Source organism: Salvelinus alpinus, chromosome 32, assembly GCF_045679555.1.
Source record: "Salvelinus alpinus chromosome 32, SLU_Salpinus.1, whole genome shotgun sequence".
NCBI classification, from domain to species: domain Eukaryota; kingdom Metazoa; phylum Chordata; class Actinopteri; order Salmoniformes; family Salmonidae; genus Salvelinus; species Salvelinus alpinus.
The window spans coordinates 26963420-27035508 of NC_092117.1; the positions used below are offsets into that span (position 1 = coordinate 26963420).

The 72089-nt window shown below is 43.8% G+C and overlaps 2 protein-coding genes across 3 annotated transcripts; both read right to left on the reverse strand.

Annotated features, from left to right (window-relative positions):
• Nucleotides 1–20601: 20601 nt before the first annotated feature.
• LOC139562425 (small ribosomal subunit protein eS24) lies at nt 20602–24925 on the reverse strand. Of its 2 annotated transcripts, XM_071380141.1 has the most exons (5): nt 24787–24925; nt 23635–23700; nt 23255–23464; nt 22955–23068; nt 20602–20682 (listed from the first exon to the last, which is right to left on the reverse strand). In XM_071380141.1, the coding sequence occupies exons 1-5, from the start codon at nt 24787–24789 to the stop codon at nt 20680–20682; spliced, it is 396 nt and encodes a 131-aa protein (XP_071236242.1). In that variant the 5' UTR covers nt 24790–24925; the 3' UTR covers nt 20602–20679. The 2 variants fall into 2 exon arrangements, with proteins under 2 accessions (XP_071236242.1, XP_071236241.1); XM_071380140.1 differs by lacking the exon at nt 20602–20682 and having other exon boundaries at nt 22832–23068; nt 24787–24903.
• A 2847-nt stretch (nt 24926–27772) lies between these two features.
• Nucleotides 27773–47689, reverse strand: qrfpra (pyroglutamylated RFamide peptide receptor a). Its single transcript, XM_071380313.1, is given in 6 exon segments — nt 27773–28839; nt 31551–31648; nt 32032–32267; nt 32502–32563; nt 35910–36068; nt 47205–47689. Coding segments are annotated over 6 exon segments (1287 nt in total). The 5' UTR covers nt 47545–47689; the 3' UTR covers nt 27773–28447.
• Between the last annotated feature and the right edge of the window lie 24400 nt (nt 47690–72089).

The window sequence follows — 72089 nt, forward strand, 5'->3', positions numbered from 1 at the left end:
CTCACGGTGATGGCTGATCCACTGCTCTTGGCAATAGCCTATCTCAAGATGAGGTACTTTGAAAAACAGTGTAGCTGTTCGCAAGAAATTGGAAGTTTTTGTTATTTGGTACTCTTTACAATCCCTATTAGCCACTGCAAAAGCACCAGCTACTCTTCCTGGGGTCCACATGAAACATGACATTATACATACTACAGAACATTATTAGTCAAGGACTGAAATACATTTAAAATGTCACACATAGCCTACAAATTAATTAGTACATGCATCCAACATGTAGGTCCAATACATAGTACAGTGAACATTACAATACAAGATATATCACATGGCTGTGTCTCTTCACAGTCCCTTTTGTGCAGTAAGGTGCTCTTTAATCTGTTTTTTGAAGCTAGTTTTATTGCTATCTTGAGTTACCTGGGCTGGCAGAGAGTTCCATGAAGTCACGGCTCTATTTAATACTGTGCGTTTCCCAGCCTCTGTTCTGGACCTGGGGACTGTGAAGAGACTTCTGGTTGCATGTCTTGTGTTGTACAGATGAGTGTCTGAACTGTGTGCCAACTGCTTGAACAGACAGTTCAGAACCTTCAACACATCAATACCTCGCACAAAGACCAGTAGTGATGCAGTCAATCTCTCCTCAACTTTGAGCCAGGAGAGATTGACATGCATGTTACTGACATTCACTCTCTGTGTACATCTAAGTGCGATACGTGCTGCTTTGTTCTGTACCAACTGAAATTTACCTGTGTCCTTCTTTGCCGCTCATGACCACACAGCTGGGTAGTAGAGCAGGTGCGACAAAACGAGGGTCCTTTAGGATCTGTCTGGTCGACTGAGATGTCAAGAAGGCAGAGCAACGCCCTATCATGGACAGACCTCTTCCCATTTTAGCAACCATTGAGTAAACAGTACATGTTTTGAACATGACACCTTGCTATCTAGGGTTACACCCAGCAGTTCAGTCTCCTCAACTTTCTCAAAAGGCACATTATCCATTAATGAATCTAAACTAGGTTTATTGTTGAGTGAGTGATTTGTCCCAAAAATTATGCTTTTAGTTTTTGAGATATTTAGCACCTGCCATTTGCTAGTTACCCATTCTAAAACTGACTCAAGCTCTATGTTAAGTGCTAAGCTCTATGCTAAGCACTTGTAACAGGCTGATTGGTTGGCTGTTTGAACATTTAAAGGGTGCTCTGCTATTCTTGGGTAGCGGAATGACCTTTGCCCCACTCCACGTCTGAGAGCACACACCGTCTTCTAGGCTTAAATTGAAAATGTGGCAAACAGGAGTCACAATGTATTCCGCTGCCAACCTCAGCAACTTACCATCCAGGTTGTCGGTACCAGGTGGTTTGTCCTTATTTATAGATAGCAACAACTGTTTCACCTCTTCCACACCCACTTTGTGGAACTCAAAACTACAGTGCTTGTCTTTCATTATTTGGTCTATTATGCATGAAGATGAAGACTCAGCATTTGTTGTTTGCATGTCCTACCTAAGATTACTAATCTTGTCAACAAAAAATGTAATAAAGTGGTTAGCAATATCAAGGGTTTTGTTATGAAAAGCCATCTGCCTCAATGAAAGATAGAGCCAAGTTTGCTTTCTTGACTAGAATTTGATTTAAAGTACTCCAGAGCTTTTTACTATCATTCTTTATGTCATTTATCTTTGTTCCATAGTATAGTTTCTTCTTCTTTTTGTTTAGTTTAGTTACGTGATTTCTCAATTTACTCTGTGTTTGCCTGTCTGCTGTGTAGTCAAAGTTATTTTCTATTCCCTTTGCCTCATCCCTCTCAGCCATACAGTTTTTCAATTCATCATCTATCCATGATTTGGCCGTTCTAACAGTCAGTTTCTTGATGGGCGCATACCTATCAGTAACCGGAAGAAATAAAGTGCAGCATTCTGATGTTCCTTAAAATTCAATTGGTTCTATAGACAGATTAGTCTTCTCTTTTCAGCGGCAGGCATTTGCTTTCCAAACTGTACATTTTTCACGCGATTATATTTTGACATTTGCAAAAGGTAAACAGACAGCTGCAACCAACCATAGAAAAATAATCCATAGATGGCCGTTCCCATTCAAGTCAGGACTGGCATCCATTGCTAGTGTACCCATGAGTTTAACAGTCAAATTGCCAGGGTAAGAGTTTCCAAAACCAGCAACGCAACAAGCTGTATATTTGATGTGCATGCTGCCCACATTGCGGCCTTCCTGACTGTAGGCAACCAGTAACTGCCAAAATAAAGGAAACACTTGACTAAACAAGGGATACATGGTTTATGTTATGGTGTGTGGGGTGCATTTTCCTGGTATGGTTTAGGTCCACTTGTAGAATCTATGCCAAGGAGCTTTGAAGCTGTTCTGGCAGCTCGTGGTGGCCCAACACCCTTGCAAGACGTTTTATGTTGCTGTTTCCTATATTTTGGCAGTTACCTGTATGGCATGTGATAACATTCTATCCACAGTTAGTTTTTTTAAACTATTGATCCTCTGTGGCTAAATTATGCTCTCTGGTATATTTTGAACATTGAGAGCGGGCTCCTGTGGATAAAAAAATACAATAAAAAAACATATAAGTACTAGTTACATTTTGAATGCTTAGCAGGACAGGAAAATGGTCTAATTCACATACATATCTAGAGAACATTCCTGGTCATCCCTACTGCCTCTGATCTGGCGGACTCACTAAACACACGCTTTGTTTGTAAATGATGTCCGAGTTGGAGCGTGCCCCTGGCTATCCGTAAATAAATAATAAACTAGAAAATGTGGCCAGCTGCTTTGCTTCATATAAGGAATTTGAAATGATTTATACTTTTACTTTTACTTTTGATACTTAAGTACATTTTAGCAATTACATTTACTTTTGATACTTTTTAGAATTTTACTCAAGTAGTATTTTACTGGCTGACTTTCACCTCTACTTGAGTCATTTTATATTAAGGTATCTTTACTTTTATTCAATATGATAATTGGGTACTTTTTCCACCACTGCCTATGGGCTTGGGCCCAGCCCCTGACTCACACAATTGACCAGTCACATTCATTCATTATGAATTACAAATAATAATAATATTAATCAGTTACCCAATCAAGGCAGGGCCACTCAGTTACCCACGTGGGCCTCCTACCTCCTCCACTCCCCCATCTGACGATTAGCAGAGCGGCGGCAGGCAGCAGTAGGCTGTCTACACTCATTGAGAATGGGCTCCTGAATCCTTCTGTGGTTGGCATTTGCAGTAAAAATAAATACAAAAATATCTACTACTTACCTAATACAGTGCATTCGGAAAGTATTCAGATCCCTTGACTTTTTACACATTTTGTTACATTACAGCCTTATTCGAAACTGGATTTTTTTTTTAAATGTACTCATCAATCTACTAACAATACCCCCATAATGGCAAAAGCAAAAACAGGTTTTTAAAACTGAAATATCACATTTATATAAGTATTCAGACAATTATACTTGGCAGCGATTACAGCTTTGAGTCTTCTTGGATATGATTCTACAAGCTTGGCACACCTGTATTTGGGGAGTTTCTCCCATTCTTCTCTGCAGATCCTCTCAAGCTCTGTCGGGTTGGATGGGGAACGTCGCTGCACATCTATTTTCAGGTCTCTCCACAGATGTTAGCTCGGGTTCAAGTCTGGGCTCTGGCTGGGCCACTCAAGGACATTCAGAGACTTGTCCCAAAGTCACTCCTGTGTTGTCTTGGCTGTGTGCTTAGGGTCGTTGTCCTGTTGGAAGGTGAACCTTCACCCCAGTCTAACATCCTGAGTGCTCTGGAGCAGGTTTTCATCAAGGTACTGTACTTTGCGCCATTCATCTTTTCCTCGATCTTGACTAGTCTCCCAGTCCCTGCTGCTGAAAAACATCCCCACAGCATGATGCTGCCACCACCATGCTTCACCATAGGGATGATGCCAGGTTCCCTACAGACGTGACGCTTGGCATTCAGGCCAAAGAGTTCAATCTTGGATTCATCAGACCAGAGAATCTTGTTTCTCATGGTCTGAGAGTCCTTTAGGTGCCTTTAACTCAACCCCTCTGTGTCAGAGAGGTGCGGAGGGCTGCCTTAATCGACATCCATGTCTTTGGCGCCCAGTATTTAAGTTTTAAATTCTAAAAAAACTTTTTTTGCTTTGTGATTATGAGGTATTGTGTGTAGATTGATGAGGAAAAAACAACCATTTAATACATTTTAGAATAAGGCTGTAACATAACAAAATGTGGAAAAAGTAAAGGGGTCTGACTATTTTCCAAATGCACTGTATATACTGTATAATATACAGTACCAGTAAAAGGTTTGGACACACCTACTCATTCAAGGGTTTTTGTTAATTTTTACTATTTTCTACATTATAGAATTATAGGGAAGACATCAAAACTATGAAATAACACATATGGAATCATGTCGTAACCGAAAAAGTGTTAAACAAATCCAAACATATTTAATATTTGAGATTCTTCAAAGTAGCCACCCTTTGCCTTGATGACAGCTTTGCACACTCTTGTCATTCTCTTAACCAGCTTCATTAGGTAGTCACCTGGAATGCATTTCAATTAACAGGTGTGCCTTGTTAAAAGTTACTTTTGTGGAATTTCTTTCCTTCTTAATGTGACTGAGCCAATCCGTTGTGTTGTGACAAGGTAGGGGTGGTATACAGAAGATAGCCCTAATAGGTAATTGACCAAGTTCATATTATGGAAAGAACAGCTCAAATAAGCAAAGTCAAACGACAGTCCATCATTACTTTAAGACATGAAGGTCAGTCAATCCGGAAAATTTCAAGAACTTTGAACGTTTCTTCAAGTGCAGTTGCAAAAACCATCAAGCGCTATGATGAAATTGGCTCTCATGAGGACCGACAAAGGAAAGGAAGACCCAGAGTTACCTCTGCTGCAGAAGATAAGTTCATTACAGTTACCAGCCTCAGAAATTGCAGCCCAAATAAATGCTTCACAGAGTTCAAGTAACAGACACATCTCAACATCAACTGTTCAGAGGAGACTGCGTGAATCAGTCCTTCATGGTCGAATTGCTACAAAGAAACCACTACTAAAGGACACCAATAAGAAGAAGAGACTTGCTTGGGCAAGTGGAAACACGAGCAATGAACATTAGACCAGTGGAAATCTGTCCTTTGGTCTGATGAGTCCAAATTTGAGATTTTTGGTTCCAACAGCCGTGTCTTTGTGAGAAGAGTAGGTGAACGGATAATCACTACATGTGTGGTTCCCACCGTGAAGCACGAAGGAGGAGGTGTGATGGTGTGGGGTTGTTTTGCTGGTGACACTGTATGTGATTTATTTAGAATTCAAGGCACACTTAACCAGCATGGCTACCACAGCATTCTGCAGCGATACGCCATCCCATCTGGTTTGCACATAGTGGGACTATCATTTGTTTTTCAACAGGACAATGACCCATCACACCTCCAGGCTGTGTAAGGGCTATTTGACCAAGAAGGAGAGTGATGGAGTGCTGCATTAGATGACCTGCCTCCACAATCCCCAGACCTTAACTCAATTGACATGGTTTGGGAGGAGTTGGACCGCAGAGTGAAGGAAAAAGGAAAAGCAGTCAACAAGTGCTCAGCATATGTGGGAGCTCCTTCGAGATTGTTGGAAAAGCATTCCAGGTGAAGCTGGTTGAGAGAATGACAAGAGTGTGCAAAGCTGTCATCAATGCAAAGGGTGGCTACTTTGAAATATATTTTGATTTGTTTAACACTTTTTTGGTTACTACATGATTCCATATGTGTTATTTCATAGTTTTGATGTCTACACTATTATTCTACAATATAGAAAATAGTACAAATAAATAAAAACCCTTGAATGAGTAGGTGTGTCCACATTTTTTACCGGTATTGTAGACTGTATATATGTTTATTGGCTTGGGCCCAGGGGCTTCATCATAACTTATTTCATGTGTATCCTAATAAACCACATGGTTTCCCGAGTCGTAGTGGGAGGACCACTCATTGAGTGACTCCAAGTTTACTTCGATATGATGGTTATTATATCAATATTTGCACATAAAGGTGTTACCACTGCCATTTATTGCATAATTCATTTTACCAACACAAAATGATCCGACCATGTTGATAGAGCAAATTATCTGTCGGCATTTATCAAATTGTACCGAAACGTCCTTTTTCCATCACAGCTATCCTCATTTTATTTTTACATGGTATGACTTTACTAGCGTAAAAACTGGGGATGGAAACGTGGTTACTGTCTAGAGGGTAATCTACAGTAACGCATCGCTCAGAGGAGACAAGTGGCATATTTTCCAATTGACACAACACACTGAATGAAAACTGAGAAGGACAGACAGGGCGACGGGGAGGTTTTGACAAGTGAAATGACTGCAGTCAGACACCAGAGCGTTACCAATCAGCAGTTTACACACGTCTCACTTCTCCGCTGTTGGTCTCTGTCGTGCAGCAGCGCTGCCACAGACCCAGGGTGCATCTCAATAGTCTAGCACCACTTCCTCTCCTCATCTCCTCTCATTCTGGCTTCCTCTCCTTGTATACGCTCTACTCCATCTGGCTTCCTTTCACAGTCTTCTCTCCTGCATTGGTCCATAAACAAAGGAATGGTGAAAGCAATGTGCTGGAAGCCGATTCGAAAGGAAAGGAGACAAGAAAAGGAGACAGTTAAGGATAGGAAGCCACTTTTGACTACTGAGTTGTGCTTCTCCCACTAGGATCCCAAGTGTGTCAAACTGTGGGTGGTGATTGTTCTGTTGCTCAATATATTATTGACAGAGGCTTCAGAGAGTTGCTGCAGTGACACTGTGGATGTGGGTATTTCTTCCACATCCACAACCCTGGCCCAGGTTCTGTCCTTTCTGTCTGCTATTCCTGAGGATTGCCATGCATATTGAAACAGACCTGCTGCCGGGAGGGAGGGAGTGTGTGTGTGTGTGTCTTTTACAAAGTATCAGCCCCTGACAGATAGGGAAAGAGAGCTCTCGTGTGGCAACTTCTGTTACTACAACCTTTGTGTGTTCTTATCAACGCTAAACTCTAGATCAGATATTCCCAAATTTGGGTACGCGTGAATCACATTTTTTTTCTCATTTTATTGCAGTCCATTTATATTTTCCAACGGGGCTATACATTTGGGTGAGTTTTTTTTTAATCGCCTGAGTAGCCTCATTTCACTGCCAAAAATAAAATTAAACAATCTAGTGTTCAGCGAAATAACAATTCAATGTCAAATACAGGTAGCTATTCAAATAATTAAAATCCAATCACATTAACTGTTACTCTCTTGGGGGAAACCGTCACACTTGCGCAGATATTTAGAAACGAAACATGACCCATTTTAAAAATAAGCCACGAGAGTTTTTTGAACGAGAATAGACGACTTTCGAGTAGTAAGACATGTATAAAAGCAACAGATACTATTAATAAGAAGGGGCTAGAAGCGTCTTATATGGTGCGTTACCGAGTGGCTAGGACAGGCAAGGCCCATACTATTGTGGAGGACATCATTTTTCCTGCTGCCGCAGATATGGCTGGGACAATGCTGGGGGAAAAGGCCCCCAAAAACTATACAGACAATGCCTTCATCAAACAACACTGTTTCATGATGCATCAGTGACATGGCAGGAGATGTTTTGTAACAATTACTGCTTTGCATACAAGCCAGTGAATTATGTGCGTTACAGCTGGGTGAGTCAGACGTGTCGGGCCTGGCACAGCTCCTGGTATATGTCCGTTACGTTTATGGGGGGTCAATTAAGGAAGACATCCTCTTCTGCAAACCACTGGAAACCAGGACAACATGAGAGGATATTTTTTAAAGTACTGGACAGATTTGTGACATCAAATGGACTTTGGTGGTCAAGATGTGTTGGTCTCTGTACTGATGGCGCAAAAGCCATGACAGGGAGACATAGTGGAGTGGTAATGTGCGTGCAAGCAGTTGCTCCTGACGCCACTTGGGTACACTGCAGCATCCACCGAGAGGCTCTTGCTGCCAAGGAAATGGCGAACAGCTTGAAAGATGTTTTGGACACTACAGTGGAAATGGTTAACTTTGTTAAAGCAAGGCCCCTGAACTCTCCTGTATTTTCTGCACTATGCAATGATATGGGCAGCGACCATGTAACACTTTTACAACATGCAATGGTTATCAAGGGGTAAACTATTGACACGTGTTTTTAAATTGAGAGACAAGCTTAAAGTTTTCTTTACTGACCATAATTTTCACTTGTCTGACCGCTTGCACGATGACGAGTTTGTCACACGACTGGCCTTTTGATCTGAATCTAGGATTACAGGGACTCTCCGCAACTATATGCAATGTGCGGGACAAAATTGAGGCTGTGATTATCCCTTTCATGCCCTGCCTCCAGTCCACTTACCGATATCTGAACAAGAGAGCCTCATCGAAATTGCAACAAGCAGTTCTGTGAAAATTTAATTTAATCAGAAGCCACTGCCAGATTTCTGGATTGGGCTGAGCTCAGAGTTTCTAGCCTTGGCAAATTGCGCTGTTAACACTGATGCCCTTTGCAACCACGCACCTATGTAAGAGTGGATTCTCTGCCCTCACTAGCATGACAACTAAATACAGGCACAGACTGTGTGTGGAAAATGATTTAAGACTGAGACTCTCTCCAATACAACCCAACATTGCAGAGTTATGTGCATTCTTTCAAGCACACCCTTCTCATTAACCTGTGGTGAGTTATTCACATTTTTTTATGAACAAACAAGATTTTATATGTGAGATGACTAAATAAAGAGCAAAACTATTGATTACTATTATATTATTATTTGTGCCCTAGTCCTATAAAACATTGGCTTACGTCCCAAATGACACCCTTTGGGACACAAGCCATTGTAATGCAATGCAAACCTCAGAGGTCCTGAGGGGGTATCTGTCACTAACTGCACTGATTATGTGCATATTTGATTAGTGTTTACTGCCATGCTAATGAGGGGATGAAATGTCTCCAAAGAGAAGTCTAGAGGGTCATTCAGACAGCCTCATAGGCCTGATATGTAGCTACACAATGTCGCACCACTAAAAACAAAAAACATTTGTCATAAGAAACTAGCACCCTGGTATACAGAAAATACCCGAGCTCTGAAGCAAGCTTCCAGAAAATTGGAACGGAAATGGCGCCACACCAAACTGGAAGTCTTCCGACTAGCTTGGAAAGACAGTACCGTGCAGTATCGAAGAGCCCTCACTGCTGCTCGATCATCCTATTTTTCCAACTTAATTGAGGAAAATAAGAACAATCCAAAATTTATTTTTGATACTGTCGCAAAGCTAACTAAAAAGCAGCATTCCTCAAGAGAGGATGGCTTTCACTTTAGCAGTGATAAATTCATGAACTTCTTTGAGGAAAAGATCATGATCATTAGAAAGCAAATTACGGACTCCTCTTTAAATCTGCGTATTCCTCCAAAGCTCAGTTGTCCTGAGTCTGCACAACTCTGCCAGGACCTAGGATCAAGGGAGACACTCAAGTGTTTTAGTACTATATCTCTTGACACAATGATGAAAATAATCATGGCCTCTAATCATGGCCTCTGACCCCGTTATCATCCAGAAGGCGAGGTCAGTACGGGTGCATCAAAGCAGGGACCTAGAGACTGAAAAACAGCTTCTATCTCAAGGCCATCAGACTGTTAAACAGCCATCACTAACATTGAGTGGCTGCTGCCAACATACTGACTCAACTCCAGCCACTTTAATAATGGAAAAATTGATGTAATAAATGTATCACTATCCACTTTAAACAATGCCACTTCATATGTTTACATTCCCTACATTACTCATCTCATATGTATATACTGTACTCTATACCATCTACTGCATCTTGCCAACTTGATGTAATAAATGGATCACTAGCCACTTTAAACAATGCCACTTTCATATGTTTTCATACCCTACATTACTCATCTCATATGTATATACTGTACTCTATACCATCTACTGCATCTTGCCTATGCCGTTCTATACCATCACTCATTCATATATTTTTTTATGTACATATTCTTATTCATTCCTTTACACTTGTGTGTATAAGGTAGTTGTTGTGAAATTGTTAGGTTAGATTACTCGTTGGATATTACTGCATTGTTGGAACTAGAAGCACAAGCATTTCGCTACACTCGCATTAGCATCTGCTAACCATGTGTATGTGTATGTGACAAATAAAATTTGATTTGATAAACCTTCAAGCTGCATACTGGACCCTATTCCAACTAAACTACTGAAAGAGCTGCTTCCTCTGCTTGGCCCTCCTATGTTGAACATAATAACGGCTCTCTATCCACCGGATGTGTACCAAACTCACTAAAAGTGGCAGTAATAAACCCTCTCTTGAAAAAGCCTAACCTTGACCCAGAAAATATAAAAAACTATCGGCCTATATCAAATCTCCCATTCCTCTCAAAAATTTTAGAAAAAGTTGTTGCGCAGCAACTCACTGCCTTCCTGAAGACAAACAATGTATACGAAACGCTTCAGTCTGGTTTTAGACCCCATCATAGCACTGAGACTGCACTTGTGAAGGTGGTAAATGACCTTTTAATGGCGTCAGACCGAGGATCTGCATCTGTCCTCGTGCTCCTAGACCTCAGTGCTGCTTTTGATGCCATCGATCACCACATTCTTCTGGAGAGATTGGAAACCCTATTGGTCTACATGGACAAGTTCTGGCCTGGTTTAGATCTTATCTGTCGGAAAGATATCAGTTTGTCTCTGTGGATGGTTTGTCCTCTGACAAATCAACTGCATTTTCGGTGTTCCTCAAGGTTCCGTTTTAGGACCACTATTGTTTTCACTATATATTTTGCCTCTTGGTGATGTCATTCGGAAACATAATGTTAACTTTCACTGCTATGCGGATGACACACAGCTGTACATTTCGATGAAACATGGTGAAGCCCCAAAATTGCCCTCGCTGGAAGCCTGTGTTTCAGACATAAGGAAGTGGATGGCTGCAAATGTTCTACTTTTAAACACGAACAAAACAGAGATGCTTGTTCTAGGTCCCAAGAAACAAAGAGATCTTCTGTTGAATCTGACAATTTTTTATTTTATTTATTTTATTTCACCTTTATTTAACCAGGTAGGCTAGTTGAGAACAAGTTCTCATTTGCAACTGCGACCTGGCCAAGATAAAGCATAGCAGTGTGAACAGACAACAACACAGAGTTACACATGGAGTAAACAATAAACAAGTCAATAACATGGTAGAAAAAAAGAGAATCTATATACAATGTGTGCAAAAGGCATGAGGAGGTAGGCAATAAATCGAATAATTACAATTTAGCAGATTAACACTAGAGTGATAAATCATCAGATGATCGTGTGCAAGTAGAGATACTGGTGTGCAAAAGAGCAGAAAAGTAAATAAATAAAAGCAGTATGGGGGGTGAGGTAGGTAAATTGGGTGGGCTATATACCGATGGACTATGTACAGCTGCAGCGATCGGTTAGCTGCTCGGATAGCAGATGTTTAAAGTTGTTGAGGGAGATAAAAGTCTCCAACTTCAGAGATTTTTGCAATTCGTTCCAGTCGCAGGCAGCAGAGAACTGGAAGGAAAGGCGTCCAAATGAGGTTTTGGCTTTAGGGATGATCTGTGAGAAACACCTGCTGGAGCGCGTGCTACGGGTGGGTGTAGCCATCGTGACCAGTGAACTGAGTTAAGGCGGCACTTTACCTAGCATAGCCTTGTAGATGACCTGGTGTCAGTGGGTCTGACGATGTATGCCCTAGTCGGGCCAGCCGACTAGGGCATACAGGTCGCAGTGGTGGGTCGTATAAGGTGCTTTAGTAACAAAACGGATGGCACTGTGATAAACTGCATCCAGTTTGCTGAGTAGAGTATTGGAAGCTATTTTGTAGATGACATCGCCGAAGTCGAGGATCGGTAGGATGGTCAGTTTTACTAGGGTAAGTTTGGCGGCGTGAGTGAAGGAGGCTTTGTTGCGAAATAGAAAGCCGACTCTAGATTTGATTTTGGATTGGAGATGTTTGATATGAGTCTGGAAGGAGAGTTTGCAGTCTAGCCAGACACCTAGGTACTTATAGATGTCCACATATTCTAGGTCGGAACCGTCCAGGGTGGTGATGCTAGTCAGGCGTGCGGGTGCAGGCAGCGAACGGTTGAAAAGCATGCATTTGGTTTTACTAGCGTTTAAGAGCAGTTGGAGGCCACGGAAGGAGTGTTGTATGGCATTGAAGCTCGTTTGGAGGTTAGATAGCACAATGTCCAAGGAAGGGCCAGAAGTATACAGAATGGTGTCGTCTGCGTAGAGGTGGATCAGGGAATCGCCCGCAGCAAGAGCAACATCATTGATATATAAAGAGAAAAGAGTCGGCCCGAGAATTGAACCCTGATGTACCCCCATAGAGACTGCCAGAGGACCGGACAGCATGCCCTCCGATTTGACACACTGAGCTCTGTCTGCAAAGTAGTTGGTGAACCAGGCAAGGCAGTCATTAGAAAAACCGAGGCTACTGAGTCTGCCGATAAGAATATGGTGATTGACAGAGTCGAAAGCCTTGGCCAGGTCGATGAAGACGGCTGCACAGTACTGTCTTTTATTGATGGCGGTTATGATATTGTTTAGTACCTTGAGCGTGGCTGAGGTGCACCCGTGACCGGCTCGGAAACCGGATTGCACAGCGGAGAAGGTACGGTGGGATTCGAGATGGTCAGTGATCTGTTTGTTGACTTGGCTTTCGAAGACCTTAGATAGGCAGGGCAGGATGGATATAGGTCTGTAACAGTTTGGGTCCAGGGTGTCTCCCCCTTTGAAGAGGGGGATGACCGCGGCAGCTTTCCAATCCTTGGGGATCTCAGATGATACGAAGGAGAGGTTGAACAGGCTGGTAATAGGGGGTGCGACAATGGCGGCGGACAGTTTCAGAAATAGGGGGTCCAGATTGTCAAGCCCAGCTGATTTGTATGGGTCCAGGTTTTGCAGCTCTTTCAGAACATCTGCTATCTGGATTTGGGTAAAGGAGAAGCTGGGGAGGCTTGGGCGAGTAGCAGCGGGGGGGGCGGGGCTGTTGGCCAAGGTTGGAGTCGCCAGGAGGAAGGCATGGCCAGCCGTTGAGAAATGCTTGTTGAAGTTTTCGATTATCACGGATTTATCGGTGGTGACCGTGTTACCTAGCCTCAGTGCAGTGGGCAGCTGGGAGGAGGTGCTCTTGTTCTCCATGGACTTTACAGTATCCCAGAACTTTTTGGAGTTAGAGCTACAGGATGCAAATTTCTGCTTGAAAAAGCTGGCCTTTGCTTTCCTGACTGACTGCGTGTATTGGTTCCTGACTTCCCTGAACAGTTGCATATCGCGGGGGCTCTTCGATGCTATTGCAGTTCGCCACAGGATGTTTTTGTGCTGGTCGAGGGCAGTCAGGTCTGGAGTGAACCAAGGGCTATATCTGTTCTTAGTTCTGCATTTTTTGAACGGAGCATGCTTGTCTAATATGGTGAGGAAGTAACTTTTAAAGAATGACCAGGCATCCTCAACTGACGGGATGAGGTCAATATCCTTCCAGGGTACCCGGGCCAGGTCGATTAGAAAGGCCTGCTCGCAGAAGTGTTTTAGGGAGCGTTTGACAGTGATGAGGGGTGGTCGTTTGACCGCGGACCCGTAGCGGATACAGGCAATGAGGCAGTGATCGCTGAGATCTTGATTGAAGACAGCAGAGGTGTATTTGGAGGGCAGGTTGGTCAGGATAATGTCTATTAGGGTGCCCATGTTTACGGATTTAGGGTTGTACCTGGTGGGTTCCTTGATGATTTGTGTGAGATTGAGGGCATCAAGCTTGGATTGTAGGACTGCCGGGGTGTTAAGCATATCCCAGTTTAGGTCACCTAACAGAACAAACTCTGAAGCTAGATGGGGAGCGATCAATTCACAGATGGTGTCCAGGGCACAGCTGGGAGCTGAGGGGGGTCGGTAGCAGGCGGCAACAGTGAGAGACTTATTTCTGGAGAGATTAATTTTTAAAATTAGAAGTTCGAACTGTTTGGGCATAGACCTGGAAAGTATGACAGAACTTTGCAGGCTATCTCTGCAGTAGATTGCAACTCCTCCCCCTTTGGCAGTTCTATCTTGACGGAAAGTGTTATAATTGGGTATGGAAATCTCAGAAATTTGGTGGCCTTCCTAAACCAGGATTCAGACACGGCAAGGACATCAGGGTTGGCAGAGTGTGCTAAAGCGGTGAGTAAGACAAACTTAGGGAGGAGGCTTCTGATGTTGACATGCATGAGGCCAAGGCTTTTTCGATCACAGAAGTCAACAAATGAGGGTGCCTGGGGACATGCAGGGCCTGGGTTTACCTCCACATCACCCGAGGAACAGAGGAGTAGTAGGATGAGGGTGCGGCTAAAGGCTATCAAAACTGGTCGCCTAGAGCGTTGGGGACAAGGAATAAAAGGAGCAGATTTATGGGCGTGGTAGAATAGATTCTGGGCATAATGTGCAGACAGGGGTATGGTGGAGCACGGGTACAGCGGAGGCAAGCCCAGGCACTGGGTGATGATAAGAGAGGTTGTATCTCTGGACATGCTGGTCTCAATGGGTGAGGTCACCGCATGTGTGGGAGGTGGGACAAAGGAGGTATCAGAGGTACGGAGAGTGGAACTACGGGGTGCATTGCAAACCAAAACAATGATAACTAGCCTGAACAACAGTATACAAGGCATATTGATATTTGAGAGAGACATACAGTAAGGCATAAAGTGATTGCAGGTCTTGATTGGGAGAGCTAGCTAAAACAACAGGTGAGATAACAGCAGCTAGTCAGCTAACACAGCAACAGCAGGTAAAAATGGCGACGACTAGGCAGAGAGGGTCGGATTAACTACACACAGAGCCTGAGTTAAAACACAGAGCCGACAAATAAAACACAAATAAACAGAATGGAGTACCGTGAATTAATGGACAGTCCGGCAGGCATCAGCTATGTAGCCAAGTGATCATAGTGTCCAGGGGGCAGCCGTAGATGGAGTAGGGAAGCCGCCACTACGCTAGCACGCGGCGTTTAAAGTTAGTAGCCCGGGGGGTGGTCTGCTCAGACGGAGGGGGTCTGCTCAGACGGAGGCCGGTTGAGGGCACAGCGGATGGGGTATTCGTCTGCAGACCAGACGTGGTCGTGTCGACAGAGAGTCCAAGCCGGATGGCGATGGCGAAAGAGGTATTGTAGAATTGTGTTTGCTAACTGGTGCTAGCTTCGTGGCAGTGGTGCTAGCTGCAAGCTAGCTGTGAGGATCAGAAGTAGTGGCTCAGGGATTACGGCAGGAATCCGGCGTTGTTGTGGAGAGACAGTCCGATGCTGGTAAATTGGAGAGTAATATCCAGGCTAATAACAGGGCTGGTGTCTGTGCAGAAGGTAAAAGCTGCTAGCAGCGGCTAAAAATGACTAAATAGCTTGTAGCTGATTAGCTACTGGGGGTTCTTGAATGTGTTCCAAAGTTTTAAAAAATAATAGCGATTCCGTATCACATTGGCTGAAGTAGGTTACCGGGACGGTATAATCGAAAAAAAATACGAAAAATACAAACGTACACAAGAGGATGAAACAATACACGTCTATACTGCTACGCCATCTTGGATTCATCTTGGATTCAACCATCAATTAATCTTGATGGTTGTACAGTTGTCTCAAATAAAACTGTGAAGGACCTCGGCGTTACTCTGGACCCTGATCTCTCTTTTGACGAACATATCAAAACTGTTTCAAGGACAGCTTTTTTCCATCTACGTAGCATTGCAAAAATCAGAAACTTTCTGTCCAAAAATGATGCAGAAAAATTTATCCATGCTTTTGTCACTTCTAGGTTAGACTACTGCAATGCTCTATTTTCCGGCTACCCGGATAAAGCACTAAATAAACTTTAGTTAGTGCAAAACACGGCTGCTAGAATCTTGACTAGAACCAAAATATTTGATCATATTACTCCAGTGCTAGGCTCTCTACACTGGCTTCCTGTTAAGGCAAGGGCTGATTTCAAGGTTTTACTGCTAACCTACAAAGCATTACATGGGCTTGCTCCTACCTATCTTTCCGATTTGGTCCTGCCGTACATACGCTACGGTCACAAGATGCAGGCCTCCTAACTGTCCATATAATTTCTAAGCAAACAGCTGGAGGCAGGGCTTTCTCCTATAGAGCTCCATTTTTATGGAATGGTCTGCCTACCCATGTGGGGACAGCAGTAATGAGAAGGTGCGGACGCTGACCTTTCCATGTCACCTGGTAGGAGCCAGGTATGTTGTCAACAAAGTGCATAGCCCAAGACAAATCAGTATGAATTACAGCAGTAGTAGTCTCTGCATCGTAGCACCATTGGTTCAGCTCTCTGCTCACACCAAGGGTCTTCAGTCTTGGTGAACACAATGGAACCATTTTGACAAAGCACTTTAAATATTTTCAACTTCATTAGAATGAAGCCTTTCATTTATGTCTTCTCTCATCGTGAGAAATTAAGGTGGAAATTTTCAAGTCATAAGAGCAAAATAAATGTCTACAAAGAGAAAGAACACACTGGACCAGTGTATGTGACCATTATCATATAGGACAATAGTTTATCCACAAAACACCTCAGTAATTCAACATTCAATGCATTCGGTAATTTTGGATATTTTCAGACTCATTCAAAGGGAACACCATTCAACAGTATTAAAAGGAGAATGTAGCAGGAATCTAATGTTGTTTGGCCAGTAGGGGGCACTCTCCAAACAATTCTGAATCTTTGACCCTGAAGTCCTCATTTTCTGATGCAGGCCTCCTAACTGTCCCCAGAATTTCTAAGCAAACAGCTGGAGGCAGGGCTTTCTCCTATAGAGCTCCATTTGTATGGAATGGTCTGCCTACCCATGTGAGAGACGCAGACTCGGTCTCAACCTTAAAGTCTTTTTGAAGACTCATCTCTTCAGTAGGTCCTATGATTGAGTGTAGTCTGGCCCAGGAGTGTGAAGGTGAACAGAAAGGCAGTGGAGCAACGAACCACCCTTGCTGTCTCTGCCTGGCCGGTTCCCCTCTCTCCACTGGGATTCTCTGTCTCTAACCCTATTACAGGGGCTGAGTCACTGGCTTACTAGTGCTCTTCCATGCCGTCCCTAGGAGCGGTGCGTCACTTGAGTGGGTTGAGTCACTAACGTGATCTTCCTGTCTGGGTTGGCGCCCCCCCTTGGGTTGTGCCGTGGCAGAGATCTTTGTGGGCTATACTCGGCCTTGTCTCAGGATGGTAAGTTGGTGGTTGAAGATATCTCTCTAGTGGTGTGGGGGTTGTGCTTTGGCAAAGTGGGTGGGGTTATATCCTGCATGTTTGGCCCTGTCCGGGGGTATCGTCGGATGGCGCCACAGTGTCTCCCAACCCCTCCTGTCTCAGCCTCCAGTATTTATGCTGCAGTAGTGTATGTGTCGTGGGGCTAGGGTCAGTCTGTTATATCTGGAGTATTTCTCCTGTCTTATCCGGTATCCAGTGTGAATTTAACTATGCTCTCTCTAATTCTTTCTTTCTCTCTCTCTCTCTGAGGACCTGAGCCCTAGGACCATTCCTCAGGACTACCTGGCCTGATGACTCCTTGCTCTCCCCAGTCCACCTGGCCGTGCTGCTGCTCCAGTTTCAACTGTTCTGCCTGCGGCTATCGAACCCTGACCTGTTCACCGGACGTGCTACCTGTCCCAGACCTGCTGTTATCAACTCTCTAGAGATAGCAGGAGCGGTAGAGATACTCTGAATGATCGGCTATGAAAAGCCAACTGACATTTACTCCTGAGGTGCTGACCTGTGTCACCCTCGACAACCACTGTGATTATTATTATTTGACCCTGCTGGTCATCTATGAACAATTGAACATCTTGGCCATGTTCTGTTGTAATCTCCACCCAGAACAGCCAGAAGAGGACTGGCCACCCCTCATAGCCTGGTTCCTCTCTAGGTTTCTTCCTAGGTTCTGGCCTTTCGAGGGAGTTTTTCCTAGCCACTGTGCTTCTACACCTGCATTGCTTGCTGTTTGGGGTTTTAGGCTGGCTTTCTGTACAGCACTTTGAGATATCAGCTGATGTAAGAAGTGCTTTATAAATATATTTGATTTGAATGTGTGTGGTGCCAGAAGAAGTCTGGGGTTCTCTCTCATGTTTAACTACATATCATACTCTTTGTCCTTTGTTGAAATTATGAGATTGTAGGTGGTTGGGTGCGGTTACCCAACTAACAAAATGATGTCCTGGTGAAGTACCCTGATCGTCAGCGATAGTCCCAGGGATGCCACACTAACTAACTAGCTAATGTAACAACTCAGTGGCCTTGTGGTTAGTGTCTGCACTGAGATTGGAAGGTTGCGAGTTCAATCGCTGGCTGAGTCATACCAAAGAATTGAAAAACAAAACCTGATGCGTCTCTGCTTGGCACTCAGCTAGATTTGGGGTAAGGATCCGCAATAGACTAGTGTCCTGTCCAGGGGGTGTACTTCTACATCAAGCTGCTACCTTGTGATCTGTTCTGGCTCACACAAGGCTACTGATGTATTGTGTGTTCGCCAGACTGAGGTGAAGGTCAGGCTGCATTGTTTTATGACTACCCATGTTATATCAAAAGCATGCCTCGTTAAACTAGCCGGATCTCACAAGCTCACATTGTTTCACTTCACCTGTCATGCCAAGTTGACAACAAAGAGAGTGCAGAGCCTGAGACATACAATTGAATAAACATGTACAGGTTGAACTATTCTGTGAATCAATGTGTTACAGCATTAGTAGTCTCTGCATTGTAGCACCATCAGTTCAGCGTGACCAAAGCCAGAGATTACTTACAGTCTGGAAGGTGGACAAAACAATGGAGTATGTCAACCGTGATGGAGAGGTCTTGGATCTGGCACGCCTTCCCCAGGAAGGAATAGCAGTGCTGTGTTGTAGAGTTTGAGCTTGACGTGGCAGGCCAACATCCAAGCAGAGATGTCTGCCAGCCACACAGAAATCATACGTGTATGGAGTGTGAAAAAGAGTTGAGTGCCATCAGCATAAGTGATGAGACCATGTAAGGATGTGACAGAAGCAAGTTTGTGTACAGAGAACCCAGGGGGACCTAGTGTTGAGACATCGGGGACAGTAGTAATGAGAAGGTGCGGATGCTGACCTTTCCATGTCACCTGGTAGGAGCCAGGTATGTTGTCAACAAAGTGCATAGCCCAAGACAAATCAGTATGAATTACAGCAGTAGTAGTCTCTGCATCGTAGCACCATTGGTTCAGCTCTGTGCTCACACCAAGGGTCTTCAGTCTTGGTGAACACAATGGAACCATTTTGACAAAGCACTTTAAATATTTTCAACTTCATTAGAATGAAGCCTTTCATTTATGTCTTCTCTCATCGTGAGAAATTAAGGTGGAAATTTTCAAGTCATAAGAGCAAAATAAATGTCTACAAAGAGAAAGAACACACTGGACCAGTGTATGTGACCATTATCATATAGGACAATAGTTTATCCACAAAACACCTCAGTAATTCAACATTCAATGCATTCGGTAATTTTGGATATTTTCAGACTCATTCAAAGGGAACACCATTCAACAGTATTAAAAGGAGAATGTAGCAGGAATCTAATGTTTGGCCAGTAGGGGGCACTCTCCAGACAATTCTGAATCTTTGACCCTGAAGTCTTCATTTTCTGATCCATTACTACATTTACCAGCATAAGAGACAAATCGACAGGGTCGACTCGCATCAATCTGTTCACGAGGGGTTGAAGCAATAAGCAGACCGCCTGCCTTACCTCCTATTGTTAGCTTTGTACCATAGATGGTGGATAAATGAAGGTCTTACTCAGGCCGCTTACAAATGAAAAGAAAGTTTGTTCTGGTCTGCTTAACGTCTATCCCATAAACACCAATGTAATATCAGCTGGGTCTGGTCTGCTTAGTTTATTGCCTGTATGATTCAAGAACGTAACCAGGGAAAAAAATTGCGAGTAGGATGTCTCGCTTCCGCCTCTGCTTGTACAACCACACAAATCTCACAAGCTTATTTATGCAAGATCAACGCAGTAGTATAAGTAACAATTTACCTCATTATCCCTCTATCCCCTAAACTACTGTAAAACATTGGAGGCAGCTTATGGTAGAGAAATTAATATTATTTGGCAACAGCGCTGGTAGACATTCCTACAATCAGCATACCAATTGCACACTCCCTCAAAACTTCAGACATCCGAGTCATTGTGTTGCGTGACAAAACTGCACATTAGTGGCCTGTTATTGTCCCCAGCACAAGGCGAGCCTGTGTAATGATCATGCTGTTTAATCAGTTTATTGAAATGCCACACCTGTCAGGTGGATAGATTATCTTGGCAAAGGAGAAATGCTCACTAACAGATGTAAACAAACTTGTGCACAACATGAGAAATAAGCTTTTTGTGCGTATGGACCATTTCTGGGATCTTTCAATTCACTCATGAAACACTTTACATGTTGCATTGATATTTTTGTTCAGTATATTTACCGCACACTGCAAATGTAACAGTATACACAAACATGTCAAATTTGTCCGAGGCATATACAAATAAGTTGTGAAAACAGGAGTGACTTTTACAAACGTTTTATTTGATGACAATATACAAGAACATCTTGAGCACGAGGACCATCCCTGATTCTCCGGGCTCACTGTAGGAAAACAGAGGAAGGGAAGTTAGTTCATCTGCAAAACAGAAGTTCACTATTTATCTATCCACCACTATACTCAAGGGGGGGTCAACTAATTTTTGGGCTGAGGGAGGGTAATAGTATTGAAATTGGGCGTGGGAACAGATGCATTTGCTAGGGACGTGGGCTCAACATACACATTTGTTATAGTAAATGCATCCAAATTTCAACTGCAAAATTACAGATAAAGCAGCAATGAAACTTTTTGGGCAACCATCTAAATTCACAGAAATTTGATATAGGTCCGTCATTGAAAGCAGGTCTAAGAAGCAGTAGATCTGTTCTATGTGCATTATTTCAATGCTTCCCGTTCTTAGGTTTGGTTTTTGCGTCTCACTTTTGGTTTTGTACACCAGCTTCAAACGGCTGAAAATACAATATTTTATGTTTATGGAAAATATATTTCACAGCGGTTTAAATGGTACGATGATTCAACAATACTTTCTTGTTGTCACAAACTGAAAGTAGGCAAACTTAGAATTTTAGCAACCAGGAAATGGCAGAGCAATTTCTACATAGTGCATCTTACATTTTTCAGCTCAGTGAAGATACCAATTTATTTGGCAGTCTAGTATAATAAAACATCAAAATATATATAAAAGATTACATTAAATGAAATACATGCCTAAATGAAATTATGAAGGTTAACGTTTCAGAAAAGTTGTATAAGTGGACATGTGGTTCAGTTGTCTCACAGACAGTAGTTGGTTAGAACTTATTAACCAATGCATCACTCTAGACTTGCTTTATTACACGACCGGAGGACTCCGCCTGTACTGCATGTTAGCATAACCGTACTCAGCGGTTGACAAATACAAAGATGTAATAGTTTAACAGCAGAATAAGAATAGTAACCTTTAGAAGCAAAGTAGTAGTGTAATTTAGTGTTTCTTTAAGTTGATATGACATTAGTGGATATAAGATTATTTGTCAGAGTATAAGTACCACCAGCCAGGGTAACTTTAGGAGTTTAGGGAAATAGGGTGGGTTGAAGAGGGAAGGTTGGTATTGGTAGATAAAAGGTTGTGGAAAGACTACAGGTGAGACATGCAGAGACCGGTCTCAACTAGCGCTACCAGGATATAGGAGTCAATGTTCATTTCAACACATGAATAACAGCACGCCATGCCCGCTTTGCTTTATACCTGGAACAGACCTCATTTCTGTAAAAGAAATCCACAGGAGGCAAAAGAAAGGCAAAAGGATGAAGATAATGTTAAGCTATTTTACTTAAAAACTTTACTCATAGAGTAGACCCCTGAAAGGCATAAGATTTGCACTGAAGATGAATTACAAAATTCAGTCAACTCCACCCAGGAAAAGAATACAATCCAAACTGAATGCTGAACACTAGATGAGGGCACTTCAATAAAAACACACAAATGCAGCTTCTATCAATCCATTCTTGGGGGGTGCATATTTGTGTTCTAACCCAGCACTAAGACTTGACTAGTTGAATGATGTGTTAGTGCTGGACTAAAACAAACATATGTTCTCCATTGGGGTCGTCCAGGAACGAATTGAGAAACGGCTCTAGTTTCTAGTCTTTCAGAGATCCACTTGGCGACCTACTCTTGAGTCTTAAGACCACACAATATGGTTTAACTTGGGATCTAAACCACTATTAGTGTTCAGTTCACACTCACCAAAATTAGGGTCATGAGTTAATACCTAGCTGCTCATTCTAACTGGTAGGGGACTGAACTGAAACCCAATGTGGACATTAAAGAAATCCATATGTAAAAAGGCAGTAGCTTTTTTGGTTATATAAAAGGGAGTATTGGGATGAAGTCAGCTAGGAACACTACAGTAGCATTATCTACACACAGCAGTTAGTCTACTGATGAAAACATTTACCTTCTACAGTCCCAAAGAACAGTTGTCGAGAGAAAAAGATGACTCATTAAAACAGTAAGAACACATAAGTAAAGACAAAACTAAGACTTAGGAAGTGGAAAAGATATGCATGTAATGAATAATTAACTAATAAGAATGAAGAGGCACTTGGGGTGTTTCAATAGTCTTAAACTGCCTCTTCCACCCGCACAGATTTGAAGTTCCCTTGGGTGAAAACATACATCTTGTAGCCATTCACCATTACACATTCACCCACGGCGTTTTCAAATCAAAGCAGAGGAAGGACAACAAAAGCAGCTTGTGTAAAATTGTGACTATTGAGACACACCCATACTTGAACAAGAGGAATGCACCATAGGGGGAACAGCCAAGTTACCTTTTTGCCAGCAGCACCCACACTGGCTTTCTTGGTGCCTCGTACTTTCTTCATTCTGTTCTTGCGTTCCTTGCGCTGTTTTCTGGAGGACTTCTTCTTCTCATAGAGACCGTGCTGTGAGAACAAAAACATATTTACCAAAACAGCACTGCTTGCAATGTGCATCACTAGCAGACAATAGATGATACTGATGGGACAAACTATACACAGACATGGTGTCATACAAATTAAAAGAACAAAGCCCCCCAAAAATAAAAAATAAACTCAACACTTGTTTCCATTTTTCCAGCATCCACTCACCCTGGCCAGTCTGTGCTTGGGCTCGTTCTTCTTAGCGTAGTCGAGAGAGTCGTAGACCATGGCGAAACCCGTCGTCTTGCCGCCACCAAACTGTGTCCTGAAGCCGAAGACGAACACCACATCGGGGGTGGTCTTGTACATTTTGGCCAGTTTCTCCCTGATCTCAGTCTTAGGGACTGTGGCTTTGCCCGGATGGAGGACATCAACAACCTAGAACAGGAGACAATGGAGAAACAGTTATAGACCATGCGCACTTATAAAAATGAAAGGAAACTGCAGACAATTGCTTCACTAAATAATGTGTGCTGAACACTCAGTATAAAGCAATTGAGGTCATGTTTTGGTGTTATATGTGGTAGGAAAGAAACATGTGGGCTTACCATTTGCTTCCTCTGAAGCAGCCGGTTTGTCATAAACTTCCGGGTTCTGACTGTCACTGTGTCGTTCTGAAAGTAGATGAAAAACAGAGGTCAGCATTTACAATGCTGGAATGACAATACCATTATAGGTAGCTTTTCAGACCCCCTTCTTGCAGGTGAACACATTGTTGGTTTTACAGTAATTTAACGTGTTTATATTCTAGCCACTACTGTCAACAAAATCTGGAAATTACGACTGGAACAGGATCCTGATACGCTGGGGACCCTACACACATAACATATACAAGTAGTAAACAGCAACAAGTATTGAAAAAGACGATGTGTCAGGTAGCTAGTTAATTAGCAGGGCTAAATAAAAGTTACTTGTTGCATGACAATAACACATCAGATCACACCAGGCACCTAGAGGTAGTTAGCCAACTTCATTACCTTGTATTTCGTGACTTACACAGGTAAGATTTAGTAGCTAGCTACGTGAAAAGTATGCCAAGTATTTACAAATCAAATCATGCTGACAGGTTGCTAACGTCACTGATGTTAGTTCGCAACCTAGCTAGCTAACGTTAGCCGGCCAACGTTTGCTAGACCTGTTTAGATGGAAGGTAGTTAGCTAACTAACAAACTAACAAAGACATGAGTACTTCTGGTTGGATTGATTACAAGGTACATGCCAAATATCATGCATTTGTGGTAAGTTAGCGTTAGTCATCCTGTGGCATTTAACGTTAGCTAGATAGTATCCAGAATAACAATGCTGCTTTACAACTGACATGCTGTGTCAGGGTGACTACCGTTAGCCTCAGTAGTCGAGGACACCTTGCTAGCCATATTGCCCGTGCTGGCCAAATAACGGCATTATATCATACTGTAAAAAAACACAATTTAGCCGTCAACTAGTAGTCGTGGAAAAGTAGAAGTCATGTGTTATAAAATTACTGAATGGCCGAATGAAGAGGCGGTCCAAAAGCCAGAGTTCGGTTAGGCCACCAGAGTTCTTAAAGGACTAAAAATAACCTTTACAACTTAAATGTTGTAATATTCCTAACAGGGATGGCTTGTCAATGTATTCGGACTTCACGACTTTAACAACGACGAAAGGATGCTTAAGATATATGAAGAATTTAATTCTACATTTTATGCCACAAGACTCACCATCTTGGCATCAGCCTCTCAGGGATGAGGAAAAGGAGGAAGGGCCCGAAGCTGGCCAACCAAATGCCTGAATGGAAGCTGTGCGACCAAAATTCTTGCCTGACTAAAAATACATGCAGATTATTTGAGCGCCCACAGAGGAAAATATAACGTGTCGTTTTGTCCTTTGTATGTACTATTTTCTTAAGTGTATATGACAATAGATCAAACGTCACAAAATAAAATAAATGCCCATGTAATTTTGGCAAAACACATGAATGTGTTATCCAAAAATACTCCATGATTAATCTGTATTTTATCCTCTGTATTTACTGACGTGAATGTATATGTATTTCTATTGAGTATGAGTAACCTATATGTGTGAGTATGAGTATCCTATATAAAATTGTATGCAATACATTCAGAAAGAACATGTTTATTGATTACACATTTATTAATTGGTGGCCATATTATTCATCTAGCAGTTACACAATCATGCTCTGATGCCCTTTTTCCAAAAGTAGTCCACCACATTATTATTTATTAACGCAACAATGTATGTTAATGTATACTTTTGTTTATTATTGAACGACATGGAAGTATTTTTATTCACGGCATTCATGAACATCGTCGGTAATGGAGAAGTAGAGAAATCATAGAGAGAAAACCCTACCTATACCGCTAGATGTCAGTCAAGTAGCGTCAATGACAGCCTGGGCCGTGACTTGGGTCATGGATTAAAATAGACACATTTCCAGTGTCCATTACTTGTTTGTAGAGTAGGGATAATCAACTCGATTCAGCCGCAGGCCGATTTTTTCTTGAGCGGATGGTCGGTGGGCTAGACATAATTACAAATAATTTGTAGACTGCAAATTGACCGCAAGAAGCCCGAAGATATATGATATTTGATTAAATCATAATTATTTCAAACCTTGATTACATTTGTATACGAGCACGTCTCTGTATTATGCGTGGGAATACTTGGGAACAGATTTCCAAAATTAAAATCACTTGGGGCTGATTTCCTGGTGTTTTTACAGTCTGTTATGTCCAACAATGAACATTTTGCTGGACCATCAGAACTAAATACTTTGGACCACGTTCTTACCAACCGAGCCAAACAGAACCACGGATTTCACATATTGAAATGCATGAGAAACTGGACTTAAAATGGACAGTAACATGGTTATTTCATTTATTTTTATGGATTAAAACCTTAAAGAATCACATTCCAGAGAGTGGAATTTCAGAGACATGTAGAGAACTCTTGCCAATAGGGGGCAAAAGGGCAGCCACAAAAATATTTTTTCATATGTATATACTATACCATCTACTGCACCTTGCCTATGCCGTTCTGTACCGTCACTCATTCATATATTTGTATGTACATATTCTTCATCCCTTTACACTTGTGTGTATAAGGTAGTTGTTGGGAAATTGTTAGGTTAGATTACTCGTTGGTTATTACTGCATGGTCGGAACTAGAAGCACAAGCATTTCGCTACACTCGCATTAACATCTGCTAACCATGTGTATGTGACAAATAAAAATAAGATTTGATTTGAAGATTTGAAATATTTTTTCAGAATTTACATTTATCAGATGTTAAATTAATTACTTAACTTCATTTTTTTAGACCACGTTATATCATAATTATTTATAAAAATATCTGGCGGCGGTATTTTCCCTATTAAGTGGTTCCTTCCAAGGTGCACCACTGAGCAAAGATATGCTAGTCAGGACGCTAGATACTCCTGCTCTAGTGTATGCAGACAGTATTGTCAGTGTAGGAGAGAAAGTGTCAAGTGATTTGATTTTAGCTTCCGGTGATAGGCAGGACTCACAGGAGGCATGTTTGTAAATTAATTTGATCAAGTTATGTAGCCGATTGATTCCTTCTTGATGATTAAATAAAGCAAACATGTTTTGTTGTTTCTCTGTAATTCTAGCCACCTAGCAATTTTATTAAATTGGCTTTAGCTAGCCAGCTAGATAGGTTCCCAATCTCCCAACCTCATAACTAGCTACCAAGCTATTTCAGGCTATCAATCAAGTTAGAGTAGCTTGTCTATCTTAGCTGGTATGCCTGCTGGCAAGGTTTTTATACTTTAAAAAAATACTAAAATAGCTTTAACTCTTGGGTGCTGATACTATACCAGTGTGGCAGATGTACAAAACTCCCAAGGCATAAAAGTTCTTAAAGAATCAATGTCCATCATTAATTAAAATGACAATTGGACAGGTAAAGATGTATGCTTAGATAACCTATGCAGAAAAATATACTTATTTTTAATTTTATGTTTTACATAGAATTAAGAATAATGATTATGGCTCTAGATTGCAGGAAAATATTGTTTCAGGTTCTTAGAAAAAAGCGAATTTCTCTGAATACCACCCACCTTCCATTCTCACGTACTTCGTGCACCTTCTAAAATAATGGGTGCATGACATTTTTATTTTATTAAGGTCCCCATTAGCAAACACCAATGGCGACAGCTAGTCTTACTGGGGTCCGACACATAACGAAAAATACATGACAAAATACTTTACAATTTACATATACTGAACAAAAATATAAACGCAACATGCAACAATTTCAAATATTTTACTGAGATACAGTTCATAGAAGGAAATCAGTCAATTAAAAAAAAGAAATCATTAGGCCCTAAACTATGGCTTTCACATGACTGGGCAGAGGCGCAGCCATGGGTGGACCTGGGAGGTCACTTGGGAGGCAGTATGTTTTCTTGAATTTCTTCTGTACCTGGGGACTGTGAGAAGACGCAATTTGGAATTTCCAACACATTGTCTCTTATAAAAACAAGAAGCCATGCAGTCAGGCCTATCTACATCTGCCAACCTGTTCAACAGCCACACCATTCATTACCAGATTCAGCCGAGGCCTAGAACTTAGGGAATGATTTTACCAAATACAATGCTCTTAGTTTTAGAGATCTTCAGGACCAGTTTATTACTGGTAACCCATTCTAAAGCAGACTGCAACTCTTTGTTTACGATTCCAGTGATTTCACTAGCTGCCCCTGCATGACACATTCCTACGCTTTCATCTGTTGTCAAAGAAAATGGAAAAATACTTCACAGCACAGTTTTATTTAATGCCACAACAATGTATGCACAAACTTCACAAATAATACATAACTCTGGAGGATACCAATACCCTACCTATAGTCAGTTCTCAAAGGCAGCGCTATAAAACCAGACAGGCCCTAAGTGGAGGAAAAATAAGGTAGATAAATACAATATGGATGATTGATGCCACATATTCTCTCTCCAGTCCAGAATCTCATGTCTAAGGTCACACAGGAGTAGAGTGGTCATATCCATTATTTTTCAGATACAAATCTAATCCAGAAAAGAAACCTACACACTGATTTTAGGTGTCCTTTAAAAGTAAGTTGTGCATAACTGGTCCTTTTATTTAGGATCATCAATCACTTGATTCAATTGTAACCTCACTGTTGATAATAGATGCCATTTTACAGACGCTTCCATCTAAAGTGACTTACAGTCATGCATACATACATTCTACGTATGGGTGGCCCCGGGAATCGAACCTACAACCCTGGCGGTGCAAGCTCTACCAACTGAGCCAAGCAGGACCACATTAGGGAACAGAAGTCCCAAATCTAATCTAGGCATATCTACATCTGACTTCCCCTCATGTCTGTGGCTCACAGGTCACAAACGAGATCTTCTCCTCTGCATAGGATAAAGCTGTATTTAGCTGTGAGGCCCCATTCTCAATCACACCAATCTGTGTCCTGGTGGCCTGTACGATGGACATGTCTTCCAAGATGGCCGCCTCTTGTCTGTCCCTCGGTCGGGTAAAACGGACATGCAGTTTGGATCTACTGGTAACATCTAGAGCTCCAACCCTCTGGTTTGGCCGTCGGCAGCACTGGGAGAAGGTGGACACACATTTCTTCTGGAAGTTCTCATTCATGAAGGCGTAGACGATAGGGTTGTTGAAGGAGTTGGAGAAACCGATGGCCTGGGCGATGGCCATGATCATGTTCACCGTGATGTCGTTGAACTGCTCGTCCAGGTAATCTGAGGATGGGAATGATAATGTGGAATTTAATTGGGTGGGATTGTTAGATAATGTGGTACTTAATCCTTAATAATCGATTGCCGGGTGTCAATCTAATTGACATAATACAAAAATACCCATCAATATCCATCTGTTTAAAGGGATACTTCAGAATTCTGGCACTGTTCTTTATCTACTTCCCCAGAGACAGATAAACTCATGAATACCATGTCAGCCTTCCGCATCTGCGGTGGAATGTGGCAGAGCTACAGCGCTGTTTGTCAGACCAGGAGACATCCCGAAAATTGGTCTTCTCACAAAAACATCTATAGCGTCTGAACAGTTTGACCACACTATGGAAAGATGAGACTTTCATGAACACGATGGTGTTCTCCATTTTGCTCTATGACTCCCACAAGTGTCCCGGGACTCGTCTGAAGGTAACGAGGTACCGGTAAAAAAAAAAATGGAAGTATAGAAGCAGTTTTGTGCCAACAAAAAAGGGGGTTAAATATGTGTACCAAAAAAAAATATTTCCTGAGCTTTTCTTATATCTCCTAGATATAGGACAGACACTTCAAAACCTTGTTCCTTATTATTTATATTTTGTCTGTTTTGCCATTTATGAATGCGTTATTCAGTGCATTTCTATGGGCTAAAGTAGTAAAGGCCAAATTCAATAATTCATCAAACATATACAGTACCAGTCAAAAGTTTGGACACACCTACTCATTCAAGGGTTTTTCTTTATTTTTACTATTTTCTACATAGTAGAATAATAGTGAACAAAAGCTGAAGAACATATACGCACATCCAGGTGCTTTCTGCAGGTGCTGGAGTTGTAGGCAAACTCATGGAAAACAGAAAGGAAAACACTGCAGACTGCTGCTCATGCTACCAGATGATATTTATTAACAATGTTTCGACCCTTAGGGCATAGTGAAGTCATCAAAACTATTAAATAACACATATGGAATCATGTAGTAACCAAAAAATTGTGTTAAACAAATCAAAATAGATTTTATATTTTATATTCTTCAAAGTAGCCACCCTTTGCCTTGATGACAGCTTTGTACACCCTTGGCATTTCAATTAACAGGTGTGCCTTGTTAAAAGTTAATTAGTGGAATTTCTTTCCTTCTTAATGCAATTGAGCCAATCCGTTGTGTTGTGACAAGGTAGGGGTGGAATACAGAAGAAAGCTCTATTTGGTAAAAGACCAAGTCCATATTATGGCAAGAACAGCTCAAATAAGCAAAGAGAAACAAAAGTCCATCATTACTTAAAGACATGACAGGCAACCCTGAAAATTTTAAGAACTTTGAAAGTTTCTTCAAGAGCAGTCGCAAAAACCATGAAGCGCTATGATGAAACTGGCTCTCATGAGGACCGCCACAGAAAAGGAAGACCCAGTTACCTCTGCTACAGAGAATAGGTTAATTAACTGCACCTCAGATTGCAGCCCAAATAAATGCTTCACAGAGTTCAAATAACAGACACATCTCAACATCAACTGTTCAGAGAAGACTGTGTGTGAATCCGGTCTTCATGGTCGAATTGCTGCAAAGAAACCACTGCTAAAGGACACCAATAATAAGAAGAGACTTGCTTGGGCCAAGAAACACGAGCAATGGACATTAGACCGGTGGAAATCTGTCCTTTGGTCTGATTTTTGGTTCCAACCGCCGTGTCTTTGTGAAACGCAGAGTAAGTGAACAGATGAACTCTGGATGTGTGGTTCCCACTGTGAAACACGGAGGAGGAGGTGTGGTGGTGCTTTTCTGGTGACACTGTCTGTGATGTATTTAGAATTCAAGGCACACTTAACTAGCATGGCTACCACAGCATTCTGCAGCGATACGCCATCCCATCTGGTTTGCGCTTAGTGGGACTATCATTTGTTTTTCAACAGGACAATGACCCCAAACACACCTCCAGGCTGTGTAAGGGCTATTTAAACAAGAAGGAGAGTGATGGAGTGCTGCATCAGATGACCTGGCCTCCACAATCACCTGACCTCAACCCAATTGAGATGGTTTGGGATGAGTTGGACCGCAGAGTGAAGGAAAAGCAGCCAACAAGTGCTCAGCATATGTGGGAACTCCTTCAAGACTGTTGGAAAAACATTCCTCATGAAGCTGGTTGAGAGAATGCCAAGAGTGTGCAAAGCTGTCATCAAGGCAAAGGGTGGCTACTTTGAATAATCTTTGATTTGTTTTGTTTTGTTTAACACTTGTTTAGGTTACTACATGAATTCATGTGTTATTTCATAGTTTTGATGTCTTCTATTATTCTACAATGTAGAAAATAGTAAAAATAAAGAAAAACCCTTGAATCAGTCGGTGTGTCCAAACTTTTGACTGGTACTGTATATATTTTTTTGTTATTCCTACAGGGGACCTAAAATTCTAAATCAAATAGCTAAATGATCCATGGAATGACCATCTTAAAACCATTCCATGATCCATGGGTATGAACATCTTAAAACCATTCCATGTTAGCTTAATAGAACCCGCCCCCCCTCCAACATTTGTCTTAATAACTTATTTCCAGTCTCCCCATAGTTTTTTTCTTCATAACAGCAATAAACTAACAATAGGATGCAAAGCAGCCTCTCCATTCTCCCTGGGACCTCCATCTCCGGGTCTCACTTCCAATCAACTTTCAGATCAACTGAAGGATGTAAAGAAGAGAAGTGTCTTATGGCTATTGGCTCCTCAGACAGACTTACTATAGTCAGAGAGCATGTGGACGGTGTGGAATGGGGCCCAGCACACAGTGAATAGCACCACAATGGTAATCATCATCTTGATGGCTCTCCTCTTCCTTCTAATCACCAACAAAGAATAAGAATCACATTCATCTGTCGGGTTAACATGAGGAAACCTTTTGGATCATATGATAATATTCTTATACTCAGTATTCAGTGAAATGATCATAATTATGTCACGGACAGGATCTTCCACGGGAGTAACCAACATCTTGAGCACCAGACCAACAGGATATTCTTTCTTGACACTGATTTTGAAGTTGCAGGCAGAGGGGCTACCTTATTAAAAGACCATGAGCAACCATGTACCGACTCATGTCCGCTGCAATCACTCTGTACCTACAGAATGTAACTACCATGTATGTGTATAGGTTGTTGGACACACAAGTTTTTTATGGAGTCATTTTGTGAGGTATCATACATACAGTATCTCTATACAGACCTGGAGATCTTTCCCACCTCTCCCTGGTTCATGGTGTTAAGTACAGAGGAGTCGCCCACCCTCTTGCGGATCCACAGTTCGATCCCTATCCGTGTGTAGAGGATCAACATGGCCGCCAGGGGCAGGAGGAACAGAACTACCAGGATGAAGGTGGCATACAGCTGTCTGTGTGAGGCTGAGCGCCAACGCTCCTGTCAGCACACGTGGTGTAGGTCGTATAGGAAGTCATACTTCACCTGGAGAGAGAGACATGCGTGAATACACAAACACACACACACACACACACACACACACACACACACACACACACACACACACACACACACACACACACACACACACACACACACACACACACACACACACACACACACACACACAAGGTAATCACAGATCTAAAACAACTGGACAGGGAAATAGCTTAAAAGCAATTGGCAGGAGTACTACGCAGAGTGTAGTATCTTACCCACCTCTAACTGTTGCACCAACAACATGGGAGATCCAACAATCATGGATGCAAGCCAAACAACTCCTAGTCAAAGAGAACAAAGAGACAACAATCTCACAGAGCAAAATGAAGACATGGTTCTACCAGTGCCGTAACTACATATGATGACACAGAAGTCCGGACCTCAGTAAAAAAAAAAATATATATATACAGTGGGGAGAACAAGTATTTGATACACTGCCGATTTTGCAGGTTTTCCTACTTACAAAGCATGTAGAGGTCTGTAATTTTGATCATAGGTACACTTCAACTGTGAGAGACGGAATCTAAAACAAAAATCCAGAAAATCACATTGTATGATTTTTAAGTATTTAATTTGCATTTTATTGCATGACATAAGTATTTGATACATCAGAAAAGCAGAACTTAATATTTGGTACAGAAACCTTTGTTTGCAATTACAGAGATCATACGTTTCCTGTAGTTCTTGACCAGGTTTGCACACACTGCAGCAGGGATTTTGGCCCACTCCTCCATACAGACCTTCTCCAGATCCTTCAGGTTTCGGGGCTGTCGCTGGGCAATACGGACTTTCAGCTCCCTCCAAAGATTTTCTATTGGGTTCAGATCTGGAGACTGGCTAGGCCACTCCAGGACCTTGAGATGCTTCTTACGGAGCCACTCCTTAGTTGCCCTGGCTGTGTGTTTCGGGTCGTTGTCATGCTGGAAGACCCAGCTACGACCCATCTTCAATGCTCTTACTGAGGGAAGGAGGTTGTTGGCCAAGATCTCGCGATACATGGCCCCATCCATCCTCCCCTCAATACGGTGCAGTCGTCCTGTCCCCTTTGCAGAAAAGCATCCCCAAAGAATGATGTTTCCACCTCCATGCTTCACGGTTGGGATGGTGTTCTTGGGGTTGTACTCATCCTTCTTCTTCTTCCAAACACGGCGAGTGGAGTTTAGACCAAAAAGCTCTATTTTTGTCTCATCAGACCACATGACCTTCTCCCATTCCTCCTCTGGATCATCCAGATGGTCATTGGCAAACTTCAGACGGGCCTGGACATGCGCTGGCTTGAGCAGGGGGACCTTGTGTACACTGCAGGATTTTAATCCATGACGGCGTAGTGTTACTAATGGTTTTCTTTGAGACTGTGGTCCCAGCTCTCTTCAGGTCATTGACCAGGTCCTGCCGGGTAGTTCTGGGCTGATCCCTCACCTTCCTCATGATCATTGATGCCCCACGAGGTGAGATCTTGCATGGAGCCCCAGACCGAGGGTGATTGACCGTCATCTTCAACTTCTTCCATTTTCTAATAATTGCGCCAACAGTTGTTGCCTTCTCCCCAAGCTGCTTGCCTATTGTCCTGTAGCCCATCCCAGCCTTGTGCAGGTCTACAATTTTATCCCTGATGTCCTTACACAGCTCTCTGGTCTTGGCCATTGTGGAGAGGTTGGAGTCTGTTTGATTGAGTGTGTGGACAGGTGTCTTTTATACAGGTAACGAGTTCAAACAGGTGCAGTTAATACAGGTAATGAGTGGAGAACAGGAGGGCTTCTTAAAGAAAAACTAACAGGTCTGTGAGAGACGGAATTCTTACTGGTTGGTAGGTGATCAAATACTTATGTCATGCAATAAAATGCAAATTAATTAGTTAAAAATCATACAATGTGATTTTCAGGATTTTTGTTTTAGATTCCGTCTCTCACAGTTGAAGTGTACCTATGATAAAAATTACAGACCTTTACATGCTTTGTAAGTAGGAAAACCTGCAAAATCGGCAGTGTATCAAATACTTGTTCTCCCCACTGTATATATACAGTACACACTACCGTTCAAAAGTTTGGGGTCACTTAGAAATGTCCTTGTTTTTGAAAGAAAAGCAATTTTTTTGTCCATTAAAATAACAAAATTTATCAGAAATACAGTGTAGACATTGTTAATGTTGTAAATGACTATTGTAGCTGGAAACAGCTGATTTTTAATGGAATATCTACATAGGCGTACAGAGGCCCATTATCAGCAACCATCACTCCTGTGTTCCAATGGCACGTTGTGTTAGCTAATCCAGGTGTATCCTTTTAAAAGGCTAATTGATCACTAGAAAACCCTTTTGCAATTATTAGCACAGCTGAAAACTGTTGTTCTGATTAAAGAAGCAATACAACTGGTCTTCTTTAGACGAGTTGAGTATCTGGAGCATCAGCATTTGTGGGTTCGATTACAGGCTCAAAATGGCCAGAAACAAAGAACTTTCTTCTGAAACTCGTCAGTCTATTCTTGTTCTGAGAAATGAAGGCTATTCCATGCGAGAAATTGCCAAGAAACTGATGATCTCGAAACTGAAGATCTCTGTGTACTAATCCCTTCACAGAACAGAGCAAACTGGCTCTAACCAGAATAGAAAGAGGAATGGGAGGCCCCAGTGCACAACTGAGCAAGAGGACAAGTACATTAGAGAGTCTAGTTTGAGAAACAGACGCCTCACAAGTCCTCAACTGGCAGCTTCATTAAATAGTACCCGCAAAACACCAGTCTCAATGTCAACAGTGAAGAGGCGACTGCGGGACGTTGGCCTTCTAGGCAGAGTTCCTCTGTCCAGTGTCTGTGTTCTTTTGCCCATCTTAATTTTTTATTTTTATTGGCCAGTCTGAGATATGACTTTTTCTTTGCAACTCTGCCTAGAAGGCCAGCATCCAGGAGTCGCCTCTTCACTGTTGACGTTGAGACTGGTGTTTTGCAGGTTCTATTTAATGAATTTAATAATACTATTTAATTTAAATGCATTCCAGGTGACTACCTCATGAAGCTGGTTGAGAGAATGCCAAGAGTGTGCAAAGCTGTCATCAAGGCAAAGGGTGGCTACTTTGAAGAATCTCAAATATAAAATATATTTTGATTTGTTTCACACATTTTTTGGTTCCTACATGATTCCATATGTGTAATTTCATAGTTTTGATGTCTTCCCTATTATTCTACAATGTAGAAACTAGTAAAAATAAAGAAAAACCCTTGAATGAGTAGGTGTGTCCAACCTTTGACTGGTACTGTATATATGTTGTACAAAAAAAAAAAAGTTTTTTTTTTTTGTTGATCAATCCCAAGTTAACTATTTTTTGTGACCAATCGCCGCTGCTCCCTGTATCCATATAATCTTACTCATTAATATCTGAAAGGACAATCTGGTCCTAGATCAGTATTCCTATTCCGATATGCTTTGTAAATAAGGCTCTGAGGAAGGCCAAACCTGATTTGACTTAAATCCTTGTATCTCAGAAGAATAAAACAACTAATCTACTTCGAATCCTGAGGAGGGTCAAAGGTGACTTTGTTCCTCTCTCCCCTAAAGAGAATAGCAAAAATTACTGTCTACTTACTGTCTACTCTAAGACAATTTGTTAATACAGGTCCATATCTTTACTTTACCCAGCATCCTGTAGGCTCTCTGTGGTGTGTACTGTCTCTTCATGCTGAGTGGATGGACGATGCCTTGGTACCTCTCCAGAGCGATGCACGCCATGGTGAGTATACCTGTCACCACTGCTGTCGTCTGGACAAAGGGAATGGTCTTGCACACCAGAACACCTATAAGAGGAGAGGGACAAAGCCTGTGTCTGAAATGGCACCCTAATTCCTATGTAGTGCACTACCTTTGACCAGGCCCAATGCATGGGATCCACAGGAGTCCTTGTCTGTGTCCGAAAGGGTGCCAGTTAAACCCTGGTGCTAGTGGACAACCTGGTGCCAGTGAAACCCTGGTGCTAGTGGACAACCTGGTGCCAGTGAAACCCTGGTGCTAGTGGACAACCTGGTGCCAGTGAAACCCTGGTGCTAGTGGACAACCTGGTGCCAGTGAAACCCTGGTGCAAGTGGACAACCTGGTGCCAGTGAAACCCTGGTGCTAGTGGACAACCTGGTGCCAGTGAACAACCTGGTGCCAGTGAAAACCCTGGTGCTAGTGAACAACCTGGTGCCAGTGAAAACCCTGGTGCTAGTGGACAACCTGGTGCTAGTGAACAACCTGGTGCCAGTGAACAACCTGGTGCCAGTGAAAACCCTGGTGCTAGTGAACAACCTGGTGCCAGTGAAACCCTGGTGCTAGTGGACAACCTGGTGCCAGTGAAACCCTGATGCTAGTGGACAACCTGGTGCCAGTGAAAACGGTGCTAGTGGACAACCTGGTGCTAGTGAACAACCTGGTGCCAGTGAACAACCTGGTGCCAGTGAAAACCCTGGTGCTAGTGAACAACCTGGTGCCAGTGAAACCCCTGGTGCTAGTGGACAACCTGGTGCTAGTGAACAACCTGGTGCCACTGAAAACCCTGGTGCTAGTGGACAACCTGGTGCCAGTGAACAACCTGGTGCCAGTGAAAACCCTGGTGCTAGTGAACAACCTGGTGCCAGTGAACAACCTGGTGCTAGTGGACAGCCTGGTGCTAGAGGACAACCTGGTGCTAGTGAAAACCCTGGTGCTAGTGGACAACCTGGTGCTAGTGAACAACCTGGTGCCAGTGAAAACCCTGGTGCTAGTGGACAGCCTGGTGCTAGAGGACAACCTGGTGCCAGTGAAAACCCTGGTGCTAGTGAACAACCTGGTGCTAGTGAACAACCTGGTGCTAGTGGACAACCTGGTGCCAGTGAAACCCCTGGTGCTAGTGAACAACCTGGTGCTAGTGGACAGCCTGGTGCTAGAAGACAACCTGGTGCTAGTGGACAACCTGGTGCCAGTGAAACTCCTGGTGCTAGTGAACAACCTGGTGCTAGTGGACAACCTGGTGCCAGTGAAAACGGTGCTAGTGGACAACCTGGTGCTAGTGGACAACCTGGTGCCAGTGAAAACCCTGGTGCTAGTGGACAACCTGGTGCCAGTGAACAACCTGGTGCCAGTGAAAACCCTGGTGCTAGTGAACAACCTGGTGCCAGTGAACAACCTGGTGCCAGTGAAAACCCTGGTGCTAGTGAACAACCTGGTGCTAGTGGACAACCTGGTGCTAGTGGACAACCTGGTGCTAGTGGACAACCTGGTGCTAGAGGACAACCTGGTGCTAGTGGACGACCTGGTGCTAGTGGACAACCTGGTGCTAGTGGACAACCTGGTGCTAGTGGACAACCTGGTGCTAGTGGACAACCTGGTGCTAGAGGACAACCTGGTGCTAGTGGACAACCTGGTGCTAGTGGACAACCTGGTGCTAGTGGACAACCTGGTGCCAGTGAAAACCCTGGTGCTAGTGGACAACCTGGTGCTAGTGGACAACCTGGTGCTAGTGGACAACCTGGTGCTAGTGGACAACCTGGTGCTAGTGGACAACCTGGTGCTAGTGGACAACCTGGTGCTAGTGGACAACCTGGTGCTAGTGGACAACCTGGTGCTAGAGGACAACCTGGTGCTAGTGGACGACCTGGTGCTAGTGGACAACCTGGTGCTAGTGGACAACCTGGTGCTAGTGGACAACCTGGTGCTAGTGGACAACCTGGTGCTAGAGGACAACCTGGTGCTAGTGGACAACCTGGTGCTAGTGGACAACCTGGTGCTAGTGGACAACCTGGTGCCAGTGAAAACCCTGGTGCTAGTGGACAACCTGGTGCTAGTGGACAACCTGGTGCTAGTGGACAACCTGGTGCTAGTGGACAACCTGGTGCTAGTGGACAACCTGGTGCTAGTGGACAACCTGGTGCTAGAGGACAACCTGGTGCTAGTGGACAACCTGGTGCTAGAGGACAACCTGGTGCTAGTGGACAACCTGGTGCTAGAGGACAACCTGGTGCTAGTGGACAACCTGGTGCTAGTGGACAACCTGGTGCTAGTGGACAACCTGGTGCTAGTGGACAACCTGGTGCCAGTGTAAACCCTGGTGCTAGTGGACAACCTGGTGCTAGTGGACAACCTGGTGCTAGTGGACAACCTGGTGCTAGTGGACAACCTGGTGCTAGTGGACAACCTGGTGCCAGTGAAACCCTGGTGCTAGTGGACAACCTGGTGCCAGTGAACAACCTGGTGCCAGTGAAAACCCTGGTGCTAGTGAACAATCTGGTGCCAGTGAAAACCCTGGTGCTAGTGGACAACCTGGTGCTAGTGAACAACCTGGTGCAAGTGAACAACCTGGTGCCAGTGAAAACCCTGGTGCTAGTGAACAACCTGGTGCCAGTGAAACCCTGGTGCTAGTGGACAACCTGGTGCCAGTGAAACCCTGGTGCTAGTGGACAACCTGGTGCCAGTGAAAACCCTGGTGCTAGTGGACAACCTGGTGCCAGTGAACAACCTGGTGCTAGTGGACAGCCTGGTGCTAGAGGACAACCTGGTGCTAGTGAAAACCCTGGTGCTAGTGGACAACCTGGTGCTAGTGAACAACCTGGTGCCAGTGAAAACCCTGGTGCTAGTGGACAGCCTGGTGCTAGAGGACAACCTGGTGCTAGTGGACAACCTGGTGCCAGTGAAACCCCTGGTGCTAGTGAACAACCTGGTGCCAGTGAAACCCCTGGTGCTAGTGGACAACCTGGTGCCAGTGAAAACGGTGCTAGTGGACAACCTGGTGCTAGTGAACAACCTGGTGCCAGTGAAAACCCTGGTGCTAGTGGACAACCTGGTGCTAGTGGACAACCTGGTGCTAGTGGACAACCTGGTGCTAGTGGACAACCTGGTGCTAGAGGACAACCTGGTGCTAGTGGACAACCTGGTGCTAGTGGACAACCTGGTGCTAGTGGACAACCTGGTGCCAGTGAAAACCCTGGTGCTAGTGGACAACCTGGTTCTAGTGGACAACCTGGTGCTAGTGGACAACCTGGTGCTAGTGGACAACCTGGTGCTAGTGGACAACCTGGTGCTAGTGGACAACCTGGTGCTAGAGGACAACCTGGTGCTAGTGGACAACCTGGTGCTAGAGGACAACCTGGTGCTAGTGGACAACCTGGTGCTAGAGGACAACCTGGTGCTAGTGGACAACCTGGTGCTAGTGGACAACCTGGTGCTAGTGGACAACCTGGTGCTAGTGGACAACCTGGTGCCAGTGTAAACCCTGGTGCTAGTGGACAACCTGGTGCTAGTGGACAACCTGGTGCTAGTGGACAACATGGTGCTAGTGGACAACCTGGTGCTAGTGGACAACCTGGTGCCAGTGAAACCCTGGTGCTAGTGGACAACCTGGTGCCAGTGAACAACCCTGGTGCTAGTGAACAATCTGGTGCCAGTGAAAACCCTGGTGCTAGTGGACAACCTGGTGCTAGTGAACAACCTGGTGCCAGTGAACAACCTGGTGCCAGTGAAAACCCTGGTGCTAGTGAACAACCTGGTGCCAGTGAAACCCTGGTGCTAGTGGACAACCTGGTGCCAGTGAAACCCTGGTGCTAGTGGACAACCTGGTGCCAGTGAAAACCCTGGTGCTAGTGGACAACCTGGTGCCAGTGAACAACCTGGTGCTAGTGGACAGCCTGGTGCTAGAGGACAACCTGGTGCTAGTGAAAACCCTGGTGCTAGTGGACAACCTGGTGCTAGTGAACAACCTGGTGCCAGTGAAAACCCTGGTGCTAGTGGACAGCCTGGTGCTAGAGGACAACCTGGTGCTAGTGGACAACCTGGTGCCAGTGAAACCCCTGGTGCTAGTGAACAACCTGGTGCTAGTGACCAACCTGGTGCCAGTGAAAACGGTGCTAGTGGACAACCTGGTGCTAGTGGACAACCTGGTGCCAGTGAAAACCCTGGTGCTAGTGGACAACCTGGTGCCAGTGAACAACCTGGTGCCAGTGAAAACCCTGGTGCTAGTGAACAACCTGGTGCCAGTGAACAACCTGGTGCCAGTAAAAACCCTGGTGCTAGTGGACAACCTGGTGCCAGTAAACAACCTGGTGCCAGTGAAAACCCTGGTGCTAGTGAACAACCTGGTGCCAGTGAAAACCCTGGTGCTAGTGGACAACCTGGTGCCAGTGAACAACCTGGTGCCAGTGAAAACCCTGGTGCTAGTGAACAACCTGGTGCTAGTGGACAACCTGGTGCCAGTGGAACCCCTGGTGCTAGTGAACAACCTGGTGCCAGTGAAACCCCTGGTGCTAGTGGACAACCTGGTGCCAGTGAAAACGGTGCTAGTGGACAACCTGGTGCTAGTGAACAACCTGGTGCCAGTGAAAACCCTGGTGCTAGTGGACAGCCTGGTGCTAGAGGACAACCTGGTGCTAGTGGACAACCTGGTGCCAGTGAAACCCCTGGTGCTAGTGGACAACCTGGTGCCAGTGAAAACGGTGCTAGTGGACAACCTGGTGCCAGTGAAACCCTGGTGCTAGTGGACAACCTGTTGCTAGTGAACAACCTGGTGCCAGTGAAACCCTGGTGCTAGTGGACAACCTGGTGCTAGTGAACAACCTGGTGCTAGAGGACAACCTGGTGCTAGTGGACAACCTGGTGCTAGTGGACAACCTGGTGCTAGTGGACAACCTGGTGCTAGTGGACAACCTGGTGCTAGAGGACAACCTGGTGCTAGTGGACAACCTGGTGCTAGTGGACAACCTGGTGCTAGTGGACAACCTGGTGCTAGAGGACAACCTGGTGCTAGTGGACAACCTGGTGCTAGTGGACAACCTGGTGCCAGTGAAAACCCTGGTGCTAGTGGACAACCTGGTGCTAGTGGACAACCTGGTGCTAGTGGACAACCTGGTGCTAGTGGACAACATTTACATTTAAGTCATTTAGCAGACGCTCTTATCCAGAGCGACTTACATTTAACCTTTTTATTTTTTATTATATTTAACTAGGCAAGTCAGTTAAGAACAAACTCTTATTTTCAATGACGGCCTGGGAACAGTGGGTTAACTGCCTTGTTCAGGGGCAGAACGACAGATTTGTACCTTGTCAGCTCGGGGATTTGAACTTGCAACCTTTCGGTTACTAGCCCAACGCTCTAACCACTAGGCTACCCTGCCGCAACCTGGTGCTAGTGGACAACCTGGTGCTAGTGGACAACCTGGTGCTAGTGGACAACCTGGTGCTAGAGGACAACCTGGTGCTAGTGGACAACCTGGTGCTAGTGGACAACCTGGTGCTAGTGGACAACCTGGTGCCGGTCTATTATCAAACCACCCTGCTCAGTGCTAATTCTGTTGAGTGCTAATTATATTAGCACTCAATAAAGAAAGAATAAATCATGTAATGGACAATTTTCTACTTGATTTGGTGCACAATTCAATTCTTATATGCATGACCAGAGATGTGACAGCAAATATTGTTCTTCTTTACCGCCAGTCTTATACAAATCTGTATCTTGTGTAACGGTTTAGTCAAACGCATTTGTGCTTATAAAGGTGAAATACCTGAATGCTTTTCCTAGGAATGTGTCTTGTTGCTAATCAATGGAAGGCTTACGAAAATGTTATGTGTTGTGTTTTAACATACTTACACTCTATGTATCTGTTTGCGTAACAATGGAAGGATTATGTATGATATAATGAGGACATAATAATAATTGAATGATTTTCCCAAAAATGTGTCCTTTTGATTGATAACAGAAGGTTGATATTGACGCTTGAATGCTTTTACTAGAATCTGTTTATTTGATTGACAGAGGATCGACTTAGAGGTATACTATCAGTGATGTGTCTGTTCGCAGGATAATGATACTTGAATGATTTTCCTAGAAATGTGTTCTTTTTGCCAGACAATTAAGGCAAATCATAGAAATTTTAATCCTTGAATCCTTGCTTGACATTCACTATCCAACTGAGTGCCTTGCAGAGAGAGGGGAAATTATTCTTAAATCATGAGAATCTCTACTTTTGCAAACATGGACCTTATTCATTTACATTACATTACATTTAAGTCATTTAGCAGACGCTCTTATCCAGAGCGACTTACAAATTGGTGCATTCACCTTATGATATCCAGTGGAACAACCACTTTACAATAGTGCATCTAACTCTTTTAAGGGGGGGGGGTTAGAAGGATTACTTTATCCTATCCTAGGTATTCCTTAAAGAGGTGGGGTTTCAGGTGTCTCCGGAAGGTGGTGATTGACTCCGCTGACCTGGCGTCGTGAGGGAGTTTGTTCCACCATTGGGGTGCCAGAGCAGCGAACAGTTTTGACTGGGCTGAGCGGGAACTGTACTTCCTCAGAGGTAGGGAGGCGAGCAGGCCAGAGGTGGATGAATGCAGTGCCCTTGTTTGGGTGTAGGGCCTGATCAGAGCCTGAAGGTACGGAGGTGCCGTTCCCCTCACAGCTCCGTAGGCAAGCACCATGGTCTTGTAGCGGATGCGAGCTTCAACTGGAAGCCAGTGGAGAGAGCGGAGGAGCGGGGTGACGTGAGAGAACTTGGGAAAGTTGAACACCAGACGGGCTGCGGCGTTCTGGATGAGTTGTAGGGGTTTAATGGCACAGGCAGGGAGCCCAGCCAACAGCGAGTTGCAGTAATCCAGACGGGAGATGACAAGTGCCTGGATTAGGACCTGCGCCGCTTCCTGCGTGAGGCAGGGTCGTACTCTGCGAATGTTGTAGAGCATGAACCTACAGGAACGGGTCACCGCCTTGATGTTAGTTGAGAACGACAGGGTGTTGTCCAGGATCACGCCAAGGTTCTTAGCACTCTGGGAGGAGGACACCGTTGTCAACCGTGATGGCGAGATCATGGAACGGGCAGTCCTTCCCCGGGAGGAAGAGCAGCTCCGTCTTGCCGAGGTTCAGCTTGAGGTGGTGATCCGTCATCCACACTGATATGTCTGCCAGACATGCAGAGATGCGATTCACCACCTGGTTATCAGAGGGGGGAAAGGAGAAGATTAATTGTGTGTCGTCTGCATAGCAATGATAGGAGAGACCATGTGAGGATATGACAGAGCCAAGTGACTTGGTGTATAGCGAGAATAGGAGAGGGCCTAGAACAGAGCCCTGGGGGACACCAGTGGTGAGAGCACGTGGTGCGGAGACAGATTCTCGCCACGCCACCAGGTAGGAGCGACCTGTCAGGTAGGACGCAATCCAAGCGTGGGCCGCGCCGGAGATGCCCAGCTCGGAGAGGGTGGAGAGGAGGATCTGATGGTTCACAGTATCAAAGGCAGCCGATAGGTCTAGAAGGATGAGAGCAGAGGAGAGAGAGTTAGCTTTAGCAGTGCGGAGCGCCTCCGTGACACAGAGAAGAGCAGTCTCAGTTGAATGACTAGTCTTGAAACCTGACTGATTTGGATCAAGAAGGTCATTCTGAGAGAGATAGCAGGAGAGCTGGCCAAGGACGGCACGTTCAAGAGTTTTGGAGAGAAAAGAAAGAAGGGATACTGGTCTGTAGTTGTTGACATCGGAGGGATCGAGTGTAGGTTTTTTCAGAAGGGGTGCAACTCTCGCTCTCTTGAAGACGGAAGGGACGTAGCCAGCGGTCAAGGATGAGTTGATGAGCGAGGTGAGGTAAGGGAGAAGGTCTCCGGAAATGGTCTGGAGAAGAGAGGAGGGGATAGGGTCAAGCGGGCAGGTTGTTGGGCGGCCGGCCGTCACAAGACGCGAGATTTCATCTGGAGAGAGAGGGGAGAAAGAGGTCAAAGCACAGGGTAGGGCAGTGTGAGCAGAACCAGCGGTGTCGTTTGACTTAGCAAACGAGGATCGGATGTCGTCGACCTTCTTTTCAAAATGGTTGACGAAGTCATCAGCAGAGAGGGAGGAGGGGGGAGGAGGATTCAGGAGGGAGGAGAAGGTGGCAAAGAGCTTCCTAGGGTTAGAGGCAGATGCTTGGAATTTAGAGTGGTAGAAATTGGCTTTAGCAGCAGAGACAGAAGAGGAGAATGTAGAGAGGAGGGAGTGAAAGGATGCCAGGTCCGCAGGGAGGCGAGTTTTCCTCCATTTCCGCTCGGCTGCCCGGAGCCCTGTTCTGTGAGCTCGCAATGAGTCGTCGAGCCACGGAGCAGGAGGGGAGGACCGAGCCGGCCTGGAGGATAGGGGACATAGAGAGTCAAAGGATGCAGAAAGGGAGGAGAGGAGGGTTGAGGAGGCAGAATCAGGAGATAGGTTGGAGAAGGTTTGAGCAGAGGGAAGAGATGATAGGATGGAAGAGGAGAGAGTAGCGGGGGAGAGAGAGCGAAGGTTGGGACGGCGCGATACCATCCGAGTAGGGGCAGTGTGGGAAGTGTTGGATGAGAGCGAGAGGGAAAAGGATACAAGGTAGTGGTCGGAGACTTGGAGGGGAGTTGCAATGAGATTAGTGGAAGAACAGCATCTAGTAAAGATGAGGTCAAGCGTATTGCCTGCCTTGTGAGTAGGGGGGGAAGGTGAGAGGGTGAGGTCAAAAGAGGAGAGGAGTGGAAAGAAGGAGGCAGAGAGGAATGAGTCAAAGGTAGACGTGGGGAGGTTAAAGTCACCCAGAACTGTGAGAGGTGAGCCATCCTCAGGAAAGGAACTTATCAGGGCGTCAAGCTCATTGATGAACTCTCCAAGGGAACCTGGAGGGCGATAAATGATAAGGATGTTAAGCTTGAAAGGGCTGGTAACTGTGACAGCATGGAATTCAAAGGAGGCGATAGACAGATGGGTCAGGGGAGAAAGAGAGAATGTCCACTTGGGAGAGATGAGGATACCAGTGCCACCACCCCGCTGACCAGAAGCTCTCGGGGTGTGCGAGAACACGTGGGCAGACGAGGAGAGAGCAGTAGGAGTAGCAGTGTCATCAGTGGTAATCCATGTTTCCGTCAGTGCCAAGAAGTCGAGGGACTGGAGGGAAGCATAGGCTGAGATGAACTCTGCCTTGTTGGCCGCAGATCGGCAGTTCCAGAGGCTGCCTGAGACCTGGAACTCCACGTGGGTCGTGCGCGCTGGGACCACCAGGTTAGAGTAGCAGCGGCCACGCGGTGTGAAGCGTTTGTATGGTCTGTGCAGAGAGGAGAGAACAGGGATAGACAGACACATAGTTGACAGGCTACAGAAGAGGCTACGCTAATGCAAAGGAGATTGGAATGACAAGTGGACTACACGTCTCGAATGTTCAGAAAGTTAAGCTTACGTTGCAAAAAATCTTATTGACTAAAATTATATAGTACTGCTGGCTGGTGAAATAGGCTAGCTAGCAGTGGCTGCGTTGTTGACTTTGTTTGAAAGTGTAGCTGGCTAGGTAACCTCTAACTGGCTAGGTAACCTCGACAATTACTCTAGACTACACAATTATCTTGGATACAAAGACGGCTATGTAGCCAGCTAAGATCAAACAAATCAAACTGTTGTACTGTAATGAAATGAAATGTAATACTACCTGTAATACTACCTGTTATTCAACAAATTGCGCGATTCTTTACGAAAATAGGGTGTGTGTGCCAAACGGTATCATGCTGCCTATATAGTGCACTACTTTTGACCAGGGCCCTATGGTCTCTGGTTTAAAAAAGTAGTGTACTACCTAGGGAATAGGGTGCTATTTGGAACATATCTGTGGTGTTGTAATCTAATAATGAAACATCCCATTCTGGTTGCATTCATCATTTCTAATCAGTGGTCCTCATTAAATTGTCACCATGTTGAAACTAGACATGATTTAAAGTTCATGTTTTATGTCATGAAATTAAGTAGACCAATCAATATGAAGACATGAAACCCCATAGAGCCACAGATTTGAATCCCCATAGAGCCACAGATTTGAAACCCCATAGAGCCACAGATTTGAAACCCCATAGAGCCACAGATTTGAATCCCCATAGAGCCACAGATTTGAAACCCCATAGAGCCACAGATTTGAAACCCCATAGAGCCACAGATTTGAAACCCCATAGAGCCACAGATTTGAATCCCCATAGAGCCACAGATTTGAAACCCCATAGAGCCACAGATTTGAAACCCCATAGAGCCACAGATTTGAAACCCCATAGAGCCACAGATTTGAAACCCCATAGAGCCACAGATTTGAAACCCCATAGAGCCACAGATTTGAATCCCCATAGAGCCACAGATTTGAAACCCCATAGAGCCACAGCGTTGAAACCCCATAGAGCCACAGCTTTGAATCCCCATAGAGCCACAGATTTGAAACCCCATAGAGCCACAGATTTGAAACCCCATGGAGCCACAGATTTGAAACCCCATGGAGCCACAGCGTTGAAACCCCATAGAGCCACAGATTTGAAACCCCATGGAGCCACAGATTTGAAACCCCATAGAGCCACAGATTTGAAACCCCATAGAGCCACAGATTTGAAACCCCATGGAGCCACAGATTTGAAACCCCATAGAGCCACAGATTTGAAACCCCATAGAGCCACAGATTTGAAACCCCATAGAGCCACAGATTTGAAACCCCATAGAGCCACAGATTTGAAACCCCATAGAGCCACAGCTTTGAAACCCCATAGAGCCACAGCTTTGAAACCCCATAGAGCCACAGCTTTGAAACCCCATGGAGCCACAGCTTTGAAACCCCATGGAGCCATTGCTTTTTAGTGTGAATGTTTAGTAGCCTCCACTTTACCTCTGCTTTCTCACACTATTTGTTATGTAGTCAGAACTTATAACAGCAAACTGTAAAGCCTTAGTTATTATTGGGTTGTCTGTAGTGAACGAAATAGGTTATATTACCCTGAGAAATATTACCTTTTGAATTTATTTTATAAGGTGATGCACCAAATTGTAGATGACTCAATAGCTGTGGTTTTGAAAGTCGTGGCTCCTCCATTATCATAATAGGCCTAACCATCCAGAATTCATGTTAGGCGACTTTTTACCAAATAAGCTCAATTTATAAGTGAATCACTTCATAAAACACAGATAGATAATACTCTCTCACCTCCCAGCCACTCGGATGAGATGTTCTGCAGTAAAGTGAACGGGATGCAGAAGAACGAAATCAGGAGGTCGCTCACTGCTAGAGAACAAATGAAGATGTTCGTGGCAGTTTGGATTCCCCGCTTTCTCACCACGATGTAAACAACCAAACTATTTCCAAGTAGTGCCAGCAAGAAAATAACCGCGTACACAATCACGAACGCTGTCTTGGCTCCAGGTGGAAGCTCAGGCGTATAAACCAGCGGTTGGATTTTGTAGATTTCAATAAAGTCCTGACGCGTTAAATTATAACGGTAAAGTAGCTCTTGCAGGGCCTCTGGAGTTATTTTCGTATCCCCCATAGTAAGTGACGGATTACTATTATTTCATTTGCTGTCTGGCTAATTTATTTCACCTTTATTTAGACAGAGCGGTGTCCTTATTAGAGACTTATTGACGCGATATGTCGTGATAAAACCCCGGCTGTGTCCTGTGCACCACCCGAGACGTGTGCGATAATGCGTGAGTAGCCTATTCCTCTCTCCGTGTGGAGGCTCCAGTTGTGCCATGCTAGCTCTCCCAGGCTACTACACAACCGCTGCATCGCGCGCTGGCATGCGTCATCACTCAATAATCATTAGACTATATATAGGACGTTGATAAGAGAACATTTAACCCCCCATGTATCCCATAGCTGCATTGAAATATTGATGAAGATGATGGTTATGGGATAGAAAGGAGAGCCTGTTTATGGTTCAAGGATGGTGTTCTATCCAGATTTGCTCCTTCTCTGACCAAGTTCAGATAAATCAAATTATTGTAATTAGAGTCAATTTCAGGTCAAATTGTCCTCAACCCACTAAGTGGTTTTAAGATCATATATATATATATATACAGTGGGGGGAACAAGTATTTGATACACTGCCGATTATGCAGGTTTTCCTACTTACAAAGCATGTAGAGGTCTGTAATTTTTATCATAGGTACACTTCAACTGTGAGAGACGGAATCTAAAAAATCCAGAAAATCACATTGTATGATTTTTAAGTAATTAATTTGCATTTTATTGCATGACATAAGTATTTGATCACCTACCAACCAGTAAGAATTCCGGCTCTCACAGACCTGTTAGTTTTTCTTTAAGAAGCCCTCCTGTTCTCCACTCATTACCTGTATTAACTGCACCTGTTTGAACTCGTTACCTGTATAAAAGACACCTGTCCACACACTCAATCAAACAGACTCCAACCTCTCCACAATGGCCAAGACCAGAGAGCTGTGTAAGGACATCAGGGATAAAATTGTAGACCTGCACAAGGCTGGGATGGGCTACAGGACAATAGGCAAGCAGCTTGGTGAGAAGGCAACAACTGTTGGCGCAATTATTCGAAAATGGAAGAAGTTCAAGATGACGGTCAATCACCCTCGGTCTGGGGCTCCATGCAAGATCTCACCTCGTGGGGCATCAATGATCATGAGGAAGGTGAGGGATCAGCCCAGAACTACACGGAAGGACCTGGTCAATGACCTGAAGAGAGCTGGGACCACAGTCTCAAAGAAAACCATTAGTAACACACTATGCCGTCATGGATTAAAATCCTGCAGCGCACGCAAGGTCCCCCTGCTCAAGCCAGCGCATGTCCAGGCCCGTCTGAAGTTTGCCAATGACCATCTGGATGATCCAGAGGAGGAATGGGAGAAGGTCATGTGGTCTGATGAGACAAAAATAGAGCTTTTTGGTCTAAACTCCACTCGCCGTGTTTGGAGGAAGAAGAAGGATGAGTACAACCCCAAGAACACCATCCCAACCGTGAAGCATGGAGGTGGAAACATCATTCTTTGGGGATGCTTTTCTGCAAAGGGGACAGGACGACTGCACCGTATTGAGGGGAGGATGGATGGGGCCATGTATCGCAAGATTTTGGCCAACAACCTCCTCCCCTCAGTAAGAGCATTGAAGATGGGTCGTGGCTGGGTCTTCCAGCATGACAACGACCCGAAACACACAGCCAGGGCAACTAAGGAGTGGCTCCGTAAGAAGCATCTCAAGGTCCTGGAGTGGCCTAGCCAGTCTCCAGACCTGAACCCAATAGAAAATCTTTGGAGGGAGCTGAAAGTCCGTATTGCCCAGCGACAGCCCCGAAACCTGAAGGATCTGGAGAAGGTCTGTATGGAGGAGTGGGCCAAAATCCCTGCTGCAGTGTGTGCAAACCTGGTCAAGAACTACAGGAAACGTATGATCTCTGTAATTGCAAACAAAGGTTTCTGTACCAAATATTAAGTTCTGCTTTTCTGATGTATCAAATACTTATGTCATGCAATAAAATGCTAATTAATTACTTAAAAACCATACAATGTTATTTTCTGGATTTATTTTTAGATTCCGTCTCTCACAGTTGAAGTGTACCTATGATAAAAAATGACCGACCTCTACATGCTTTGTAAGTAGGAAAACCTGCAATATCGGCAGTGTATCAAATACTTGTTCTCCCCACTGTATATACACTGAACTAAAATATAAATGCAACATGTTAAGTGTAGGTCCCATATTTCATGAGCTGAAATAAAAGATCCCAGACATGTTCCATACACACAAAAATATTATTTCTCTCAAATGTTGTGCACAAATTTGTTTACATCCCTGTTTGTGAAACCATCCACCTGACAGGTGTGGCATATCAAGAAGCTGATTAAACAGCATGATCCTTACACATGTGCACCTTGTGCTGGGGACAATACAAGTTCACTCTAAAATGGGCAGTTTTGTCACACAACACAATATCACAGATGTCTCAAGTTTTGAGGGCGAGTATAATTAGCATAATGACTGCAGGAATGTTCACCAGAGCTGTTGCCAGAGAATTTAATATTAATTTCTCTACGTCGTTTTAGAGAATTTGGCAGTACTTCCAACCAGTCTCACAACCTCAGACCATGTGTAACCACGCCAGCCTAGGACCTCCACATCCGGCTTCTTCACCGCCAGAATCATCTGAGGGGGTACTGAGGAGTATTTCTGTCTGTAATAAAGCCCTTTTTTGGGGAAAACCTCATTTGGATTGGCTGGGCCTGTCTCGACCAATGGGTAGGCCTGGCTCCCAAGTGGGTGGGCCTATACCCTTACAGGCCCATCCATGGCTGCACCCCTGCCCAGTCATGTGAAATCCATAGATTAGGGCCTAATGAATTTATTTCAACTGACTGATTTCCTTATATGAACTGTAACTGTCCACATATATGGTGGATGTGGTAGAGTTATGCATTTTCATCAGAATGGCATTTGACAACATGAGTACAAAGGAGGAACTACTCGCCATTTTGCCACTGAAAAGACATAAAAGGGGCAAAGATATTGTTCAAGATTTTATGGAGTTTGCTAACAAATTCCAACTGCCCTTTTGTAAGCTTGTCTCCATTACTACAGATGGGGCAACAGCTATGGTAGGCCACATTAGTTGGTTTGTTGCGTTGTGCGAACGAGATGATTCTTTCCCGGACTTTCTTAGTTATCACTGTAATGGCAGCCTTCCTCCTCTTCGTCTGAAGAGGAGGTGTAGCAGGGATCGGACCAAGACGCAGCGTAGTTAGTGCTCAACATGATTTAATGACAGACGATAACGTGAACACTTACAAATACAAAAATAACAAACATGGCAAACCGAAACAGTCCTCTCTGGTGAAATGAACACAAAGACAGGAAACAACCACCCACAAACCCCAACACAAAACAAGCCACCTAAATATGATTCCCAATCAGAGACAACACAAAACACCTGCCTCTGATTGAGAACCATATTAGGCCAAACATAGAAACAGACAAACTAGACACACAACATAGAATGCCCACCCAGCTCACGTCCTGACCAACACTAAAACAAGTAAAACACACAAGAACTATGGTCAGAACGTCACAATCACTGCGTAATTTATCAGAAAGCTTTGTGCGGGAAGATGTTAAACATGAAAGAGGTGATGGATGTTGCAATGAAGATTGTGTGTTCTATTCAAGCAAGAAGCCTACAGTGGAGGCTATTTCGCGCTCACTTAGAAGAGACTGAAGCGGAGCACACAGACCTGCTGCTGCACTCAGATGTGTGGTGGCTGAGCCGGGGGACATTTTTAGGGAGATTCAGTGAGTTGTTGCCTGAAATCAAGGAGTTTCTCAAGGTCTCCAAACATGCAGAATATGCACAGCTAGAGGACACACAGTGGCTCCTGGATTTATATTTTCTCACTGACCTAACTTACATGCTTAATGAACTGAATGCAGAGCTGCAAGGAAAAGGCAAACGTAATCGACATGATCAGCTCTGTGAACACTTTTAAATGCATACGACAACTGCTCACAAGAAAGCTGCAACGTGAAGACCTGCACTTCTTTCAACACATGCATTCAGAACTTGAACATCAGGGCAAGGATACAGTACAGCTTGACAGTGGACGTTAGGTGGAGCAAGTCCAGAGCATCTTATCTGAGTTTGACAGTCGTTTCACTGACTTTGCATCACAGGAGCCTATTGCCACTTATATGTGCTTTCCTTTTGGCAGAGACATACATGTGGAAGTCAAAATCCTCCAAAATGGGATCACTTTTTCAGTTGGACACAACTATAGCCGAAACTGAAATTCTCACCGTTCAAAATGACATTCAGCTGAAATCCAGGGCAGCCACTGAGATGAAGGAAGAGTTCTGGGAGCTGCTGCTGGAGGAGAAGTATCCCAACATAAGAAGATGTGCTCTCAACTTATCAGCCCTTTGTGGATCAGCCTACCTCTATGAGTCTGCATTTTCTCACATGAAGATAATAAAGTCCTAGTACAGATCTACTATAACTGATGACCACCTTGTGGCCTGCATGAGACTTGCAACAAGCTGCTTACAGCCCTGACTATGAGAAGCTACTTGCCTCCACCCAATGCCAAAAGTCACACTAAGGTAGGAAGTGAAATGAGTTGTATTTATTTGTGGAAAACATGTTATTGGTTCACATTATATTTGGGTATCAAATAGGTATCATAACGGCAGGTCCATACTCAGTGGTTTGTTGTGTTTTATACTTTTGTTGATTGGTTTAGATTTAGATACTGGTAGATCTCATCAGGCTGGCAAAGTAGATCTCATGTCAAAGAAGGTTGGCAACAGCCCCAAAACATCACTGCTCTAGAGGAGATCTGCATGGAGGAATGGGCCAAAATACCAGCAACAGTGTGTGAAAACCTTGTGAAGACTGTCGTGGAAAATCATTTTCAAATACAACGCTTACCAGAACTTTTAAAATCAAACATGCTCTTTATTACAACTGTACAGCCCACTGGCATGTCCCCGCGGAACACACCCCGCGGAACACACCCCGCGGAACACACACCGCTTCCCAACCCCGGTTCCAACATTTATACATAAATAGCATATGGGTCCACCCCATATGCAAATAAGCATACTTCCCCTAATTTTCCCTGCCATCATTATCTTTTTAGTTCAGGCTTCCTGCTTGTTCACGCCTACTAACGCCCATTATCTGCTTTCAGTTAAATTATAATAGTGGCCAGACCCATGCTTGTCTTAAAAATAATCTATGTCCATCTACCCTCTAGGCCTATGACTCAACCCTGTATTTAATTCAATGCCCCAGCATGTTCTCTGGTATGTCCTTATTGGAATTGGCAGACTCTATGTCTCTTCTTGTCATTAGTGTCCAGTTGCCTTAAGCATATTTCTCTGGTATGTGTGCTTTTAGTGGAATGTGTAGACTATAAGTCTAGTGTGTCCAATTATTTTAGGTGCCCATGTGTCTGGTCAGTCTGTCAGCACAATGGAGAAAATAAGAGGGCCAGAACGTCTCTTAGTATATCTCCATTACCACAGTCTCATGATAAATGTGAACATGTGGTTCGTTACTTTAATGTTCAGCTATCTTTTATATTTATATTTTATCCATGTGTTTTATGTTACTACTACAAGACTTACAGAAAATGTTTGACCTCTGTCATTGCCAACAAAGGGTATATAACAAAGTATTGAGATAAACTTTTGTTATTGACCAAATACTTATTTTCCACCATAATTTGCAAATAAATTCATAAAAAATCCTACAATGTGATTTTCTGGATTTTTTTTCTAATTTTGTCTGTCATAGTTGAAGTGTACCTATGATGAAAAATATCAGGTCTCTCTCATCTTTTTAAGTGGGAGAACTTGCACAATTGGTGCTGACTAAATACTTTTTTGCCCCACTGTATATAGGAAGATATTTTTTTCAATACAGAAAATAAAATACTATTAAAGTTGACCAACATTCATGTTACTATATTGATCTATTCCCACCCCTTTACGGTGGTATAATAAATCCCTTTGCATGGCAATAACCCTCACAGTCACAGGAGGCAGACTGAATCGTTTACCGGCAGTAATGCAAGTGTTTGTTTTTGAAAAGGTGGACAAAAACTAAACAATTGGATTGTGAAGTTCAAATAGATGATATGCTGTGTGATTGTTTTGAGTTTCCAACATATGGTGTTAGTGTTTGGAGAATCGGTGAGTGGCGCTATTCAAATGCAATCAATCTATCATGGTAGTGTGCAATCACAGACATAAACAGATTCTGGTTTTGAATCAGGTTTTGTACATGCTGGGGGTTTTCTGGAGGCTCTTAGCCTTGAGAAGCAGCCATGAAAGTTGACTCAAAGGTTTCCTCCCAAATGGCCACCTATTCTCTACATATTGCACTACTTTAGTGCACTATAAGTAATACAATATAGCAAATAGGGTGCCATTTGGGACGCAGTTACAGTGTATGAACTGTCCCTCAGAGCTCCTTTGTTCATTTAGTCCAATAAGTGTGGACCCAAACACTATGAATAGCGTAATGAAGCATTAATATATCCCTTCTGTTTTAATTAACCTACACAATAATATAGATAGACGATGTGTCTGCAGTTCATCATTAGCAGACATCAAAGTCAATTTGATGTCTGCTTCATGACAGTGAAATGCTTCTCTAATTTACATTGTTCTGCACTACTTTCACACCTGGACTAATCATATCTGAAAATATGTGATGTGATATCCCTCCTTGTGTATATGAAAATTATGGAAAGTTTTGGGTTTTAATCAAAAGTTGTTTTTGTCTAGAATAAACTTTTAATTTAATAGGACCGTCTATCATTTAATTGCTTTTTCTCTGTCTTCTTAGAATACAGTTATTATCTCAATTAGAGAGTACGTTTTCAAAATAGAATTCTGATTGTGTTTTGTTTTGCGGACAAACCCCAGCTAACCCCAATTTTACTGCATCGATTTTGTCCCCAGTCTGTTCCTAGGTTGGTAGATTCCCAGCCATTTAGAGATTCAGTTGCTGTGCCAACTATGCCCACTGTCTTCACAACCTTGTTAACACCGTTTGACGCTAGACAATGGTATTATTTGAAGCTAGCAAACAGTTTCATAAAAAACAAAAACATAATGAATGTCCAATTACCCAACACAGTCCTATAACGAGTTGTTTGGTGGCCTGGGAGGCCTTATAACACTTTTTGTATCCTCTACACCGTATCCTCTACACCGTGTGTGTGTGTGTGTGTGTGTGTGTGTGTGTGTGTGTGTGTGTGTGTGTGTGTGTGTGTGTGTGTGTGTGTGTGTGTGTGTGTGTGTGTGTGTGTGTGTGTGTGTGTTGTGTGTGTTGTGTGTGTGTGTGTGTGTGTGTGTGTGTGTGTGTGTGTGTGTGTGTGTGTGTGTGCCAATGCACTACTATTCTCAGGCATTGTCTCGGGCCAGGGCTGTCTTTACTCCTCTGTTTATGCCTGCTATAAACAAGGTTTCATCAGGAAGAAAATAACAATCTGCTTGTCTGTGTAATATTCCGACCTATGTTTAGAACTGCCTACTCTCTCAGGGAGGTGGACAACAGTCATATTTTGATTCGTTTTACCTGGAAAGTAATGTATAGGAGCCTCAGGGGACTAATATACAGTACTGTAAGCTGTGTTTATGTTTTAGAACTTCCTCATCTATCTCAAGGGCTCAACCTTTCAAACCAACACACCAAACAGTCTCTTACAGTCGTACCACCTTCTCAACCTATTCAGAAAGGATTCATGCATTGGATAGGAATGTATTAGAAAATGCAGTTACAGTGGGGAGAACAAGTATTTGATACACTGCCGATTTTGCAGGTTTTCCTACTTACAAAGCATGTAGAGGTCTGTAATTTTTATCATAGGTACACTTCAACTGTGAGAGACGGAATCTAAAACAAAAATCCAGAAAATCACATTGTATGATTTTTAAGGAAATTATTTGCATTTTATTGCATGACATAAGTATTTGATCACCTACCAACCAGTAAGAATTCCGGCTCTCACAGACCTGTTAGTTTTTCTTTAAGAAGCCCTCCTGTTCTCCACTCATTACCTGTATTAACTGCACCTCTTTGAACTCATTACCTGTATAAAAGACACCTGTCCACACACTCAATCAAACAGACTCCAACCTCTCCACAATGGCCAAGACCAGAGAGCTGTGTAAGGACATCAGGGATAAAATTGTAGACCTGCACAAGGCTGGGATGGGCTACAGGACAATAGGCAAGCAGCTTGGTGAGAAGGCAACAACTGTTGGCGCAATTATTAGAAAATGGAAGAAGTTGAAGTTGACGGTCAATCACCCTCGGTCTGGGGCTCCATGCAAGATCTCACCTCGTGGGGCATCAATGATCATGAGGAAGGTGAGGGATCAGCCCAGAACTACACGGCAGGACCTGGTCAATGACCTGAAGAGAGCTGGGACCACAGTCTCAAAGAAAACCATTAGTAACACACTACGCCGTCATGGATTAAAATCCTGCAGCGCACGCAAGGTCCCCCTGCTCAAGCCAGCGCATGTCCAGGCCCGTCTGAAGTTTGCCAATGACCATCTGGATGATCCAGAGGAGGAATGGGAGAAGGTCATGTGGTCTGATGAGACAAAAATAGAGCTTTTTGGTCTAAACTCCACTCGCCGTGTTTGGAGGAAGAAGAAGGATGAGTACAACTCTAAGAACACCATCCCAACCGTGAAGCATGGAGGTGGAAACATCATTCTTTGGGGATGCTTTTCTGCAAAGGGGACAGGACGACTGCACCGTATTGAGGGGAGGATGGATGGGGCCATGTATCGCGAGATCTTGGCCAACAACCTCCTTCCCTCAGTAAGAGCATTGAAGATGGGTCGTGGCTGGGTCTTCCAGCAAGACAACGACCCGAAACACACAGCCAGGGCAACTAAGGAGTGGCTCTGTAAGAAGCATCTCAAGGTCTTGGAGTGGCCTAGCCAGTCTCCAGACCTGAACCCAATAGAATATCTTTGGAGGGAGCTGAAAGTCCGTATTGCCCAGCGACAGCCCCGAAACCTGAAGGATCTGGAGAAGGTCTGTATGGAGGAGTGGGCCAAAATCCCTGCTGCAGTGTGTGCAAACCTGGTCAAGAACTACAGGAAACGTATGATCTCTGTAATTGCAAACAAAGGTTTCTGTACCAAATATTAAGTTCTGCTTTTCTGATGTATCAAATACTTATGTCATGCAATAAAATGCAAATTAATTACTTAAAAATCATACAATGTGATTTTCTGGATTTTTGTTTTAGATTCCGTCTCTCACAGTTGAAGTGTACCTATGATAAAAATTACAGACCTCTACATGCTTTGTAAGTAGGACAACCTGAAAAATCGGCAGTGTATCAAATACTTGTTCTCCCCACTGTATATACTACTAATCTGCAAAATTCATATTAAGTCTGCACCTTGCTGTTACTAAATGTGTAATATTCATTTCATATGTTCTGGCTGAGATGAAAGAAAAGCCGACCCATTGAGCAGTCAAGGCTGGAAGTGTGTAAACGTTGACTCAAATCTTATTACACCGGATTAAGTTCATGGCTCGGTCAAAGACTTTGTGTAAATGTCATGGACATTTAATGATCAAATTGTATTAAAGCCCCTTTTCTCCTGAATGTAGTTTTACTGTAATTAATTCTCCACTACCTGCTTGACTTTTACCTTCTGTGGATGAATGACAATGCTCTGTAGATAGGCCTTATAAACAGACCTTGGATGGAGAATAATACCTGAACGTGTTTCACAGGAGGTCGTGGCTTCTTAATTGGAGAGAACACGCTTGTGGTAATGACTGGAGCTGAATCAGTGGAATGGTATCAAATACATCAAACACATGGTTTCCAGGTATTTGATGCCATTCCATTTGCTCCATTCTGGCCATTATCAGCAGCCTCCTGTGACGTGTTTCCATCCACTTCCCATGGACCATAGAGACTTCCTGTCTGTATATAGGGGTGAAGTTCCCCTGAAACTTCTTGTCTGTCTATGGGGTGAAGTTCCCCTGAGACTTCTTGTCTGTCTATAGGGGTGAAGTTCCCCTGAAACGTCTTGTCTGTCTATAGGGGTGAAGTTCCCCTGAGACTTCTTGTCTGTATATAGGGGTGAAGTTCCCCTGAAACTTCTTGTCTGTCTATGGGGTGAAGTTCCCCTGAGACTTCTTGTCTGTCTATAGGGGTGAAGTTCCCCTGAAACGTCTTGTCTGTCTATAGGGGTGAAGTTCCCCTGAGACTTCTTGTCTGTCTATAGGGGTGAAGTTCCCCTGAGACTTCTTGTCTGTCTATAGGGGTGAAGTTCCCCTGAGACTTCTTGTCTGTCTATAGGGGTGAAGTTCCCCTGAAACTTCTTGTCTGTCTATAGGGGTGAAGTTTCCCTGAGACTTCTTGTCTGTCTATAGGGGTGAAGTTCCCCTGAGACCTCTTGTCTGTCTATAGGGGTGAAGTTCCCCTGAGACTTCTTGTCTGTCTATAGGGGTGAAGTTCCCCTGATGATCCTATTGTTATGGATGTTATTAATGTGTTCTGACCCCCCCCCCCCCCCCCCCCAGGTAATCCTGGGTGATGCAACCAGTCAGGATGCTCTTGATGTTGTAGCTGTAGAACCGTTTGAGGATCTCAGGATTAATCGCGCATGCGGGAAGTCGCCGCTGGCTGATGCCGCCCTGGCTTACATAAAAAATAAAAAAAACGAACAAAATCTTTATCTTTACCCCTCTCTAATAATACCGCTACAACATGGCTACTGTTTAATGGAGGGGAATCCCAGCTTTCCACTGGTGCAGATTTAGATCGTTGTCGCCGACTCCGGACCGTAGATCGTCGTCAGACCCTCCAGACCGTAGAACACTGCTGGAGGAACCGAACCACCGATCTTCGCTGGAGGCTCCGGACTGGTGACCGTCGCTGGAGGCACCGGGCTGGGGACCGTCGTTGGAGGCTCCGGACTGGGGACCGTCGCTGGAAGCACCGGACTGGGGACCGTCGCTGGAAGCTCCGGACTGGGGACCGTCGCTGGCTCCTTTCCCTGGATCGTCACTGCAGGCTTCGTGCCATGGATCATCACTGCAGGCTCCGCGCCATGGATCATCACTGGAGGCTTCGTGCCATGGATCATCACTGGAGGCTTCGTGCCATGGATCATCATTGCAGGCTCCGGGCCATGGATCATCATGGGAGGCTTCGTGCCATGGATCATCACTGGAGGCTTCATGCCATGGATCATCACTGGAGGCTTCGTGCCATGGATTATCACTGGAGGCTTCGGGCCATGGATCATCACAGGAGGCTTCGTACGTGGAGCCGGAACAGGTCTCATCGGACTGAGGAGACGTACTGGCAGCCTAGTGAGTGGAGCTGCCATAACACATCCTGGCTAGATACCCACTTTAGCTTGGTGAGTGTGGAGAGCTGGCACAGGACGCACTGGGCTATGAAGGCGCACTGGAGGCATAGTGCGTAGAGCCGGCGCAAGATACACTGGACCGTGGAGGCGGACCGGAGGTCTGGAGCGCAGAGCTGGCACAACGCGTCCTGGCTGAATCCCCCCTGTAGCACGGCAAGTGCGGGGAGTTGGCACAGGCCGCACTGGGTGGTGCTGGCGAACTGGGGATACCGTACGTAGAGCTGTCACAGGATATTCTGGACCGAGGAGACGCACTGGAGACCAGGACCGCTGAGCCGGCACAATCCGTCCTGGCTGGATGCCCACTCTAGCACGGCAACTGCGAGGAGCTGGCACAGAGCACACCGGGCTGCATAACACGGTGCCTGACCAGTCACACTCTCCCACAGTAAGCACGGGGAGTTGGCTCAGGTCTAAAACCTGACTCCGCCAATCTCCCAGTGTGCCTCCCCAAAATCTTTGTTGGAGCTGCCTCTCGTGCTTGCTCCGTTGCTCTAATTCCTCGTATCGTCACCGTTCTGCTTTCGCTGCCTCCAGCTGCTCCCTTGAATGGCGATACTCTCCTACCCGCGTCCAGGGTCCTTCTCCATTCATGATCTCCTCCCATGTCCACTCATCCTGGCCACGCTGCTTGGTCCTTCTGTTACGGCTCTCGTTTGTGGAATGACCGGACCAAGGTGCAGCGTGGTAGGCGTACATCGTTCTTTTTATTGATGACACCAAAAGCAAAATAACAACGACAAAAACTAAAGTGCACAGTTCTGTAAGGCAAATAAACTATACAGAAAACAAGATCCCACAACCCCCAAAAGGAAAATGACAACTTATATATGATCCCCAATCAGAGACAACGATAGAAAGCTGCCTCTGTAGGGGAACCATACTGAGCCAAAAACACAAAGAAATAGAAAACATAGATTTTCCCACCCGAGTCACACCCTGACCTAACCAACCATAGAGAATAATAAGGATCTCTAAGGTCAGGGCGTGACACATGTGACAAATAAACGTTGATTTGATTTGATTTCAGAGTCTCCAAAAGTCTCCATTAACACCAGAAAAAGTCGCTAGATTTGTCGCTAGTCGCTTTTTTGAAAATGTGTCGCTAGAGGGGTCTGAAAACTCGCTAAATATAGCAACAAAGTCGCTCATTTGGCAACACTGCTGCCGAAAGGAAAAGAGTAGGATAGAGTACCACTACTGTAATAAATGCTGTTTTTATTTGACCTTAACACATAGCTATAATACTGTTATAATGCCTTCCTTATTAAAGCAGACTTTGTTGCAAATATCTTGCTACACCCCACAGTTAAACACGTTCTGCCCGTAACAGATACTAACCTCACTCCCAGACGCAGGGGAGGATGGCTGACTCAGACCTTTTATGACCACTGATAAGGCAGGCATGCCACTACACGAGCACGAGCACGCACATGCACACACACACACACACACCCTTGTTTCAGGCTGGGTTTCCAAGAACAAAGAACAGTGCCAAGAACCAATGAGACATTGACACCAGCGTGGAGGGGACGGGCCTCCACTTACAACAACCAGTCAGGAGCACGAACTACCAGAATCTACCTACGTCATTCACTGTATAAAATGTACTGCACAATATGTTTCGGGACTCGCTTCTGCTAGTTCCTTCTGAGCTAAATGAACGAGTCCGTGCACGCTTTGCAAGATATCTTTACCTCTGAATAAACTGTCTTTACTATATACCGATCCACCCTGTCCAGCGTCTTGACTTGGTCTCATTTCTCTAGTAACGAATCATCAACAAAACTTGGTAGCAGAGGATGGTTTTCAACCTTTGAATTCGGTCTATAGAGAGTTGATGTGAGAAAAGAGAAGTTTGAGACAGATTCCAGAAGGACGGGTGACCTGTCCCCAGGAGCCGTCGGTGATTCGACTCGCCCCAGGAAACTGATCTAAGACGTCGACACAATAAGGTAAGCAGAGCCTGTTAAATCAAAATCTGCATATTAAAGTATAGTCATTATCCAAATTAAGATCAGCACTACTGGGCATGAGTATGAATCACTGTTAAAATTTATGGAAAACTGTTAATAATTTTAAGGCATTGGGTAAAGGTATCTGCGAAATATGATCAAGTCGTATTAGTAATCTGAAGCTAGTTGAAGTGTTGTTCAACTAGGAGTATCAGTGAGAAATCTAAGCTTGATAAGTGTTTTTGATTCAAGTCGTATTAGTAATCTGAAGCTAGTTGAAGTGTTGTTCAACTAGGAGTATCAGTGAGAAATCTAAGCTTGATAAGTGTTTTTGATTCAAGTCGTATTAGTCATCTGGGGCTGGTTGGGGTGGCATCCAACCAGGAGTATCAGTGGTAAATCTAAGCTTCACATTTCGGGATTCAAGTCGTATTAGCCAATCCGGGACTAGTCGATAACTATTTTTCGACTAGGAGCATCGGTAAGAAGTCTAAGCTTGAACTAGGAGTATGGGAATTAAACCTGAACTCTCCAAATTAATGTAACTGCTTGACCGTTTCACGAGACTGATTGTTACTAACTACTGGTATTCTACAGTAAGGCTGTGTTGAAGTGACCGCCGAGTCAAAGTTTGGGCCATTTTGCAGCCGCCGTGCTGAGTGATGACTTGATTTTTCCCTCTTGTGCTGTTGGTATTTCCTTAAGGACTAGAATTAATTTGACAATTATTATAGAAGCGCTAGAATTTATTAATATATTGTCCCAAAAGGACACATTTGAAATACTTTGGGAAAGTATTTAATTAATTAGTTGAATATGTGATAATAATATTTTTTGAGAAAAATAAGTCCCATAATTAATTCAATAATTATTCTAGAAGCGCTTGAATTTACTAATATATTGTTCCAAAAGGATATAACTGAAATACTTTGGGAAGGTATTTAAATAATTCATTAATTATGGACTAATAAAACTTATTGAGAAAAATAAGTCCCATAATTAATTCAATAATTATCTCAGAAGCGCTCGAATTTATTAACATATTGTTCCAAAAGGATATTGCCGAAATACTTTGGGAGAGTATTTAATTAATTCGCCAAACATAAAGTAATAACAGTCTTTGTGTACGAGGGTCGGACACAAGAGATAAGTCTGTGTCGGCACCAAGAATACATCGCTGGTTTCGACCAGTGACGGGCTAAGTACACCAAGATAGTAAAAGACCCAGACATAGCTTAACGACAAAATGGCCACAACCACCGTCCCCAAACTCAAATTCAATACTAATGGGAAAAGGTACCTTTTGGTAATGGTAGACAGGTTTTCCAAATGGGTCGAGGCAATACCAACAGCACGTGAGGATGCCAGGTCAGTCATTGGGTGGCTGCAGACTGAACTCATACCAAGGTATTGAGCATAAGTTTGGGTCAGTGTACAGGCCCCAATCTCAAGGCCTCGTGAAACGCGCCAATCAAATGCATGTGCAGGTTCGAAGTTGACTGGGGTCGAAGCCCTGCCACTGGCGTTGATGGCCATGCTGATTATGTGAGAAAATTGACGGAACTTTCTGCAGCTCTCTCCACACAGATTCACAAGGTCCAAGAGGGGGAGCTGACGGGAGATCCGCCGCCACTGAAGGTAAAAAATTGGTGACTGGTTGAGGGTTAAAGTCCACAAGAGAAAGTGGCTGGAACCCAGGTGGACTGGACAGTACGAAGTGAAGGAGATTACTTCACACTCAGTTCAGGTCAAAGGTAAATCAGGCGCACCTTGGCACCACCTCACACATTGCACTCCAGCTCCAATTCCTTCCAGAACACTGACAGAAGTCAGAGCTGATTTAAGCGGCCTAAATTCGATTTTAAATGAAGACACTCCTGACTCAGGTGATGCGGCATTAAACTCCGTCTCCCCTGAAAAAGGAACCTCGCCCAGTTAGAGGGACATTTCTCCCTCCCTGGGCAAGGCTAGGGATATCTGGCCCCTTATTTGTGATATTCCTACTGATATTTGGGGTGTCCCTGGGCACTTTCACATGGTTAATAGAACAACTATAACCGGATCCCCATGGCACTTTATGATTGCATCCCTATGTATGTATTGTATCAGGCTTTTATGCAAGAAAAAGTAAGGACATGTATATAAATTACATAACCATATATACTTAAGTTACATATTAACCACATACTATAATCTTACATTATTTGTCACAGACACTCTAGTCTAACTAGGTAATAACAGATAAAAAAAAATTATAAAAAATTATAAAACAAAAGTTATAATAAGAAACTAATATGGCTCAAATTGAGAAGGTTGAATAGACTGGGTGGAGAGCTATGCAGAGAATGGACAGAAGATGGCAGTATTGCAGCACTCAACGGTCTCCCAGCCGACGGGGAGCCTGGTTGAATGCTGGTGACATAAAAAAAAAAAAACTTAAAACCAATTCGAAGTAATTTTTAAAGGGACAGTACACGTTTATCACAGTTGTGTGAATGAGTTACATGAAACATCGGGGAAATTTAAAACGAATGTTTTGAGGGTGGGTATTATCATAATTATTAGGTTTTGTTTTTGTAGTAAACGTGTGGGTTAAGGGGTTTCTGTGTTCCGAGAGACAAAATAATATTAGGAGTTTTTATTTTCTGAGTTTTATCTAGACAAGGGATTTTTTAAGATAAAGGGTTCTTTTAGTATGTCTAGATATGGTATGGAACACGAATGTAAGGAGGTGGTGTAACCTTTTGACCTGTTTTCATTGCATTTTCCTGTGGTTTGATCACCCACGGGGGGATGTAGTGAGGATAATGAAATTGTGGTCATTTGGGATACTAATTTTGAGGTAAATTGATTATAATAGAGTTTATAACTCTTGACCATAATTGTAGTTTTAACCTCAGAGGAGTCAGGTTTCTGTTTTTAAACATTGGCTGTGACGGTTTTGAATGCGCTATTATTGATTCGGTAATACAACAGAAAAAATCCCATTTGTCATCGATAATAAATGGGGGAAGATATGATACATTGAGGTTTGAACAGGAGATATTTTAAGCCTATAGGGCAGGAAAATACATAAGCATTTAAATATAAGAATATTTTACTAATCTTACCTAAGTCATTATTAAGAGTAGGTAAGGTTGATACCTGGCCAGAGCCAGGTATCAAACGGGGGAGGGGTACATTGTGGTCTAGGATAGGATGGGGCCTATTGGATAATAAACTAATTAAAAATAAAAAAATTCTAGCTAACAAATAGACATAGAAGTTAAATATATAATCAGATAGAACAAATGAGAAACTGTTTGTTAGCCAAACCTGTATGTCCAGGATTTTATGCGTTACAGGTGAATTAAAGGAGAAGGTGATTCACTCGACCTGGGGGCATATCGCACTTGGAGGGTGAGACACACTGACACTGCCGAATGATCACAGAGTTAAGGAGAAGAACCGTTGCTAATAGAGCTCGGGGATCAACTCCTTAATGAAGAATCCCTGACCCCGACCTCTCATCACTGTGCACGTTCATAGAAGTGAAAGTGTTGCTTGATCTCTGGCGGATGATGTGTTCTCTGGGAGAGGGTGGGGTTTTTACAGGACTGCTTGTAGTCCTGAGCTGTCTGATTAGGATACGATGGGGATGTTACCATCACAGTGCTGCCAAAACCACCACCAGTTCCAACAGGCCAGGGCCAGGTTCAGCCGGACTCCTCCACCACTTCAAGACCAAGTCCCACGCCATCACCTAAGCTCTCCAATCTGGTACAGGTAATAAATGTAAAAGACATTTCAGATAGTGACCAATTGGGGACTGAAACTGGTTATGAGGAAAGGGAGAATATGTGGTTGGCCTACAAAACACTTAATAGAAAGGACTGTGTCATATGTGGACATGCCAGACCTATTCTGGCTGCTCACCCATTTGCCCTAAGTAATGGGGAAGGTTGGATGTGCATATTGGAAAGTTTAAGCCAAATTCAACCCTGTGTAAAACTCTGAGTCTTGTGTTCCCAGAAGTCCCTCCCCAGAAGGTACCGTGGGGAGTTAAGGCATATGGGGGATATTACAGCTGTATCACTGGTACAGGTAGGGGTATAGACTATGGGAGGCTCCCTACTACTGCCTGCATCACTAATGTCACTATTAACTAGAGGTGTTGCTGATGTATGGTGGATGTGTGGACCTGCCAGGCGGTTGACCCCATTTTGAAAGGAGATTGTCAGGGCACATGTGCTTTGGCCAGTCTGATAACACTATTGACTATTATTGAGGTTGCAGCTAACCACCTCCTGGGATCTGCACATGACACAGAGGCTCGGGACCAAACTAGGAGACGGCAGAACCGGGACGCTCCTTGGTCCGAGGGTACAGATAACATCCACACCAACCTGGTGGGGGTCCCAATAGGGGTCCCCCACGAATTCCAGACATTAAACAGAAATGATGATCTGTGGCATCTGATGCCCACCATTGGCCCAGCTATTGTTGATACTAAACAAAATGCCTGGATCAATTATCTTTATTATAATTAACAGCGATTTGTTAACTACACCCACACAGCACTTACGGGGATGGCTGAACGATTGGATGCTACCTCTCAAACCAGTAGACAAAATAGACTAGAACTGGACATGATTCTGGCCAACCAGGGAGGTGTATGTAAAATGATTGGAGAACAGTGTTGCACGTTTGTCCCTAACAATACAAGTCCGGATGGGAGCATTTCAAAAGCTCTGAGTGGGTTGGCAAGGTTATCGGTGGAGATGAAGGGTCTTGCAGGTGTGGAGGAGAGTGGACTGTTCCCCTGGCTGGGTGGTTGGTTTGGTAAGTACACTGCAATGATGGTTACTGGATTTCTGACTCTAGTTGTTGTTTTTCTTATGTTCATGTGCTGTGCTGCCTGTATCATACCTTGTTTGAAGAAGTCTGTTACAGATGTGGCAAGGACCTCTGGTATGATGCCGTTGCTTGATGCTCCAGTTGGAGAGGCTGATACGGAATCAAGCTTTCGCAGGAGAGTGGGCCTGACAGAGGAGGACCCTTGGTTTGCTGTAGTTGAGGTTGTCGAATGAATAAAAAGTGATGTTTGTCCTCCCTGTTGTGAAGGTTTGAAGTTCCCGGGTGGCGACGAGCCCACCTGGTACAGGTTGTATAGAGGGATGGACCTGAGGGTTTAACATTTTCTCGTTTTTTGGTTAATAATGTGTGATTTTGGACTCAACAAGGCTTCGAGGCGGTCCATGGCCAATTGGCAGCTACATCCCTGATGGCATTTCAGAATAGAATCGCGGTAGATATGTTGTTGGCTGAACGCGGAGGTGTTTGTGCCATGTTTGGGGAGCAATGTTGTACTTTCATTCCCAATAATACAGCGAATGATGGTAGTCTTACCGTCGCCCTAGAGGGTCTTCGCACGCTTAATGAGAAGATGAAACAACACTCCGGAGTTGACACTACTATGTGGGACTCCTGGATGGATGCGTTTGGTAACTACAAGACCCTGATCTCCTCTGTCCTAGTGTCCGTTGCTGTTTTTGTGGCTATCCTAACCCTTTGTGGTTGCTGTTGCATTCCATGCGCTCGCACTCTGATTACTAGAGTTATTACCTCTGCTATTGACCCAAAGCAGGCCGATAGGGGTCAGATGTACCCACTCCTTGCTATTGAGGAAGCTGAGCCTGAGTATCAATTTGATGACTAGTGATGGCTAGATGTTTTACTATTGTCACGTCTCTGGTGAGACGTGAAGAGGGGGAATCAAAAATTTGTCTACTGACAAATTTTCCCCGGCTTGCATTACTATGTTTTACTATTGTCACATCTCTGGTGAGACGTGAAGAGGGGGAATCAAAAATGTGTCTACTGACAAATTTTCCCAGGCTTGCATTATTATGCTTTACTATTGTCACGTCTCTGGTGAGACGTGAAGAGGGGGAATCAAAAATTTGTCTACTGACAAATTTTCCCCGGCTTGCATTACTATGTTTTACTATTGTCACGTCTCTGGTGAGACGTGAAGAGGGGGAATCAAATATTTGTCTACTAACAAATTTTCCCCGGCTTGCATTATTATGCTTTACTATTGTCACGTCTCTGGTGAGACGTGAAGAGGGGGAATCAAAAAATTTGTCTACTGACAAATTTTCCCCGGCTTGCATTACTATGTTTTACTATTGTCACGTCTCTGGTGAGACGTGAAGAGGGGGAATCAAAAATTTGTCTACTGACAAATTTTCCCCGGCTTGCATTACTATGTTTTACTATTGTCACGTCTCTGGTGAGACGTGAAGAGGGGGAATCAAAAATTTGTCTACTGACAAATTTTCCCCGGCTTGCATTACTATGTTTTACTATTGTCACGTCTCTGGTGAGACGTGAAGAGGGGGAATAAAAAATGTGTCTACTGACAAATTTTCCCCGGCTTGCATTACTATGTTTTACTATTGTCACGTCTCTGGTGAGACGTGAAGAGGGGGAATAAAAAATTTGTCTACTGACAAATTTTCCCCGGCTTGCATTACTATGTTTTACTATTGTCACGTCTCTGGTGAGACGTGAAGAGGGGGAATAAAAAATTTGTCTACTGACAAATTTTACTGTGGTCACGTCTTTTAAGACGTGAAGAGGGGGATTTGTAATAAATGCTGTTTTTATTTGACCTTAACACATAGCTATAATACTGTTATAATGCCTTCCTTATTAAAGCAGACTTTGTTGCAAATATCTTGCTACACCCCACAGTTAAACACGTTCTGCCCGTAACAGATACTAACCTCACTCCCACACGCAGGGGAGGATGGCTGACTCAGACCTTTTATGACCACTGATAAGGCAGGCATGCCACTACACGAGCACGCACATGCACACACACACACACACACCCTTGTTTCAGGCTGGGTTTCCAAGAACAAAGAACAGTGCCAAGAACCAATGAGACATTGACACCAGCGTGGAGGGGACGGGCCTCCACTTACAACGACCAGTCAGGAGCACGAACTACCAGAATCTACCTACGTCATTCACTGTATAAAATGTACTGCACAATATGTTTCGGGACTCGCTTCTGCTAGTTCCTTCTGAGCTAAATGAACGAGTCCGTGCACGCTTTGCAAGATATCTTTACCTCTGAATAAACTGTCTTTACTATATACCGATCCACCCTGTCCAGCGTCTTGACTTGGTCTCATTTCTCTAGTAACGAATCATCAACACTACCCACTACCAGACCCACACACATCAGCAGAAGAGACTGCCTAGAGTGTAGCCTGTTTGCCAGATAGCCAGTAGAGAGAAAAGATAAGACACACCATATAAAACACCCATCACAGCACAGGGGTAACCCAACCAATAATACCTGATACAATAAAAATGGCAGTGCAATTTAACGGCAACTTCATAGAAACAATTTCCAAGAAAGAACCCAGTCATCAACATTAGAGGATTTGCAATAATCTGTATTACCTCCCACTGAAGAGTGCAGAGGTTATGAATCTTCCCGGCAACATGTTAATAGTATCACCCCACATCAATACAGTTCAAATAGCAATACACCATAAACTTGCAAGCAACCTCCCTTTTTGCAACAACGCTAAAGAATATTATAAGAATATCTTAATTGACAAATAACTTGCTGTCCATAGATCTCCCCTGAAACATTAATAGTTTAGCCTAATGCTGTAGGCTATGTAAGCATGTCTAGTTAGATAACTTGCTTTGAAGTAGCCTACCTTATCTATTTGATCTCTGATTCATTGAATGAGGGAATAGTTTTATGAATAAAAGTATTTGGTTGTAATGTTGCAATATTTGATATCAAGGGTGGCAACCATCCTCCAGGATAGCTACTGGGTTTGTAGGCGTTTGTTCAAGCCCTGGTCTAACCACATTGTAGCCTAAACATCAGCTGCTCAACAGAACCTTGATAAGCAGACTTGGGTGTTTCAGGGCTGGAACAAAAGCCAAGCCTGAACACCCAGGAGCTCTCCAGATGGAGGATTGACCACGTGTTGACAACATGTGACTAACAATACAGTTCCACTTTGTTGGGGGGTTAAGTTCCTTGATCAAGGGCACAACAACAGGAGATGGTAGGTCTGCATGGGATCAGACAGAGCAGCCTTCCAGTGTCAATAATGCTTACTTTTTCATGTAGGCTATAATAATAGTCAGGAACATTTGGTTCAACGTCATGGAGAAGTCATGGACAGCTCCTGCACTTCTTTCATCCCAAGTTAACCACTGTGTAGATGTGTTTTAGAAGTTGGTATAAAGTTTATCTCAAAGTATTTTTAGAGTTATGTGTTATGTGAATGCCTGCAGGCTATCTAAGTTGGAGTCTGGTCAAGCGATAAGTCTCGACTCCGGACCACACATGCCATCTTGGCGACAGGGGTTCGAGACGTGACTCAGTCATCTGTGCCATTCCTTTTCTGTCTCCCTAGCCTACTTGCTTCCTACCGTCCTGTCATAAGAATAATAACAAATACATAGGGATCTAATGGCTAGATCTTTTAGGCTATCTATAATCAGGCAGATGAACTCAATGATCTGGTCAAGCACAAGACAAGTCAGTCAGATCTGAAGAAACGTGTGATGGTTGTAGATCAAGTTAATCTCAAAGTTACTGTCAGTTTCAAGTTAATGGTTTTCCCTCAGGCTAAAACCAGCCAGTGTAACACTATTGTCCATCATCCAGAAGCACAAGACAAAGAGAAAACATAACTTTTTGTGGCGACTCTCCAAGCTAAGCTTAATCACTAAGAACAAGAGATACACCCCCAAAGTGAAAGTTTGAGGACGAGGCGGCACAATTACATCCTTTATTGGGGTTGTTTAGTCACTGTAACGGCTGTCGTCGGTGGAAGGAGAGGACCAAAGCGCAGCGTGGTTAGTGTTCATCTTAATTTAATAATAAACCAAAAAACTGAACACTTCAAATACAAAACAACAAACGTGAAAACCGAAACAGTTCTATCTGGTGCAGACACACAAAGACTGAAAACAACCACCCACAAAACCCAACAGAAAACAGGCTACCTAAATATGGTTCCCAATCAGGGACAACGATTGACAGCTGCCTCTGATTGAGAACCATATCAGGCCAAACACAGAAAACCAACACAGAAATAGAAAACATAGATTACCCACCCAACTCATGCCCTGACCACACTAAAACAAAGAAAATACAAAAGAACTATGGTCAGAACGTGACAGTCACACTGTTTTTGTGTTTATTGTGAGCCTGGTGTCTGAGCCATAGCAAAACCAAAAAAACTCAATATGTATCTCTGCGAAAAAACAATCAAGAGAAATTATACTTGGGCCTCGGGTTGTCTTGCAGCTACATGCAAACAATAAGCGGGATAGAATGTGTCTTACGACAGACCGTCTGCACTCTATCCATTCCAAAACCAGATGCTTCTCCAACTCTTATCCAGGAGCCAAGCTGCTAATGAGTCTGGCTGAAGTAGAGGCTTCATACAGATACTATTAACTCCTCTCAGCAGGAGATGCAGGACTCAAAGCTACAATCTGGGATTTGAAAAACAACAAAATGGCAGCCCACTTGTTTTGGTATACAACTGAAGGATGAGGCTGGGGTAAATACAACCCCTTTTAAAGGGATAATCCATCCCCAGAAATAAAAGTCATGAAACTCCTGTCAATTTGGTGAAAGCATGTGTTCTATCGTGAGTAAAATAAAACATTTCCCCATGATTTAACTTCTATGTGGTCCCATGTAGGAACTCGTCATAACTACATGGTTCTCGTCACTGGAGATAGGGGATAACACACTATCACATTTCATAACGCTTTTAAAACAATTACCTGCACTCCAGATCGCCAAATGAGCCAATAGATAGTATGGGCATACATGTCTAGAAAAGATCCATCCATTTATATAGTCATGACAAAGAATATATTCCCGCTTAGATGTGCTTAATCTAAACAGTGTACCAAATTATTCAACTCAGTTTCTCCTTCAAGTACCATCTCGCAATGCACCCTGTGTGTCAGTAGGATATTTGGGAAAGGGCCGTTGTTGCCTAAGCAACGTACTCTGCATTCGCTCTGGGCAGAGGCAAACTGAAAGTTGACCTCAGTGAGATAGACTCATAAATTGACAGTGCAGTTTGTTTAGACAATTTTACAGCTAGGTAGTTAATTCAAATGCTGATATTGACTCTTCTATTATTGTATGTAGCTACGTTTGCTAGCTAGCTACCTAGATAGCCAACCAACCTTGTTACTGCATATTGACAAAATTAAACAGTCGTTCACAAAAAATATTGTTTTCCATATTTGTGTTATTTAACAGTGTTTAACACTGTTAATCATGTAAATTGTTTCCTCCAGCATCTTCACAAGGTCCTTTGCTGTTGTTCTGGGATTGATTTGCACTTTTCGCATCAAAGTACGTTCATCTCTAGGAGACAGAACGCGTCTCCTTCCTGAGCTGTATGACGGCTGCTTGGTCCCATGGTGTTTATACTTGTGTACTATTGTTTGTACAGATGAACGTGGTACCTTCAGGCGTTTTGAAATTGCTCCCAAGGATGAACCAGACTTGTGGAGGTCTGCAATTTTTTTTTATGAGGTCTTGGCTGATTTCTTTTGATTTTCCCATGATTTCAAGCAGAGGCACTGAGTTTGAAGGTAGGCCTTGAAATACATCCACAGGTACACCTCCAATTGACTCAAATGATGTCAATTAGCCTATCAGAAGCTTCTAAAGCCATGACATGTTCTGGAATTTCCCAAGCTGTTTGGTCTGGAGGGGGGCTACGCCCTAAAATGACATATTTTAAACAGGACAAATCCAGCATGACGTTTATGCTTGTGGGGACCAAACAGTTGATTCCAATTTAAAATCCTATTTTCCCTAACCCGTAACCCTAACCCCATAACCTAACCCTAACCTTATGTCACGCCCTGGCCTTAGTTATCTTTGTTCTCTTTATTATTTTGGTTAGGTCAGGGTGTGACGAGGGTGGTTTGTGTGTTTTTGTCTCGTCTAGTGTGTTTGTACTGTCTAGGTTTTTTTTGTAGATTTATGGGGTTGTGTTCATTCTAGGTGTTTAGGTAAGTCTATGGTTGCCTAGATTGGTTCTCAATTAGAGGCATGTGTTTATCGTTGTCTCTGATTGGGAACCATATTTAGGCAGCCATGTTCTTTGGGTATTTTGTG

Excerpts from the sequence above, each read along its gene's own strand:
- LOC139562425 (XM_071380140.1), bottom strand. Across the intron at positions 23,465-23,634 it reads TGCTTCAGAGGAAGCAAATG|GTTGTTGATGTCCTCCATCC; the intron begins GTAAGCCCACAT and ends CTCCTGTTCTAG. Across the intron at positions 23,069-23,254 it reads CCAAGCACAGACTGGCCAGG|CACGGTCTCTATGAGAAGAA; the intron begins GTGAGTGGATGC and ends TTGTTCTCACAG.